Below are 72,089 nucleotides of genomic sequence, written 5' to 3'. Positions count from 1 at the left end.
AAAGAGAAATTAAGAAAATAGACACATTTATAATCACATCAAAAAAAATCTAGGTATATAAAACTTGTTGGTCATCAAATATAAGGATCTGAAAAGTAGACACTAACATCACTTTTTTCAAGGAATCTTACAACTTGAAATGCTATTGATTAAAGATACATTAAATACACAACTGTGGACACATATTTTTAATTATCAATAAATCAATAGGTTAAATTAACACTAAGCAAGGGCAAGAATAAATGTGAATTGTTATTCATGATGTAAAAATTATTAAATTAACAAACAAATAAAAACTGTATGGTTTGTGTTCTTCAGAATAGATCTTAAACAAAGATTTAAGTGAAAGTAATTCATTTTGGAGGGAATCTCTGGAGGGAACAGGGAGCAGAGAAAGAATGGCAGTTAATCAAACATGCAAAATTAGACCAGTTACTATTGTGGCAAGTGGAGCTCCATCCCACAGGGGAACTCTGGGAGCCAGTGTATCACACACTTCTGAAATATTCCAACACAGGTGTAAGGCAGCATCATATATATTCCTCCAGTCTCCTCAGTTGTTTGAAGGCAGATTCTGGAGCACTCACTCTTCAGCAGGCCCAGTTTGCCCTATGATTGTTATGAGAATGCTCTTGTAGCCAAAAAGCAGCCTCACAGGCAGATTATCAGGGCTTCACAGCCATATGGCTTCTGTGAGTAGATGTGACTGTTAAGAGGATATGGTTGCACACCAACAGCTACATCAGAATAAGTTGAGTCCACAGCAACAGTCATCTTGGATCAGGTGAGATTTCAAGTGCATGAATTGATGAAAATGCATAAGTTGATTTTCAGTGAAGAGTTTAAGACTAGTCATAGAATAAGTTTGAAATATTTCAATACCCCTTTTACTGGAAAACACCAACCCCAGTATATTAGACAAAATAAACTTACTTTTTTCCTCATAGCTGAAAAACTATTGATGAAAGAAAATCGATTCATTTTCTTGAAATTGATACCAAGCAGGACACTGTGGGGTTCCTGGACACAAAAGCGTTTCTGTGTCTCCCATTTCTTGATTACAGGAAATAGGCTACATTCAGCCTCCTTGACCTTTCCTGAGTTCCAACTAGTAAGTTCAAAGAGGGAAGGAGTGTGAAAACAGTCAAAAGAAACAATAGTGCAGCTTTGGGATAGGTTGCTGATTCCCTCTCAAGGGATAAACAATACAATATCTTTAGCTGTTTTGCAGGTACTGAAATCCCCACCAGGTGGAAGAAGTTAAAGGAATGCTGCCCACAAGCATGTAGACCGCAGACCAGTTGGAACCAGTTGATAATGCTGACTCCCACTTGCCTCACCACCAACAAATCAGAAGAATATTCACGAGCTGATCATGCTCTCTTTGAACCATTACTATAAAACTCCTAATAGGTCAGGACACACAGTTTTAAGGGCATTAGCCTGCTGTGTCTCCCTTTGCCTGGCAAAGTAATAAAACTATTCTTTTCTACTTCACCCAAAACTCTTTCTCTGAGAATTAATTCAGTGTTGGAGTACAGAAATCAGATTTGGCTTCAAAATCACATCCCTGAATATTGTCTGGGCTGAACTATAATACAAATTTTCTCACTGTCAGGTAAGAATTTTACATTTTGTAGCAGAAATACCAGTGGTCCTCAAAGTGTGATATCCAAAGTAGTGGCAACAGCATCAACTGGGTACTTGTTAGAAATGAAAATTCTTGGGTTCCACTCTAGACTTACTGAAAATCAGGAACTCTGTGGGTTTGTTCTAGCTATCTGTTTTAACAAACTCTCAAGGTGACTCTGATGCATACTAAAGCCACTGATACCTTCTATTAAGATTTTATCTATATATAAATAGGAAATGGCATTTCTCTCATTCACCATCACCAAAAAAAAAATATGCTAGGTAAATTTTAAAAATGCACTGCATGCTGTATTTGTACTTTATGGCTGATTTTTATATATATATATATATATATACACACACACACACACACACATATATATATACATAGAGAATATTATATATACACATACATATATATTATAAACAATGTATATTTTATCCAAATATTTTTTTACTTATAGGTCAAAATATTAAAATGCATCCCATGTAAAAGTAATCAAATTTGTTAGCAACTTAGTAAACTAGATTAAAAACTGTGTTTAATTATATGTGACTTTCTGGAAGGCAATTTTTCTCTTTAGTCCTAAATTTCCTTAACTAAAGAAAAAGAGTCTTAAAGGTCCAGAGGAGGACCTTCAAGATGGCGGAAGAGTAAGACATGGAGATCACCTTCCTCCACACAAATATATAAAAAATACATCTACATGTAGAACAACTCCTAGAGAACACCTACTGAACACTGGCAGAAGACCTCAGAGTTCCCCAAAGGCAAGAAACTCTACACGAACCTGGGTAGGGTAAAAGAAAAAACAAAAATACAGAGACAAAAGAATAGTGATGGGACCTGTACCTGTGGGAAGGAGCTGTGAAGGAGGAAAATATTCCACACACTAGGAAGCCCCTTTACTGGCAGAGACAGTGGATGGGTGCAGGGGGGATCTTTTGGAGCCACAGAAGAGAACATAGCAACAGGGGTGAAGAGGGCAAGTAGAGAGATTCCTGAAAAGAGGATCTGTGCCAAACATCATATACCAGCCTGAGAGGCTTGTCTGCTCATACGCCTGTGCGGGTGAGGGCTTGGAGCTGAGGCTCGGACTTCAGAGGTCAGATCCCAGGGAGAGAACTGAGGTTGGCTGTGTGAACAGAGCCTGAAGCAGGCTAGTGCACCACAGATAAGCAGGAGGGAATCCAGGAAAATGTCTGGAACTGCCTAAGAGTCAAGAGACCATTGTTTTGGGGTGTGTGATGAGACAGGATTCAGAGTCCCACCTAAACTAGCTTCAGAGACAGACACGAGCCATGGCTATCAGTGCAGACACCAGAGATAGGCATGAAATGCTAACACTGCCACTGCAGCCACCAAGAATCCTGTGTGCAAGCACAGGTGATCATCCACACCTCCCCTACCAGGAGCCTGTGCAGCCTGCCACAGCCAGATTCCTATGATCCAGGGACAACTTCCCCAGGAGAACACACAACATGCTTCAGGCTATTGCAATGGTATGCTGGCCTCTGCCGCTGCAGTCTTGCCCCACATTCCGTACCCCTTCATCCTCCTGAGCCTGAGCGAGCCAGAGCCCCCTAATCAGCTGCTCCATTAACCCCTCCTGTCTGAGTGAAGAACAGACACCAGAGAGAGACCTACATGCAGAGGCAGGTCCAAATACAAAGCTGAATGCCAGGAGCTGCACAAACAAAGAAGTGAAGGGGAAATTCTCCATGCAGCTCAGAAGCAGCAGATTAAATCTCCACAATCAACTTGATGTATGCTACATCTGTGGAATACCTGAATAAACAATGAATCATCCCAAAATTGAGGTGGTGGACTTTGGGAGCAACTGTAGACTTGGGGTTTGCTGTATGCGACTGATTAGTTTCTGATTTATATGTTTGTATTAGTTTAGTTTTTAGTGCTTTTTATCATTGGTGGATTTGTTTACAGTTTGGCTGCTCTCTTACTTTATTTATGACTTTTTAATTTTTTTACTTAAAAATATTTAAAATTTCTTTTATTTTACAAAATTTATTTATTTTATTAATTTTTTTCTTTCTTTTTTTCAACATTTTCTTCTGAGCTATGTGACTGATAGGGTGTTGGTGCTCCAGCTGGGTGTCAGGTCTGAACCTCTGAAGTGGGAGAGCCGAATACAGGACACTGGACCATCAGAGACCTCCTGGCCCCATGTAATATAAATCAGTGAGAGCCCTCCCAGAGATCTCTGTCTCAACGCTAAGACCCAGCTCCACTCAACAACCAGCAAACTGCAGTGCTGGACACTCCATGCCAAACAACTAGCAAGACAGGAACACAAATGTGCCCATTAACAGAGAGGCTGCCGAAAATCACACTAATTCACAGACACCCCAAAACACATCACTGGATGCAGCCACGCCTACCAAAAAGACAAAATACAACATCATCCACCAGAACAAAGGCACAAGTCCCCTGCATCAGGAAGCCTACACAACCCATTGAACCACACTTACCCACTGGGGGCAGACACCAAATATAATGGAAACTATGAACTTTCAGCCTTCAAAAAGGAGACCCCAAATACAGCTAAACAAAATGAGAAGACAAAGAAATACACAGCAGATGAAGGAGCAAAGTAAAAACCCACGAGATCAAACAAATGAAGAGGAAATAGGCAGTCTACCTGGACAAGAATTCAGAGTAATGATAGTTGAGTTGATCGAAAATCTTGGAAATAAAATAGAAAGAACACAAGAAACATTTAACAAGGACCTAGAAAAACTAAAGAGCAAACAATGATGAACAATACAATAAATGAAATTAAAAATTCTATAGAAGGAACCAATAGCAGAATAACTGAGAAAAAAGAACGGATAAGTGACTGGGAAGATGAAATAGTGGAACTAACTACTGCAGAGCAGAATAAAGAAAAAAGAATGAAAGGAATTGAGGACAGTCTCAGAGACATCTGGGAAAACATTAAACACACCAACATTCGAAATATAGGGATCCCAGAGGAAGAAGAGAAAAAGAATGGGTATGAAAAAAAATATATGAAGATATTATAGTTGAAAATTTCCCTAATATGGGAAAGAAAATAGTGAATCAAGTCCAGGAAGCACAGAGAGTCCCATACAGGATAAAACTAAGGAGAAACACACCAAGCCACATATTAATCAAACTATCAAATATTAAATACAAAGAAAAAATATTAAAAGCAGCAAGGGAAAAGAAACAAATAACATAAAGGGGAATCCCAATAAGGTTAACAGCTGATCTTTCAGCAGAAACTCTGCAAACCAGAAGGGAGTGGCAGAACATATTTAGAGTGATGAAAAGGAAAACCCTGCAACCAAGATTACTCTACCCAGAAGGTAACTCATTCAGATTCGATGAAGAAATTAAAATCTTTTCAGAAAAGCAAAAGCTAAGAGAATTCAACACCACGAAACCAGCTTTACAACAAATGCTAAAGGAAATACTCTAGGAAGGAAACACAACAGAAGGAAAAGACCTACAATAACAAACCCAAAACAATTAAGAAAATGGTAAGAGGAACAGACATATCAATAATTACCTTAAATGTAAATGGATTAAAAACTCCAACCAAAATACATAGACTGGCTGAATGGATACAAAAACAAGACCCATATATATGCTGTCTAAAAGAGACACACTTCAGACCTAGGGACACATACACACTGAAATGGAGGGGATGGAAAAAGATATTCCATGCAAATGGAAATCAAAAGAAAGCTGGAGTAGCAATTCTCATATCAGACAAAATAGACTTTAAACTAAAGACTATTAGAAGAGACAAAGAAGGACACTACATACTGATCAAGGGATCCATCCAAGAAGAAGATATGACAATCATAAATATATCTGCACCCAATAAAGGAGCACCTCAATACATAAGGTAAGTGCTAATATCCATAAATGGGAAATTGACAGTAATACAATCATATTAGGGGGATTTAACACCTCACTTTCACCAATGGGCATACCATCCAAAATGAAAATAAATAAGGAAACACAAGGTTTAAATGATACATTAAACAAGATTTACTTAATTGATACTTATAGGACATTCCATCCAAAAACATCAGAATACACAATCTTCTCAAGTGCTCATGGAACATTCTGCAGGATAGATCATACCTTGAGTCACAAAACAAGCCCTGGTAAGTTTTAGAAAATTGAAAACATATCAAGTATCTTTTTGGACAACAATGTTATGAGACTAGATATCAATTACAGGAAAACAACTAAAAAATACACATACATGGAGGCTAATCAACATGCTACAAAATAACCAAGAGATCACTGAAGAAATCAAAGAGGAAAATACCTAGAAACAAATGGCAATGAAAACTTGATGAAGCAAAACCTATGGGATGCAGCAAAATCAGTTCTAAGATGGAAGATTATAGCAATACAATCCTATCTCAAGAAACAAGAGAAATATCAAATAAACCACATAAACTTACACATAAAGCAATTAGGGAAAGAAAAAAAAGAAAAAAATAAACAAAACACAAAAGTAGAAATGAAAAAGGAGAAATATCAACTGGCACTGCAGAAATACAAAAAATCATGAGACATTACTACAAGCAACTATATGCCAATAAAAAGGAAAACCTGGAAGAAATGGACATATTCTTAGAAAAGCACAACCTTCTGAGATTGAACCAGGAAGAAATAGAAAATATAAACAGACCAGTCACAAGCACTGAAATTGAAACTGTGGTTAAATTCTTCCAGCAAACAAAAGCCCAAGACCAGATGGCTTCACAGGCGAATTCTATAAAACATTTAGTGAGGAGCTAACACCTCTCCTTCCCAAACACTTCCAAAATATAGCAGAGAGAGGAATACTCCTAAGCTCATTGTACAAGGCCACCATCACCCTGATACCAAAACCGGACAAAGAGGTCACAAAAAAAGAAAACTACAGGCCAATATCACTGATGGACATAAATGGAAAAATCATCAACAAAATACTAGCAACAGAATCCAGCAGCACATTAAAAGGAACAGACACCATGATCAAGTGGGTTTTTTTCCCAGGAATACAAGGATTCTTCAATATAAACAAATCAATCAATGTGATACACCATATTAACAAACTGAAGAAAAAAATACATATGACAATCTCAACACATGCAGAAAAAGCTTTCAACAAAATTCAACACCCATTTATGATAAAAGCTAATCAGAACGTAGGAATAGAGGGAATTTACCTCAACATAATAAAGGCCCTATATGACAAACCCACAGCCAACATTGTTTTCAATGATGAAAAACTGAAAACATTTCCTCCTAGATCAGGAACAAGACAAGGTTTTCCACTATCACCACTATTATTCAATATAGATTTGGAAGTTTTAGCCTCAGCAATCAGAGAAGAAAAATAAATAAAAGAATCCAAATCGGAAAAGAAGAAATAAAACTGTCACTGTTTGCAGATGACATGATACTAATCATAGAGAACCCTAAAAATGCTAATCAATGAATTTGGTAAAGTAGCAGTATACAAAATTAATTCACAGAAGTCTCCTGCATTCCTCTGCAATAATGATGAAGAATCTGAAAGGGAAATTAAGGAAACAATCCCATTTACCATTGTAACAAAAATAATAAAATACCTAGGAATAAACCTACTTAAGGAGGTGAAAGACCTGTATGAAGAAAACTATAAGACACTGATGAAATAAATTAAAGATGATAAAAACAGATGGAGAGATATACCATGTTTTTGGATTGGAAGAATCAACATTGGGAAAATGACTAGTACCCAAAGCAATCTACAGATTCATTGCAATCCCTATCAAACTACCAATGGCATTTTTCACAGAAGTAGAACAAAAAATGTCATAACTTTTATGGAAACACAATTGACCCTGAATAGCCAAAGCAATCTTGAGAAAGAAAAATGGAGCTGGAAGGATCAGGCTCCCAGACTTCAGACTATACCACAAAGTTACAGTAACTAAGACAGTATGGTACTGGCACAAACACAGAAATATAGATCAGTGGAACAGGATAGAAAGCCCAGATATAAACCCATGCAAAAATGGTCACCTTATTTTTGACAAAGGAGGCAAGAATATACAATGGAGAAAAGACAGATTCTTCAATAAGTGGTGCTGGGAAAACTGGACAGCTACATGTAAAAGATTGAAATTAGAACACTCCCTAACACCATACACAAAAATAAACTCCAAATGTATTAAAGATCTAAACATAAGGCCAGACACTATAAAACTCTTAGAAAAAAACATAGGCAGAACACTCTATGACATAAGTCACAGCAAGATCCTTTTTGACCCACCTCCTAGAGAAATGGAAATAAAAAGAAAAATAAACAAATGGGACCTAATGAAACTTCAAAGCTTTTTCACAGCCAAGGAAACCATAAACTAGATGAAAAAACAACACTCAGAATGTGAGAATATATATGCAAAGGAAGCAAGTGACAAAGGATTAATCTCCAAAATTTACAAGCAGCTCAAGCAGCTCAATATGCAATAAACAAACAACCAAATCCAAAAATTGGCAGAAGACCTAAATAGACATTTCTCCAAAGAAGACATACAGATTATCACCTTACACCTGTCAGAATGGTCATCATTAAAAAATCAACAAACAATAAATTTTGGAGGGGGTGTGGAGAAAAGGGAACCCTCTTGCACTGTTGGTTGGAATGTAAATTGATATAATCCCTATAGAGTACAGTATGGAGGTTTCTTAAAAAACTAAAAATAGAACTACCGTATGACCCAGCAATCCCACTACTGGGCATATACCCTGAGAAAACCATAATTCAAAAAGTGCCATGTACCACAATATTCATTGCAGTTCTCTTTACAATAGCCGGGACATGGAAGCAGCCTACATGTCCATCGACAGATGAATAGATAAAGAAGATGTGGCACATATATACAATGGAATATTACTCAGCCTTAAAAATAAATGAAATTGAGTTCTTTTTAGTGAGGTGGTTGGACCTAGAGTCTGTCATACAGAGTGAAGTAAGTCAGAAAGAGGAAAACAAATACCATATGCTAACATGTATATATGGAATCTAAAAAATAAAAATGAAGAACCTAGGGACTGTACAGGAATAAAGATGCAGAGGCAGAGAACGGACTTGAAGACACAGGGAGGGGGAGGGTTAAGCTTGGACGAAGTGATGGAGTGGCATGGACATAATACACTACCAAATGTAAAATAGATAGCTAGTGGGACACAGCCACTTAGCACAGGGAGATCAGCTCGGTGCTTTGTGACCACCTAGCGGGATGGGATAGGGAGAGTGGGAGGGAGACACAATATGGAGGGGTTATGGGTATATATGTATGCGTATAGCTGATTCATTTTGTTTTACAGAGAAACTAACACAACACTGTAAAGCAATTATTCTCCAATAAAGATGTTAAACTATAAAAAAAATTCTGTCCAGCTCAATATTTTTCTGCTGAAATGACTAATTGTAATTTTGTATATATAGCCCTCCACATTTCTGACTCCATTCTGGCACAATTGTTTTAAGAAAGAGAATAAATCAGAAATATATATAATCTGGGGTTTGAATGATAGAAAACTTTTTTCCTTTATGCATCAGCTAGTATGCCAAAGTCTTGAAACTGATAGTCTTTAATTGAAGCTCATTGACCCTTGGTCTGAGAAGGTGCAATCTGTGAGCTGGCACTCTCCAAGACTCTTAAAGACTGAGTCATCTTCTTGGGGCCAGAATATCCTGGCAGACGAGATCTAAGAATCAGGCAGCTGCAAAGAGAGGCTTCTCTAGCCTCTGCACTGCTTGCCTTGGCAACTCCTTTCCTGACCTATCAGAGCTTAGCTTTTCTGACCTATCAAAGCTACTTCTAATATTTAACTAACATTTTCCCTGATGCAGCTTCATTACATTACAAGATGTTCTCTTCTTTACAGTGTGAGTCACCCTCACCATCTTAAGGAGGTGCTTAAGGAGGTGCAGTTGCGTCTAAATAAGCCACAGTGTAGTTTCCAACTGATGCACTGCAGCTCATTTCTCCCCTGCAGCGAAGTAACTTTGAAAAGGACAGAATCATTCTTCTTGCCACAAAGTGTCATCACTGCAAAGCTCTATGGTAAGCTAGTGGTCAGTCTGAGCAATCAGGTTCATTTGGTGATTCATATGATTGATTTTCAAGTATTACCAGGACTGTTAGAGATAAGAATATATAAGCAAACAAAAAGAGAGCCTGCATCATGGCAACCTATAAATTCAGCTAATTGTCTATTTTGAGGCAATTGAAGAGACTGTCTCTTAACTAAGTGTTCTCTAGTCAAAAATCACCTAATAGATTGTAATAACATACTAAATGCTTTCTTAGTAAATGATCAAAATAGTCAAAGCTTGAACACACACTTGACTCCTGTAAATGTCTGAAATACTTCCTAAAGAAAAGCCTGGGTTTTATTCGCAGAAGAACCAGGAAGGGTGGAGATGCTCTATCTCAGGTGGCAGGGTCATTTCAAGCCACTCAGATCTTCTCTTACATATTTTAAGAGTCATGCATACAAGTAGAGTTGACAGGCAAAATATTTAATTTTATTTGTATTTGCTAAATCTGTCAATGCTAATACAAGTCATAGTCTTCTTACTTAAAACTGAGAAAAGAGACAAAGAGAACAATCACAGAATAAATAATTTGCATAGAAATACACACTTTATAAAAAAAAGTTTTCCAATTATTTATTTCCTCCTATATGAGGTAAACTTTACTTTTTTTGACAGTTGGCGAAATAGAGAGATTGAATGATTTGATAAAGGTCCTGAACAGTAGTAACAGGACTAACGCTCATAGCTTTTGATGCTGAGAGAGTATTCTACTCTGCCATGAGTCTCTAAAACCAGCTTACAGGTTGTGGATGGTTCTTATCTGCCCAACATCCAATATTTCTTCACCCAGGATATAAGACTGATAGTTTCTATGGAAAGCCATCCTCACTTTATTTTTGAACTGGAAGTTTGGTTGCAACTCACCCAACTACTAACTCCAGAGTTGACCATTATTAGCTTAATGTATCAAGATATCCCATCACAGTGAACATGACAAATGGTGCAGTGGGGTGCTCATGATCTAAGCTGCTCTAACTGTGAAGTGAACTTCAGAATTTTTTTTCTGAACTAGAAACAAGGAAGCTCTTAGCCTCAGTAGATACTGACAGCCAGGTGGAATCCATAAGGGAAAGTGCAGACAATGAAAGGAAGACAAAGGAATTAGAGATGAGAAATGTAAGGAGATAAACCAACTACTGTTCCCAATGTATAAGACCTCACTTGGTCTTGAACATGTTCACCTTAACTTTTACTGGACCATATTCTCACTCACTCTCACCACAGCTTATATCTTCTCTACTCTGGGGCTTCTTTAAATGTAATTTGCAGTTCTCTCCCAGTTTACTTCCTTTATTTTCTATCTTTGAGATGATAACCTCTGAACACTTGAATACAAAAACCAAAAAGGAGCATGGAAAACAATCTTGCTTATAGAACAAAGAAACATAGATTTCATTTTTACAGAAGGACAGCTAGAGATAGTGTTATTAACTTATTGCCAATTCAAGTTGACCTTACCATACAGCACAATCCCTGTTTTAAAAGTCTTTCTCCAGATTACAGTTTCTTCCTCTTCAAGGATTGTTTTCTGGCTGATACTAAATTCAATGACCTCTTGGTCAAACAGCCCCTATTACTGTGTATCCTAGCATAGAAGGAACTGACTTAAGGGCAAACAGGTGTTTTAGTCAGACAGGAAGTTGGTGCTGCTCATGGAAATAACTGACTATGCAGCCATATTTCTGGGGTAGTCGCAGTCAAATGCTCCTCTTATTTGACTAGATAAATGCCAGGGCCAAAAACAAAATTTAGGCTGATGTTGAAAGTGAGACACACACACACACACACACACACACACACACACACACACATTGTGTTGGTGTATATGTGTATATATATATATATATATATATATATATATATATACATTCATTGTGCTGGTATTCTATTTCTGTTATGAAAGTAAATGCATTAAATACATTAAATACACTATCCTGAATTATAGTACTTAGATAAAAGGTACATTTAGATTTCAAGAGATCATATCTTTCTTTGAGCCCTTTAACACTATTTGACACTTATTTATATTATATTTTCTCTTACACGTTGGTTGACTTGCATTATTTAAACTTGCAAAATTCATCAACTGGGATTTTTCACTTCTCTTATATCCTCCAAAATGCTTAGTACAGACATATGCCTAGTACAGAGGGACAAAAAGCATTGATCCTTGTGTTTGAACACCTGAATGTAAATTGTCTCCCTAATACTTATGAGCTCTTACCTTATTTATTCTGTTCTGTCATCTATAAAATGGAAATAACAGTGACTGTTCCTCAGACTTCACTGAGTAGCTGAGGATCTAATAGAATAACACATGTAGGTTTATACTTCAATGCAAAACTGTGCATTGGTTAAAGCATGCCCTTCTGATCTCTCAGATTATAGCCCAGTTCATTATTTTACACCTCTTTGTAAATTGTAGGTAACTGATAAATAGACAAACTATCTTTTTCAGTTGTGTTTCCATTGACTTCCTTCCCCACTGTGGAAAAAAAACAGTCTCCATCTATTTGTTGTTCCATGTAAATTTGTGGGATTTTTGTTGTTGTTGTTGTTTTTTACTTTTCCTTTGAACAATGATATTATCCATCTGATTCTCTCATTTGAGAAATATCAAACCTTTAACATTGTTCATTTTTTTATATCTGCAAGAGAGTCATAATTGTATCATTTTCTGAAGACTATTTTTTTAACGGTTTCAGAGATCTTCCACCGAGGTGCCTAATGGATTCACCTACCACAACCAGGTAACCTTCCTCAACAAAGGAGGGCACCTTGTGGGTAGTTCCTTCCCAGGCACATCTTTTCTTAGTTCTCAGAGTTGACTCCAAAGATGTAAGAGAACTTTAATGATGACTCTCTGTTTCTCTAATGTTAATATTACTCTCATACTAAGTTTGTGTTCTTCCTTTTCTTTCTTTTATTTTTCCTAATAAGTTATTCCCTGTTGCTGGCAGCAATGTTTGGGGATTTAGCTTTATAGTCTGATTATTTGATTTTATGTTGGGTAAGAGACAACAGAGACTCTGTTTTACTAATCTTTGTGATTAGGAGTTGGGTTTCATGGTCTGACCATTTGGCGATTTCTAGTCTGTTAGATGAGAGACAACAGATAATCTAGTTTGTAAATCGTTTCTGTTCATCTGTTTTGAGCTAGAATCAACTATGATATATATATATTCTGCTGGGAAGGAGGTCGGTCTATGGTAGACTAGTAAGATTTTGTGGTTCTTTATTTACTCTTGGTTCTTGGCTGATTTTAGAATTGAAGCTCTATATTTGTCTGTATGTTCCACTGTCTATAACTCAGGCCCTTATCTCTGATTGTATAAATGTGTAATGTTTTTCTACTTTTAGATGATATAGATAAATTAGACTCTAAAATCTCTTAAAGGGGGCTTCCCTGGTGGCGCAGTGGTTGAGAGTCTGCCTGCCGATGCACGGGATGAGGGTTCGTGCCCCGGTCCGGGAAGATCCCACATGCCGCGTAGTGGCTAGACCCATGAGCCATGGCCACTGAGCCTGCACGTCTGGAGCCTGTGTTCCGCAACGGGAGAGGCCACAACAGTGAGAGGCCCGCGTACCAAAAAAAAAAAAAAAAAAAAAATCTCTTAAAGGAACTTGTTCTTGCTGGCTTATAGAGATAAATAAACACTTATATAAACTGAATATTCCTAACATTTCCAGAAAATAAGGAAACTGAACTTTAATAGGCAAAAAAATGTATTTTTACAAAACAATTTAGAAATATTTTTTAAATTTAAGGGAACATAATTTAGATAAGTTTGGCAAATGAGACTACTTAAATATTTTTGTCTGAATGAAAATAGCTCTGTTATCTGATTTATCAGTGTTAAATATAATGCAAGTGTACATTCTTCTTTGTGTTTGTTTTTCTTAAAGTAATACAATTTACTGATCAAATAATCTAGGATTACTTTTACATAATGTCCAAGATTATGAAAAATGTAAACCTGTGTTTTGAATCTTTATTCAAATTAATTTATTCCAACAGTAACCTTGCTTTGTAGTTGTCAGCTTGAAGAAAATTTCTAAGATCTTCAGATGGCTTAAATCCTTGGACTGATATTAGATCAAGTTAATTAGTTCACATTTGTTAGATACTTAGATCATTTCTGAGTAAGACAGAACACTGGAACATTGATTATTAAGCATGAGTCTTAAGTTTATGTTCTTTTGCTTCTTATTTTTAGTTACCTAGAGGTTCAATCTTTGGGTCTGTTGATGACCGTGTTTATCATTGCCACTTTGAGTAGCTGCTCTCTGAGAGATATATGTGGCTACAGAAAGCCAGGGTGTGTGTGTGTGTGTGTGTGTGTGTGTGTGTGTGTGTGTGTGTGTGTGTGTGTGTGGTCTCTGCTACTCTGCTGTAAATTGCTGGTGTCTGACAGTTCACAATCATCCACCTCCATTTTTCTCAGTGAAATGGAAGTTACTTTAGTTAAAAGTTCTAGTTACTGTAAGTAAATGAGAGTGGACTAGGATTAATAATCGCAGAAACAGACAACTTTCTATGTAAAGTGACAAGATGTGTTCTTCTTTAGCAAGATAATAGTTTTGTTCTAAAGTGAAGTAACTGTTCCACAATAAAAAGGAGGGTGGAGAAGGAAAAAAGTCTCAATGGGTATAGAAATTTGTAAAACGTTCAGAGAAAGGGAATTTTATTTGCTTTTGATAATAGTGTGTGCAAATAATGAGTGTGAAAAAGCTATGAAATATGATAAAATCTTAGCAAAGTTTGCTCAGTTTTGATGAGCTTGAGTTCTTAAATTGCTGTGTGTTGACCTTGGCCTAAGGTATGTCATTCTGTGTAATCTATACAGATTTTGTGTTTTAGCAGAATAATTTTCTGTGCTTTGTGTTCACTTTATTATAATCTTGATTGTTTAAGATAACAACAAGGCTTCTTACTAATGAAAGAGTTAAGGTTCTTTCCAATCATGTTACTTTTTATGTTTATTTTTAAATGTTTCATTATCACTTTCAAATGAGTAAAGAAGTATTTCTATCTTAAGTGTTCAAATATCATGAAAACTGTTTACTTTTTGGCATTCCCAAAATTGAATCCTAAATGTAAAATGAAATAAAATAAAATAAAAATAAAAAGACATTTTTTGCACTAAAAAAATATCATTGTGATTTCCCAGAGGGTTCCTGAAAAATCACATTTGTTGAAGCTTATAAAGTCAGGTGCCAGAAATAATTAGATTTATTTGATATGCTAATATTAATATTTATGGGAGGAGTTGTCAAATCTAAAGAGATGCCTCTTTTTACCTAGATTAAATTTTCATGGGTATATTGCTGTTAATATAAGGAAACTATACCCTGTGTGGGATGTACCTAGAGATGGTTAATGCCTTAGCTCTCCCAGACATGCTTCTATTTATCAGAGTTCTGGCTCTACTTTGCCTTATGATATTAGGCAACAATGTTTTCTTATTCTTTGTCTCCATGTCTGGTCCCTATGGACTTTGGAACTACTTACTGAATATTCATATTTCATGGCTGTATGTTTATTTGCATAGATTCAATAAGAATTTACCATTTTTTTCCAGGACATAATTTGAGACATTGATTACATGGCCAAGTCTTTGTCTAGAGTGTCGTATTTGAGAATGTTGCTCATTTAATCAGCTCTTTTTTAAAAATAGATCTTTACTGGAGTATAATTTCTTCACAATACTGTGTTAGTTTCTGCTGTACAACATAATGAATCAGCCATATGCATACATATATCACCACATCCCATATCTCTTGAGCCTCCTTCCCACCCTCCCTATCCCACCACTTTAGCTGATCTCCCTGTGCTATGTGGCTGCTTTGCACAGGCTATTTTACATTTTGTAGTGTATATATGTCGATGCTACTCTCACTTCACCCCAGCTTCCCCCTCCCAGCCCCCATGTCCTCAAGTCCATTCTCTATGTCTACATCTTTATTCCTGCCCTGCCACTTGGTTCATCAGTACCTTTTTTTTTTTTTTTTAGATTCCATATATATGTGTTAGCATATGGTATTTGTTTTTCTCTTTCTGACTTATTTCATTCTCTATGACAGACTCTAGGTCCAACCTCTGCACTACAAATAACTCAATTTCATTTATTTTTAAGGCTGAGTAATATTTCATTGTATATATGTGTCACATCTTCTTTAACCATTCATCTGTCAATGGACACATAGGTTGCTTCCATGTCCTGGCTATTGTAAATAGTGCTGCAATGAACATTGTGGTACATGACTCTTTTTGAATTATGGTTTACTCAGGGTAGATGCCCAGTAGTGGGATTGCTGGGTCATATGGTAGTTCTATTTTTAGGTTTGAAGGAACTTCCATACTGTACTCCATAGTGGTTGTATGAATTTACATTCCCACCAACAGTGCAGGAGGGTTCCCTTTTCACCACACCCTTTCCAGCGTTTATTGTTTGTAGATTTTTTTTGATAATGGCCATTATCAACAAACTGGTGTAAGTTGATACCTCATTGTAGTTTTGATTTGCATTTCTCTAATAATTAGTGATGTTGAGAATCTTTTCATGTGCCTCTTGGCCATTTATATGTCTTCTTTGGTGAAAGGTCTATTTATGTCTTCTGCCCATTTTTTAATTGGATTGTTTGTTTTTATTTTTTTATATTGAGCTACATGAACTGTTTGTAAATTTTGGAGATTAATCCTTTGCCTGTTGTTTCATTTGCAAAATTTTCTCCCATTCTGAGGGTTGTCTTTTCATCTTGTTTATGGTTTCCTTTGCTCTGAAAAGCTTTTAAGTTTCATTAGGTCCCATTTGTTTATTTTTGTTTCTGTCATTCTAGGTGGTGGGTCAAAAAAGTTCTTGCTGTGGTTTATGTCAAAGAGTGTTTTTCCTATATTTTCCTCTAAGAGTTTTATAGTGTCTGTTCTTACATTTAGGTCTTTAATCCATTTGTGTTTATTTTTGTATACAGTATTAAGGAGTGTCCTAATTTCATTCTTTTACATGTATCTGTCCAGTTTTCCCAACACCACTTATTGAAAAGGCTGTCTTTTCTCCATTGTATGTTCTTTCCTCCTTTGTCATATATTGGGTGAACACATGTGCATGGGTTTATCTCTGGGTTTTCTATCCTGTATCATTGATGAATATTTCTGTTTTTGTGCCAGTATGTGTAGCATACTGTCTTGATTACTGCAGCTTTGTAGTATAGTTTGAAGTCAGGGAGCCTGATTTCTCCAGCTCCATTCTTCTTTCTCATGATTGCTTTGGCTATTTGGGGTCTTTTGTGTTTCCATACGAATTGTAAAAGTTTTTTGTTCTAATTCTAGGAAGAATGCCATTGCTAGTTTAATAGGGATTGCATTGAATCTGTAGATTACTTTGGATAGTATAGTCATTTTCACAAGATTCATTCTTCCAATCCAAGAACATGGTATATTTCTCCATCTGTTTATGTCATCTTTGATTTCTTTCATCAGTGTCTTATAGTTTTCTGCATACAGGTCTTTTGTCTCCCTAAGTAGATTTATTCCTAGGTAATTTATTCTTTTTGTTGCAATGGTAAATGGGATTATTTCCTTAATTTCTCTCTCTGATTTTTCATCATAAATGTATAGGAATGCCAGGGATTTCTGTGACTTAATTTTTTATCCTGCAAATTTACCAAATTCATTGATTAGTTCTAGTAGTTTTCTTGTGGCATCTCTAGGATTTTCTATGTATAGTATCATGTCATCTGCACAGTGACAGTTTTACTTTTTCTTTTCCAACTTGTATTCCTTTTATTTCTTTTTCTTTTCTGATTGCCGTGGATAGGACTTCCAAGACTATGTTGAATAAGAGTGGCAAGAGTAGATAACCTTGTCTTGTTCCTGATCTTAGAGGAAATGCTTTCAGTTTTTCACCATTGAGTATGATGTTTGCTGGGGTTTTTCATATATGGCCTTTATAATGTTGAGGTAGTTTCCCTCTATAGCCATTTTCTGGAGAGTTATTACCATTAATGGGTGTTGAATTTTATCAAAAGATTTTCCTGCATCTATTGAGATGATAATATGATTTTTATTCCTCAATTTGTTTATATGGTGTATCCCATTGATTTATTTGCATTTATTGAGGAATCCTTGCATCCCTGGGATCATGGTGTATGATCCTTTTAATGTGTTGTTGGATTCTGTTTGCTAGTATTTTGTTGAGGATTTTTGCATCTATGTTCATCAGTGATATTGGTCTCTATTTTTGTGTGTGTGTGTGGTATATTTTCTTGGTTTTGGTATCAGTGTGATGGTGGCTTCATAGAATGAATATGGGAATGTTTCTCCCTCTGCAATTTTTTTGGAAGAGTTTGAGAAGGATTGGTGTAGGCTCTTCTCTAAACATTTGATAGAATTCACCTGTGAAGCCATCTAGTCCTGGACTTTTGTTTGTTGGAAAATTTTTAATTACAGTTTCAATTTCATTTCTTGTTATAGGTCTGTTTATATTTTCTAATTCTTCCTGGTTCAGTCTCAGAAAATTGTATCTTTCCAAGGTTTTGTCCATTTCTTCATGGTTGTCCATTTTATTGACATATAGTTGTTTGTAGTAGTCCCTTATAATCCTTTGTATTTCTGCAGTGTCATTTGTGATTTCTCCTTTTTATTTCTAATTTTATTGACTTGCGTCCTCTCCCTTTTTTTCTTGATGAGTCTGGCTAAGGGTTTATCATTTTTGTATATCTTCTCAAAGGACCAGCTTTTAGTTTTATTGATGTTTTCTATTGTTTTCTTTGTTTCTATTTCATTTATTTTTGCTCTGAATTTTATGATTTCTTTCCTTCAGTGACTTTGGGTTTTCTTTGTTCTTCTTTCTCTAGTTGCTTTAGATATAGGGTTAGATTATTTATTTGAGATTTTTCTTGTTTCTTGAGGTGAGATTTAATTGCTATAAACATCCCTCTAGAACTGCTTTTGCTGCATCCTGTAAGATTTGGGTCATCGTGTTTTCATTGTCATTTGTTTCTATGTATTTTTTATTTCTTCTCTGATTTACTCATTGATCTCTTGGTTATTTACTGGTGCACTCTTTAACCTCCATGTATTTGTGTTTTTACAGTCTTTTTCCTGTATTTTATTTCCAATCTCATAGAACTGTGGTCAGAAAAGATGCCTGGTATAATTTCAATTTTCTTAAATTTTCCAAGGCTTGATTTCTGACCTAAGATGTGATCTGTCCTGGAGAATGTTCTGTGTGCACTTGAGAAGAAAGTGTATTTGCCACTTTTGGGTGGAATGTTCTGTAAATATCAATTAAATCTATCTGGTCTATTGTGTCATATAAAGCTTGTGTATCCTTATTTATTTTCTGTTTGGATGATCTGTCCATTGGTGTAGGTGGAGTGTTGAAGTCCCCTACTATTATTGTGTTACTGTAAATTTCCACTTTCATGTTAGTTAATATTTGCCTTATGTATTGAGGTGCTCCTATGTTGGGTGCATAAACATTTATAATTGTTATTTCTTCTTATTGGATTGATCCCTTGATCAATGTAGTGTATGTATGTAGTGTCCTTCCTTATCTCTTGTAACATTCTTTATTTTAAAGTCTATTTTATCTGATATGACTATTACTACTCCAGCTTTCTTTTGATTTCCATTTCCATGGAATATCTTTTTTCCATTCCTTAGCGTTCAGTGTGTTTGTGTCCCTAGGTCTGAAGTGGTTCTCTTGTAGACAGCATATATATGGGTCTTGTATCCATTCAGCAAGACTGTGTCTTTTGTTTGGGGCACATAATCCACTTACATTCAAGGTTATTATCAATATGTATGTTCCTATTACCATATTCTTAATTGTTTTGGGTTTGTTTTTGTTTGTCTTTTTCTTCTCTTTTGTCTCCCACCTGGAGAAGATTCTTTAACATTTGTTGTAAAGCTGGTTTTGTGGTGCTGAATTCTCTTAGCTTTTGCTTGTTTGAAGGTTTTTGATTTCTCTGTCAAATCTGAATGAGATCCTTTCTGGGTAGAGAAATCTTTGTTGTAGGTTTTTCTCTTTCATCACTTTAATATTATCCTGTCCCTTCCTTCTGGCCTGCAGAGTTTCTGCTGAAAAATCAGCTGATAACCTTAGGGGGATTCCTTTGTATGTCATTTTTTTGATTTTCCCTTGCTGCTTTAAATATTTTTTCTTTGAATTTAATTTTTGTTAGTTTGATTAATATGTGTCTTGGTGTATTTCTCCTAGCTTTTATCCTGTATGGGACTCTCTGTGCTTCCTGGACTTGGGTGACTATCTCCTTTCCCATGTAAGGGAAATTTTCCACTCTTATATCTTCAAATATTTCCTCAGACCGTTTCTTTTTATCTTCTTCTTCTGGGACCCCTATAATTTGAGTATTGGTGTGTTTAGTGTTGTCCCAGAATTCTCTGAGATTGTCTTCAATTATTTTCATTTTTTTTCTTTATTCTGCTCCTCAGAAGTTATTTCCACCATTTTGTTTTCCATCTCCCTTATTTGTTCTGCCTCTGTTATTCTGTTATTAATTCCTTCTAGTGTATTTTTCATTTCAGTTGTGTTGTTCATCTCTGTTTGTTCTTTAGTTCTTCTAGATCTTTGTTAAACATTTCTTGTATTTTCTCAGTCTGTGCCTCCATTCTATTTCCAAGATTCTGCAACATTTTTACTATTATTACTCTGAATTCTTTTTTTTTTTAATTTTATTTATTGTTTTATACAGCAAGTTCGTATTAGTTATCCATTTTATACACATTAGTGTATATATGTCAATCCCAACCTCCCAAGCATCATACCGTCACTACCCTGCCACTTTGCCCCCTTGGTGCCCATACGTTTGTTCTCTATATCTCTGTCTCAATTTCTGCCCTGCAAACTGGTTCATCTGTACCATTTTTCTAGGTTCCACACATATTCGTTAATATACAATACTTGTTTTTCTTTCTTACTTATGTCACATTGTATGACAGTCTCCAGATCCATCTACGTCTCTACAAATGACCCAATTTCGTTCTTCTTATGGCTGAGTAATATTCCATTGAATATGTGTACCACATCTTCTTTATCCATTCATCTGTCGATGGGCTTATAGGTTGCTTCCATGACCTGGCTAGTGTAATAGTGCTGCAATGAACACTGGGGTGCATGTGACTTTTTGAATTATGGTTTTCTCTGGGTATATGCCCAGTAGTGGAATCGCTGGGCCATATGGTAATTCTATTTTTAGTTTTTTAAGGAATCTCCATACTGTTCTCCATAATGGCTGCATCAATTTGCTTTCCCACCAACAGTGCAAGAGGATACCCATTTCTTCACACCCACTCCAGCATTTGTTGTTTGTAGATTTTCTGATGATGCCCATTCTAACTGGTGTGAGGTGATACCTCATTGTAGTTTTGATTTGGAGTTCTCTAATAATTAGGGATATTGAGCAGCTTCATGTGCTTCTTGGCCATTTGTATGTCTTCATTGGAGAAATGTCTATTTAGATGTTCTGTCGATTTTTGGATTGGGTTTTTCTTTTTTTTAATATTGAGCTACATAAGCTGTTTATATATTTTGGAGATTAATCATTTATCTGTTGATCCATTAGCAAATATTTTCTCCCATCTTAAAAGTTGGCTTTTCATCTTGTTTGTAGTTTCCTTTTCTTTGTAAAAGCTTTTAAGTTTCATTAGATCCCATTTGTTTATTTTTGTTTTTATTTCCTTTACTCTAGGAGGTGGATCAAAAAAATTCTTTCTGTGACTTATGTCAAAGAGTGTTCTTCCTATGTTTTCCTCTACGAGTTTTATAGGGTCTGGTTTTACATTTAGGTCTCTAATCCATTTTGAGTTTATTTTTGTGTATGGTATTAAGGAGTGTTCTAATATCATTCTTTTACATGCAGCTGTCCACTATTTCCAGCACCACTTATTGAACAGACTGTCTTTTCTCCATTGTATATCCTTTCCTCCTTTGTCATAGATTAGTTGACCACAGGTGTGTGTGTTTATCTCTGGGCTTTCTATCCTGTTCCATTGATCTATATTTCTGTTTTTGTGCCAGTACCATATTGTCTTGATTACTGTAGCTTTGTAATATAGTCTGAAGTCAAGGAGTCTGATTCCTCCAGCTCTATTTTCTTTCCCTCAAGACTGCTTTGGATATTTGGTGTCTTTTGTGTCTACATACAAATTTTAAGATTTTTTTGTTCTAGTTTTGTAAAAACTGCCATTGGTAACTTGATAGGGATTGCATTGAAACTCTGCTTTGGGTAGTATAGTTATTTTCAAAATATTGTTTCTTCCAATCCAAGAACATGGTATATCTCTACATCTGTTTGTGTCTTCTTTAATTTCTGTCATCAGTGTCTTATAGTTTTCTGCATACAGGTCTTTGTCTCCCTAGGTAGGTTTATTCCTAGGTATTTTATTCTTTTTGTTGTAATGATAAATGGGATTGTTTCCTTAATTTCTCTTTCAGATTTTTCATCATTAGTGTATAGGAATGCAAGAGACTTCTGTGCACTAATCTTGTATCCTGCAACTTTACCAAATCCATTGATTAGCTCTAGTAGTTTTCTGGTGGCATCTATAGATTTTCTATGTATAGTATCATGTCATCTGCAACCAGTGACAGTTTTACTTCTTCTTTTCCAATTTGTATCCCTTTCATTTCTTTGTCTTCCCTGATTGCCATGGCTAGGACTTCCAAAACTATGTTTAATAATAGTGGAGAGAGTGGACATCATTTTCTTTGTCCTGATCTTAGAAGAAATGTTTTCAGTTTTTCACCATTGAGAGTGATGTTTGCTGTGGGTTTGTTGTATATGACCTTTGTTATGTTGAAGTAGGTTCCCTCTATGTCCCATTTCTGGAGAGCTTTTATCATAAAAAGCTCTTATCAAAAGCTTTTATCAAAAAAAAAAACACCCATATCATGGGTGTTGAATTTTGTCAAAATCTTTTTCTGTTTCTACTGAGATGTTCATATGTTTTTATTCTTCAATTTGTCAATATGATGTATCACATTGATTGATTTGCATATATTGAAGAATCCTTGCATCCCTGGGATAAATTCCACTGGACCATTGTGTATGATCCTGTTAATGTGTTGTTGGATTCTGTTTGCTAGTATTTTGTTGAGGGTTTTTGCATCTATATTCATTAGTGATATTGGCCTATAATGTTCTTTTTTTGTTTTATCTTTGTCTGGTTTTGGTGTCAGGGTGATGGTGGCATCTTAGAATGAGTTTGGGATTGTTTCTTCCTCTGAAATTTTTTGGAAGAATTTGAGAGGCATAGGTGTTAGCTCTTCTCTAAATGTTTGATAGAATTCGCCTGTGAAGCCATCTGGTCCTGGACTTTTGTTTCTTCAAAGATTTTTAATCACTGTTTCAATTTTATTATTTGTGATTTGTCTGTTCATATTTTCTATGTCTTCCTGGTTCAATCTTGGAAGGTTATACCTTTCTAAGAATTTGTCCATTTCTTCCAGCTTGTCCATTTTATTGGCATAGAGTTGCTTGTCTGTTAGGATGCTTTGTATTTCTGCAATGTCTGTTGTAACTTCTCCCTTTTCATTTCTAAATTTATTGATTTGAGTCCTCTCCCTCTTTTTCTTGATGAGTCTGGATAATGGTTTATCAATTTTGTTTATCTTCTCAAAGAACCAGCTTTTAGTTTTATTGATCTTTGCTATTGTTTTCTTTGTTTCTATTTCATTTATTTCTCTCTGATCTTTTTGATTTCTTTCTTTCTACTAACTATGCTTTTTGTTTGCTCTTCTTTACTTACTTTAGGTGTAAAGTTAGACTGTTTATCTTGTGATTTTTCTTGTTTCTTGAGGTAGGCTTGTATTGCTATAAACTTCCCTCTTAGATATGCTTCTGCTGCATCCCATAGGTTTTGAATCATCGTGTTTTTGTTGTAATTTTTCTCTAGGTTTTTTTTTTGATTTCTTCAGTGATCTCTTGGTTATTTAGTAATGTATTGTCTAACCTGCATGTGTTTGTGTTTTTTACATCTTTTTCCCTGTAATTGATTTCTAATCTCATAGTGTTGTGGTCAGAAAAGAAGCTTGATATGACTTCAATTTTCCTCAATTTACTGAGGCTCGTTTTGTGGCCCAAGATGTGATCTATCCTGGAGATTATTCCATGTACACTTCAGAAGGAAGTGTATTCTGCTGTTTTTGGATGTAATGTCCTATAAATATCAATTAAATCTATCTGGTCTATTGTTTCATTTAAAGCTTATGTTTCCTTATTAATTTTCTTTTTGGATGATCTCTCCTTTGGTGTAACTGAGGTGTTAAAGTCCCCCATTATTATTGTGTTACTGTCAATTTCCTTTTAGAGCTGTTAGCAGTTGCCTTATGTATTGTTCTGCTCCTATTTGGGGTGCGTATATATTTATAATTGTTTTATCTTCTTCTTGGATTGATCCCTTGATCATTATGTAGTGTCCTTCCTTGTTCTTGTAACATTCTTTATTTTAAAGTCTATTTTATCTGATATGACCATTGCTACTCCAGCTTTCTTTTGATTTCCATTTGCATGGAATATCTTTTTCCAGCCCCTCCCTTTCAGTCTGTATGTGTCCCTAGGTCTGAAGTGGGTCTCTTGTAGACAACATATATATGGGTCTTGTTTTGTATCCATTCAGCAAGCTTGTGTGTTTTGGTCGGAACATTTAATCCATTCACGTTTCAGGTAATTATCGATATGTATGTTCCTATGACCATTTTCTTAATCATTATGGGTTTGTTTTTGTAGGTTCTTTTCTTCCTTTGTGTTTCCCACTTAGAGAATTCCTTTAGCATTTCTTGTAGAACTGGTTTGGTTGTGCTGCATTCTCTTAGCTTTTGCTGGTCTGTAAAGCTTTTGATTTCTCTGTTGAATCTGAATGAAATCCTTGCTCGGTTGGGTAAACTTGGTTGTAGTTTCTTGTCTTTCATCACTTTAAATATGTCATGCACTCCCTTCTGGTTTGTAGAGTTTCTGCTGAGAAATCACATGTTAACCTTATGGGAGTTCTCTTGTATGTTATTTGTTGTTTTTCCCTTCTTGTTTTCAAGAATTTTTCTTTATCTTAATTTTTGTCAATTTGATTACTATGTATCTTGGCATGTTTCTCCTTGGGTTTATCTTGCCTGGGACTCTCTGCATTTCCTGGACTTGGGTGGCTAGTTCCTTTCCATGTTAGGGAAATTTTTGACTATAATCTCTTTAAATATTTTCTTGGGTCCTTTCTGTCTCTCTTCTCCTTCTGGGACCACTATAATGTGAATGTTGTTGTGTTTAATGTTTTCCAAGAGGTCTCTTAGGCTGTCATCATTTCTTTTCATTCTTTTTTCTTTATTATTTTCCATGGCAGTGAATTCCACTATTCTGTCTTCCAGGTCACTTATCTGTTCTTCTGCCTCAGTTATTCTGCTATTGATTCATTTTAGCATATTTTTCATTTCAATTATTATATTGTTCACCTCTGTTTGTTTGTTCTTGAATTCTTCTAGGTGTTTGTTCTTTAATTCTTCTAGGTCTTTGTTAAATATTTCTTGCATTTTTTCGATCTTTGCCTTCCTTCTTTTTCCGAGGTCCTGGATGATCTTCACTATCATTATTCTGAATTGTTTTTCTGGGAGGTTTCCAATCTCCACTTAATTTAGTTGTTTTTCTAGGGCCTTATCTTGTTTCTTCATCTGGTACATACCCCTCTGCCTTTTCATGTTGTCTATCTTTCTGTGAATGTGCTTTTTGTTCCATAGGCTGCAGGATTGTAGTTCTTCTTGCTTCTGCTGCCTGCCTTCTCTGAATTCTTTTTCAGGTAGATTGCCTTTTTCCTCTTCATTTATTTGGTGTTGTAGGTTTTTAAATTGCTCCTTTATTTGTGACATTTTTTCGCCATTTCTTTTTTTTTTTTTTTTTTTATGAGTGGTATTGTGTTCCTGTCTTACTGGTTGTTTGGCCTGAGGCTTCCATCGATGAAGTTTGTAGGCTGTTGAGTGGAGCTGGGTCTTGATGCTGAGATGAAGATCTTCAGGAGAACTCACTCCAATGAATATTCACTGGATTCTGAGGTTCTCTGTTTGTCTAGTGGTTTGGGCTTGGAGTTCCCACTGCAGGAGATTTGGCCTGGCCCCCGGCTCATGAACCAAGATCTTGAAAGCCATGAGAGACAGCAAAACAAACAAATAAACAAATAATAATAAATTAAAAAAATAAAATTAACTAGGAAACTAACAGATATGTTAGAAAGAATATAAAAATGAAAATATAGATGAAACAACAACTGGAAGGAGAAACAGAACCACAGTCATAAAAAAGAGGAGAAAAAAATAAAGGTGAAAAAGGTCTTAGTTGTGGAGGATAGGGCCTAAACAGGGGCAGGGTTTGGGTGGTGAGTGGGGCCTATGATTAGGACGCATGGGCCTGGAAAAGGCCCTGGGTGGTGTAGAGGTTGGGGCTTAGGCTCAATGAAACCAAAGGGGCACAGACCTGTCTCCTGCTTCTGTTCTCAGAAGTCAGGGTACCTGGTCTCATCACTTAGCAGGTTTTCTGGGCTCAAGTGAGCAGGGCAAACATAGTCTGGTCCTCTCCTGCTCCTCCAGTCCTGGAGGTCCCCTCCTGCCTGCCTCTACTGCTATCCCTCGGCCTCCCTCTTATGCTCCCAGGACCAAAGTGGCCCGGAGGGACCCTTGGAGGGCATAGGAACCTGCCTGAGATCTGGGCTGACTTCCCTGGGCTGATTGGGTAGGAGAAACGCTTGGAATCCTCCACCCTAATCTGAGCTTCCGAGGGTACCTCCAGACATGGGAAAACCCCCCCTGTCTCAGCCACGCCTCAGAGGTGCCAGTCCTGTCTGACATCCACTCCTCCCCCACACTCAGTCTCCCCAAATTCTACCTGTTTACTTTGGTGTTCCTTCCATCTCCTTGGGCATCGAGGTCCCCCACCACCATCTGGCAGGCAACCTAGTTGTGGGGACATGCAAACTCTGCATCTTCCCACACAGCCATCTTGACTTCACCCTTATTTAATCAGCTCTGACCAGCCACTTCTAAGTAATTAAGTTTGACTTTATGGAGTCAATGTTTACGGATCTCTCTTGGGAAAAGTGGCTTGGTACCTGGTTTTTAGAGTTCTCATCCTTAAAAGTGAGTATGGAAGGTTACTTTCAGGCAGGTCCAGGAAGCCTAGAATATTATGGTACATGGCAAAGTGATGCATTTACTCAATTCATAGGTACTGTAAGTGAAATCTGGTAGAGGGTTTCTTGGCTTGGCTTTCTAGCCATAAAAGTGTTTTAAAAATCAAGTCTGACTCACTGACATAGAAAACAAACTTATGGTTACCAAAGAGGAAAATGGGGGGAAGGATAATTTAGGAGTTTGGGATTAACAGGTGCACACTACTATATATAAAATAGATAGACAATAAGACTTACTGTATAGCACAGGGAATTATATTCAATATCTTGTAATATCCTGTAATGGAAAAGAAGCTGAGAAAAGAATACATATATATACATGTATTTATATAATACATACATATATGTATATATATATATATATACACACATACAAAACTGAATCACTTTACTGTACACCTGAAACAACTAACACAACATTGTAAATCAACTGTACTTCAATAAAAACTAAAAATAAATCCAGTCTGAGATCCTTCACAAAAATTTCTAAAAAAACAAATGTAAAAATGTCCATGTGGTATAGTAACATTTTCGATGTACCTATGTCAATAGTCAATAATCAGGCCAAATCTAATGAGATCAGTCTTATTTCGTAATCAAGAGAATTATTTGAGATTTTTTTATCAAAAGATAAGAGACTGTAGAAAAAAGATTATACTATAATGGAAAAATATACATTTCCTATATCACACTGTTCTGAATGGTCTGATTATAGCCCTGTTCATTATATTATTGGGTCCCAGGACATGCTGCCCCAAAATATGTCTCAATGGCATATTGATTATTTTGAATTAAAGGTACTTAAGAAATGGCTGATGCAAGAAGAACACTTAGACCCTCCCCACATCTCCCTGAAAACAGGAAACAATTCTCCCACGTGAAAGGTACACTCCCTGTACTGGGAGGTAGAAAGACATCCTTATCATAGGGAATTCTGGAATGAAAAACCTGTATAAAGAAATCATGTTACTTCTTTACTAATTTACTACCCAAGCCCAAACTTTCCTTAAATTTCTTATTAATTAAGCACCCAAACCTAAGTTCCTTTGTCCTGTCAATTCCTCTCAAATGTATTGCTTCTTTGTCAAAAAAGCATAAAAACTGCCTTCTCTGGCCACGCCTTAGGGTACTTCTATGAATCATTCCTGCTAAGCATTGGCTAGATAATACTTGCTTAATATCTGTTCTGCAAGATGCTCTACTGGGTGCCAGGAAGATGGAAATAAAAATGAATTTCAAGGAGTTTACAGTCAAACTATGTAAAAGGACATACACCTTGGAATATTATTAGATGTCAAATGAAAATAGGTGACATCACTGGATGTTTAATGTTTACTATGAGCCCAGTGCTATTTGGTGTGAGTTATAAGTATTACAATTTTCACCACAACTTTAAAAGGCAGGTATATTATTGTTCCATTTTACAGATGGAGAAACTGAGGCATAGTGTCTGTCTGTAACCTGTCTAAAGTAACATAGCTAGTGAACAGGCTTGCTAGGGTGTGAATCCAGGAGGTCTGATTGAGAAGCATATGTTTTTAGCCACTTTACACATGGGAGAGACCATGTCTGCCTGCTTAGGAGCCAGGAGTATTATGTCCCAATGAACTGGGTCTCCCTAAATGGCTTCAAAAAGGAAGAATTTATACTGGAATTTTAAGGATGGATAAAATGTGTAGGAATACACAGTAGGAGGGACAAGGACATTGAGCAACTTGAGGGACAAATTGTTGGGATACAGGAGTTCATTATTTTGAAATCTGACCATCCATCCTCTGCTATCCTCATTCTTCATCTCCATCTCACTTCATTTCTGAGTTTACGTCTACTCACAGCTGCAGAATGAAGCTCTGCGTCATGAGGGATGATTTAAGCCTCTGTATGCTGGGTATGAGAGATGAGTATGAGAGCTTATACCCTCTTCCTGCCATCCTGGGGGAAGGGATTGAGTCCAGAGGAACTATGATATGAAAAACCATGGAATCTACAGCTTTCATTTCTACCTTATACAATTTCAGTAATACATGAGTTACCTAAAACTGTTAATTTCATATTTTTAAAATGCAAAATAAGAAAAGGTCTCACAAAGAATTATGCTTATATACTTTATAAACTCCAGAAGCAGAGAGAGGTGAGGTGACTCATGTGCTAGACTGTGTTTCTATGTTAAAAGCTAACCTCCCGGGCTTCCCTGGTGGCGCAGTCATTGAGGGTCCACCTGCCGATGCAGGGGACGCGGGTTCGTGACCCGGTCCGGGAGGATCCCACATGCTGCAGAGCGGCTGGGCCCGTGGGCCATGGTTGCTGGGCCTGCGCGTCTGGAGTCTGTGCTCCACAATGAGAGGGGCCACAGTGGTGGGAGGCCCGTGTACCACAAAAAAAAAAAAAAAATCTAACCTTCCTTACTTCAACCTCTTTATGGAGAGTGTGGCCTAATCGCCCAGTAAGAATTCTAGAATCCACTTCATTTCCAATACACCTGGTGAAAAATAATCACAGAACCACAAAATTTTAGACCAGGAAGAAATGACAAGAATGATGTTATTTATTATATTAATGAGGAAAATGACTTCTCCAAATCACAGCTCTGGCTGGTGACAGGCGCATGATTGGAAAAATTTCCTCTGAAAATATATTTCTTAATGTATGTAAAGCTTATATGTCACCTAATCATGCATGCCTTGCATGGTGACCCTGATGTCCACTTCAAATTGACATTATTTTTGATAACACAGTTTTCAGTAATCCTGTAAACTTCTAGAAAGACTCTACCCATCTGTTTTCATACCCCATAGCATCTAGCTGAGTGTCTTGCACCATCACTGCATTTGAAGAACAGACTGTGATGGGAAGCAGGAGTTGGGGGTTTAGTGGGGAGAGGAAGAGAAACCCGAATTACTTGCTTTTGGATAAAGATGTGAGAATCAGCAGATTCTTAATCTTGTGGCGTTCAATGGCTACTCCAAACCTAAAGATTTCTGTGTGGAGGAGATAGAATTTTAAAATTTACTTTAATCCTGACATCAAAAGGAAATCTGTGGAATGAAGCCTCCTTATTAAATGAAACTCACAATAAAAATAAATAAATAAAAGTTGGCATGAATACCCTTGCTAACAGAAGCTGCTGAATCTCCCACACCTCTTAGAGAGATTAATCCCTTCCTACAGGCCAAAATCTAATTATAAACCATTCTAATTAGTTAGGAAATAGAACGGCTGTTCCTTATTGAGCAAAACGTCTAGGAAGAGATGCTACTACTGCATGAGAACATCAGAACAAGGCAAGGAATTTAGGTGTTAATGCAAATCCGTTGTCCTGTACCATAAAGCTTATTTGCTTGCATCAGTTAGCTATTGCCTATATATTTTTATGAGGCATCTGCAGTTTACTTTGCTGTTTTAAGTTCACTATAGTTGCAGTTTCATTGTAGCAAGCCTTTAAACCTAAAATAAGCATTCTGTAAAATATTATTTTGACATGTTATTTTGTCTTTACATTAAATGGATCTTTAGGACTTTCAAGTGCTCTAGGGCAAAAAGAAGAAAATCTTCTAGGGAAAAGCCTTAATATTCCAGATATAATGAGTTTGTTTTACATTATCTTGCTTATTTTTTCCTCTAGACGATTTTCACTTGGACTCCTTTCATATCCCAGTTAGCAAAGGAATTGACCAGAACTAAGAACAGCCCTAGAGCAATAGCTAAAATTCTGCTGTGCTTGTCAGATACTGTCTGACCACTGATTACTGCCCAATGGGAATTTGTTTCCTTTATAAACTTTTTGGTGCGTTCTCATCACTGTTCAAACAGCCTTTCTCTCTCTCATGAGAAACTTCTGGATGGTATTGAGGAAAGTGTGAGCTTCTTAATTTTCTTTTTATTATTTTAAATCTTGGGTTTGTATGCTATTTTAAAGAGTGAGATGAAAAATAGGCCTCTTCATAATACAGAAATCAGGAAAACATCGCAATAATTGATGATACTAATATGATCTACCTGGAAACTTGCCTCAGGAAAATCATCATGAATCAGGCTGTAGAAGTACAAAAGGAATCTGTATGTTTCCTTACCTTTCACCTATGGATAATATGCAAATTCATTAATTCTGTGCTATGGGGAAAGCTTGGGATTAAGTAGATTGTATTAGTCAGAGTCTTATTAGGAAACAGAATTTACAGGCAATGAAGGGAAATTTTATAGAGGTATAGGCAGGTTTAGGGGAACAGAAAGAAGCTAGGAAGGCTCCACTTAGAGAACTGCAACAATCTCTTGCAACAATTGCACACGGAGACTGGCAGCCCTTCCTTAGGGACAAAGGACTTCAGGGAGGCAATAGTGCTAGTGGTGCCCATTAGGAGCTGGAAATATGGAAGAAGGGATACAGTATAGGAGCACATGGTGGGGCAGAAGGGTATAGAGAAGTGTGTGTGTGTGTGTGTGTGTGTGTGTGTGTGTGTGTGTGTGTGTGTGTGTTGAGAGGTGGGGGTGAGTGCAAATGGAGAAAAACCAACACACAAGAAATGGGTCCATGTCTAGCAGGAATTCCCTAGATAGATTTCCTTTTGTCTATATAAAAAGGAAACTCAGAAATTATGAATTTCTATTTTATGCTTTAAATATTTCAAACTTTTTAAAAAAATATTTGCATCCTGGCCTTGATGATTCTCCGGTTTCTGCCGTTGCAAGCTTAGTGTCTGAAAGGGGGTGTCTCTTTAAATTTTGCAACATACATGCCTCACTCTCTTTATCTTCATTTATGTCCTGTGGGATAAAATAGTTTATAGGTAAGTTCAGGCGGGAGTAGATCTAATATTGAGATTACAGGTGCAAACTCAGGATCCCAGTCACATAAGCCTGGGATGTGGAACGCTATTCAAAAATGCAAACATAAGGATCTAAACAGAAATAATTACTTTAACTGCCCCAGTATTCCTGATGCTGATATTGTAGTCATGTGAACTTCCTATATCCTTCTCCCTGGCACTAAACATTTCAGGCACTTGCATGGCTTGGCCTTGAAACTCTTCTTTTTCTGCTTAATCTTCTCCGAACATTCTGCATCCCAGTTTCCATCCTGAGACTCCTAGTCCTCTTTAGAGGGTCAGCTTGAAAGTTCATCTGCATCTGTGATTCCTTTCTCAAAGAGAATCCTTAGCTGAAACAGAAATTCCTTTAAGACTCGGAAGATGCTATAATGAGTACCTATTATGCTAGATATAAAGTCAAATAACAAATAATCTGAATTGTGGCCTGGAATGCTGGTCATAATTTATGTTGTAACTTTATAGTTCTTCTCCTTCTGAAGACATAGTAGGACTGCACTTCCTTGCCCCTTTGAAATTGTGTATAGACATATTACTTTCTCTGGCCAATGAAATATGATGGTAGGATATATGTGGCGTATTGAAGTGGAAGACTTTAGAACTAGTACATGGTTCCCCACATTTCCTTTGCGCTTCCAAAGTGTTCCAGATGTTGTTGGAGCTCCATAGACCTGCCTGGTTTTTTTTTGTTTTTTTTGCCTGAGTGGCATGCAGGATCTTAGTTCCCTAACCAGGGATGGAACCTGTGCCCCCTGCAGTGGAAGCACAGAGTCCTAACCACTGGACCACCAGGGAAGTCCTTGATATGCCTTTTTGAATGAGTAGAATGTGGAGTGAAGCCTCCCATTGACCCGAGATGGACATTTAGGAAAGTGAGACAGAACATTTTGTTTTAAGCCACTGAAATTACCCAATTATGATTAATACAGAAATTTTAAGAAATACCACTGTTATGGTCTTAATGTTTGGATCCCTACAAAAGCCATATGTTAAAATTTTAACCCCAATGTGATGGCTTTAGGAGATGGGGCCTTTGGGAGTTAATGAGGTCATGAGGGTGAAACCTTCATGAATGGATTTATTTCCCTTATAAGAATAGATATGAGAGCTTGCTTCCACTCTTTCTGTTGTCAGCCATCTACAAACCAGGAAGCTGGTTCTCACCACAACTCAACCATGCTGGCACCATGATCACAGACTCATAGTTTCCATAGATGTAAGAAATACATGTGTTGTGATAACCACCCAGTCTATGGTAATTTGTCCTAGCAACCCAAACTGACTAAGACTGCCAATATTGGCTTTGATGGCATACTTTAAACCCCACTGGCTGAAAACAAAGAAAGAAACAAACAAAAAACCTTTATCAAACAACGTCACCTAAAAGAGTGAACAAAAACAGCATAGTGGACCCTTAATAGGGACATCCTTCAAAGGTTGTTAGTAAAAATCAAATACTTCAGCATGAACAAAGACATGGCTGTGCTTTAGTGTATATGTGGTGAAAGAGGGGAGTGGAGGCCATGAAGGCATCTATTTGCCTGTAAGAGAAATTTTGAGATGGAGAACAGTTCTGGCAATATAAATGCATAAATAAAGCTCTTCCATAATATCAAGTGAGCAGAGTTCATAAAATCCTAGCATCAAAGGATAGAGGAAGATCTTCAAAGGTCACTTGGTTCATTCACCTCCTTTCAAGTAGGAGCACATCAAAACCATCCCAGAGAAATGAGAAGCTACTCTATTTTTAAAGCTTTCTCTAGAAAAAGATTTTCTCTGACAGAACTGTTTTTCAGTTAGTGTTAAAATCTCTACTCTGAATGATATGCCTCACTCACAATCAGGACACTTAATATAACACTCAACATCTGTATTAGTTTCCCAGGGCAGCCATAACAAATTACCCCAAACTGGATAGCTTTAAACATAGAAATTTATTTTCTCACAGTTCTGGAGGCTAGAAGTCTGAAATCAAGATGTCAGCAGGTCCATGCCCCCTCTGAAGGCTCTAGCAAAAATTCTTTCTTGCCTTTTCCTCGCTTCTGGTGGCTCTCAGGTCCTTGGCTTTCTTGTCGTGTAGCTGTATCACTCCAGTTTCTGCCTCCATATTCACATGGCTTTCTTCCTTGTGTGTATCTGTGTGTCTTCATCTCTCCTTATATAACACCAGTCATTGGATTTCGGGCCCATCCTAAGACAGTATGAGCTCATCCTAACTTAACTCATTACAACTGCAAAGACTCGATTTACAAATAAGGTTATATTCTGAGGTTCTGAGTAGATACAGATTTTTTGAGGGTACTATTCAACACACCACAGCATCCTCTGTGCTACTTGTTCAGAGTCTGAGCACATCAGTGATTTTTTTTTAATTGCTCCCATAACTGATCTTTCTTGCACTCAATGTGAATTTTATAGTGTTGTTAATGGAGATGATTTTCATTTAATTATTTTTCTTGATGGTTTAAATTAATGCAAAATCATTTTCAAATGTCAGCATGAACATGGCCATTGCAGTGATGTTTGGTAGGAGGAGAGAAATAAGCCTAAGACCCAGAAATTGAACTTGAGAAAGTAATAATATAGTCCCATTAGTTGATTAAATGGATGAAATGAGCACACTTGATACACACAATAAATCAAGATGTATCAATATTATGACATAATGCATAGTGTGGGGTTCTTTTGGCCAAAAGTGATGCAAAAGTTGTGGAGAGAGGAAAAGTGGGAAATGCTGAAGTAATTAGGAAGATTTTAGGTAGGAAGGGGGAGACATAAGAGTAGATAGGATTTTATGAAAGGACACATATTATATTCCGTTGAGGGAACTACATGATAATGCAGTAGAATTGGCAAAGGCATAGCAGTCAATGGAATTGATGGGCCATAGAGGCCTGGCCATAGAACTTTTGTGATGACAATAGCTGGGCTTTGGTTTATAAAGATAAATCAGGGCCTGCATGTGGAAGACTTTCAATGTCAAGTTAACTTCAAGCATTATCCTATAGGTAATGAAGAGGCCCTGGAAGTATTTGAACCCTTAAAAGGACATGATATAGATGATGGAGGAGACAATGAACTTGGTGATAAGACTAAAGTTTATGTTTTATGTATGGGAAACTAAAGATTGTTGCAATGGTCCAGGAGAGTTATAGGGGCTTCTTTCTTATTGAATAATGGGAAACAATAACATGGATGTTAGCACATGGAAATTATTTGATCCAGAGAAGATATGCCACTGAGGGATTTGTGTTGTTTTCTAGTTATGGTCTATGAGAAAACTCACTTTCCTTTCCCAGGTATTCCTTCATTCCTCAAGACAGAACATCAGTATCACTGCCAATGTGTGAAATCTGCTGCTTAGGCTGCTCTCCACTAAACCTGAGTTTCATTTAAGAAAATAAAGAAAAGTACATTCTCAGCCTTCTTTGTTGGAAAAAAAATTTCCTTATTCAGCAAAAGATAATGTAAGGTTGCCCTGTTAACTCAGCCTTGCAGAAAATATTTCTATCAGTTGGCATGAGCTTTGTTCATTTTACCTCAGGCAGGTGGTAAAGGCATTTTGCAAAGGAGGATTCCAAATTAGGTTAAGCACCAAAATAGGGAAATGGCCTTTTTCACCCTGGTGGGGAGAGATTGGACTGCTGAAGTATATCCAAATTCACCTCTTAAAGCTGCCATGTTTCAGTGCAGCTCTTTGGAGAATAAAAATGGAGAGAAAGGTTGACTTTGATGCCTTTCAAACATTCTTTTCATTGGCCATGCCCTAAAGTTCTGGGACCTGGACACCTCTTTAAATGATCACCTGCCTTATTCCAGCCAGACTTTGCTTTCTCTTGGCTGTCTAATGCCACTTCCTTCTAAAAGTAATGGATGCTTTTCATCCCAGGGGCATGTGCACATGAACAAAGTCTTCTTGGAGGTAGAAACTTTCATAAGACACAAAAAGGTAACATTTAAGTGGTGAAATACCAGATCCCAGAGTGTGTATGTGATAGTATTAGCTATTTTCTTAACTTCATAATACATAATTTGATGAATTTACTTTTTTAGTCATTATCCAAAGTAAGTAGACTTATTCAAATTGTGTCATGTGACTGTAGTTCATTTTCACAAATGTATACTATTCCACTGTGTTATTATACTACAAATTGTATTCTCTTGTTGATGAGAATTTGTGTGTGTGTGTGTGTGTGTGTGTGTGTGTGTGTGTGTGTGTTTCCCTGGGTTTTTGCTTTTATAAATGGTGCTGCTATTAACATTCTGTTGTATATGTTCTGATGCATATGTGCAAGCATTTTCTCCTGGGTTATGTATGAAAGAGTCAGATTGCTGAGGTTATATTTTACATAAATGTTCAATTTTACATGGTAATATCAATCCATTTTTCAAAGCGGTTGTAGTAGTTCTTACTCCCACCAGCACTGTTTAAAAGATCCTATTGATCTTTCAACATTTGGTAATCCAGACATTAATTTTTGCCAGTCAAATGGCACTATATATCACCCTGCTTTGTGTTTTATTTGCATTACTCTTATTACCAAGGCATCTGAGTACCTCTTTCATGTATTTAATGATCGTATGTGTTTCCTCGCTGTACCTATATTTCAGTGAGTATTCCAAATTATCTTTAGGTCTAGTGCTCCTTCTTAGTGTATTGTCTGGGTTACAAAAGGCTGGAAACTCATTTTCATTTCTTTTGATTTTCCCAAACAGTGTCCACAGAAGTCTTGCCAGCAGTAGTTTACGCTATAAGATGAATGGCTTCTGTGACTTCCTGTGTCTCCCAATCAGAAAGCCTATAGGAAGAGCTAGAGTTTGTTCGATGCTCTGCTGGGCACAGCATGTCGTGTTACCTAATTCCTGTATTTTAGGGACTTGAAATTTTGAACAGACAGTCACATTTAATTTAAACCCTCACCATTTCACTTACTACTTGTCAGTATATTTTTTTCTTCCAGGTTTTGTTTTATTCTGCCCAAAGTGGAAATGTTGTAATTTTCATTTATAACCCTCAAAAACCTGAGACAATTATTAACACTTATCTTTAAATATATTAATAATACTTTTTATTTTTAATAATAAACAAAATGTGGAAAAGATTACTCTGACATATTAAAAGTGGTCATCTCCAGGCAAACGTTTCAACTGCTCATTTGACTTCTCAGATACAGCCTCTGTCTGACCACTTTCTGTATCACAGAGACTGAAGATGTATACCACATTCAAGATTCCTGAATTATACTTCAATTTGAGGCTTTGCAGAATCTAACTTCAAAGCTATTCAAAAGAAGAACTTTGTGGGTTACCCAACTTCAAAGTGTACTTGAGATTGTTTAACATCATTAAACAGAGCAATCTAAGAGACATAGACACAGGCTAAAGTCAAAGCAATTTTAAAGACATCACACAGGATTGTCTTTGCTATTACTTTTCCTCTCAGATTACTAAGGCCTAGAACATGCTACAGGGTGTGTGTGTGTGAGGGGGGGTTAGGGGTTTAATGCACAGTTTGCCCTTATCATTTCCTTAGCTTTCTTTGCTCTTTCTTAAATGTTCCTTGATATATCTACCTCCAGTTCATTGACTAAGCATATGAATTTCTTTTCAAACAAATACAAGAGCCTATTTCCAGAAGTCATACTATGAGGCACAGCTGTCACAACATCTGACAGATATTCATAGTCAAGGATACGACCTAGCAGATCTGAATGCACTCTCTCATTTTTCTCATATTTTAACATTTATCTCTCCTTCATTCAGTAGCATTTGTCACCCTGCCTCTATCCATGGCAACCCTTCTTATTTCAACACTCTCACTCTTATCCACAAACTAAATTTACATTTCTTGCAGTTAATAAATTTTGCTTGTTGAGAAACATTACTTCAAGAAGACTGAAGCCCAATGAACTCTCAAAGACAAGACTTTCAGAAGAAAGAGCCCTCCATTTCATTATAGCCTAGAAAAGACAAGAACAAATAAAAAAAAAAAGGCTATACATCAGTCTGGGAGGTTGCTCTGCTTAATCTTATCTATCAAAGAGCATTGGTAGAGCATTGGAGGGGGTGTAGAGCAATGAGCCCTCTGAGTTGAGTCTAACTCTGCAAAACTGTATGGGGGTGTGAATTTATTGCATATGGAATATAAAACTGTTGGTTCAGTGTGATATTCAAATATATAGTATATATTTAATTGTGTCCCATTTCAGATGTTTTCTTCAGTTAGTTAAAATTATAGAAATTTATGGAAGCAAAAGACTTCCTAGATTATTTGTTCATGATCCTTACTTGCAAAGTAGGGTGACCATACAATTTATTATCAAAATATGGATACTTTTGAGAATGAAAACGGATACTATTAATAATTAGGCATTGACAGCAGGCATAAACAGGCACTATGACAAGCAATAAGGCACAAATAGTCACCCTAGTCTTAAGGTATAGGGGGGTTAAGTGGCTTAGTCACATGTCTTGTAAGTGCCACACAACACCAGAAGCCAGGCTCCTAGCATCTCATTAGGAATGCATTGGAATTGAGTGAGCTACAATCTGAAAATGTGCATTGATCATTTTACCTAAGGTCTGAAGATGAGTCACATCTAACCACTGACCTAAGATAAATGGAATTAATGTTACAACTGCATTCTCCTATCTTCTCACTAGACTTAAGATGGTAAAGGATTCTGACAGCATGTCTTCCCCTTGGGCAAATCAAACCAAGCTGACATGATCCACTCTGATATGGTAAACTTGTTAATGAGAGGCATGATGACCTTCTGCACATATGTACTCATCTCACCAACTCCCTGGGTGCAGGATAGGTGTGTCCTGGGTATGATACAGTGAAGAGTAATCAGTTGAGGTGTTCTTCATCCTTCATTTTTCCTGTTTCCCTATTTAGCACTGTTAATGAAAGGTATGTTTGCTATTCTTGATTCTGTTGTCTTTAGCATGTACTGAACACCTACTGGGTACCAGAAATATGCTAGGGAGTTTCACATACATCACTGTTACTTAGTATATTTTGAGATTTGAATAATTTTTCTTACTAATGATTCATATGAATATGTTTTTGCATCTTATAGCCTGCCTGCCTCAGTATGGGTCCTAAGGTCACATGGAAAACCCCCTACAAGGCTCTTTCTGCCAGTTTTCTCATAGTCAGGGAAAGACTTCCTAAATTTTCTGTTTCAGAAATGACTCCAGTCATATTCCTACCTTCACTCACAAAAATAAAGCAAAAAGTGAAATGCCTGCTATTTAAGAACAGTGAAGACACACTTGGGTTTTTTTAGATACATTTTGCCAAAGGAAATTTGTAGAGGAGGAGTGCAGGATGAGTCTTTTGTTCATTATGGCAAAATCTATTGAAGAGTTATGGGGGGAAACCCTTCCCTAGACCTCACAGGGAACCTGCCCGAAAGAACATTAAAATCTGTGAGAAGGAATAATTCAAGGACATAAGTGACTGTATCATAAGGAGCAGGTATGTTGTAGCATAAACAAATTCAAAGACTGTGTTTTCAAAGTTTCATGTAGCAAGAAGGAGACAAATTTTTCATAGAGAAAATTAAATTTAAGGTGGGACTTGAAGAAATGAGTAAAATTCTGACAGACAAATACAAGGCAAGAAACTTTTCAAGCAGAAATAAATAGCATGAATTGCAGCATAGAAACAGGAAAACATACAAAAGATATGACTAGGGAATAGACAAAATCAAACCTTAGCTGGAATTTGGGGGGAAAAAGCCAATGGTGCAAGATTAATGGTAAGTCAAATCACTTGCAAATCTCTTCTCAGGAGAAATGTAAAAGACACATTCTAGCATATTCAAAACAAACACTATTTTTTTAAATACAACTTCTAAGACATGAAGCTTTATTCTTTGTAAATCTGTGTCATGAACATTATTTCATTTAAATTTCATAACATATCTATGGTATAGGCAAGGCCATTATTTCCATTTTGTGGGTTGGATAGCTGAGATAAACAGAGGTTTATTGTTACCCTGGTGGGATGGATAATTCTCTCTCCTTCCTTCCCTCTTCCACTAGAAGCAAAGTGCTTAGTCCAAGAGCAATACATTTTCACATGCAGGAGGCTTGTTTTCCTGTTGAGATTTTATTTGAGTTTTGAAAGTGGGACAATGTATTTGTCATGAAACTTCATTGGATTAAGCTGCTGCTTCAACCATGCTAATAAAACCACTGCACTCAAAATGTGAGCAGAACTTTGCTAACTCCAAACTGCTACTGCCAAGCCATCTCATCAGTCCACCTGCCATGCTCCTAGCATTTCAGTCCCAGCTCCTAGGCCCAGTAGAATAAATATCAGCTCTGGCTTCAGGCCTTGGCCTCTTCTACACTGATGCTGCTGCCTACAGACCTCTTTGCCATCTTCAGGCCCATCACTCATCCCCCTAATGCCATTGACCAGGTTCTGAGCTCACAGAGACCATTGTGCAGATGGGATCAGTATGAATGTCAAAGTGGCAAATTAAAGCAAATGTCGATGGGAAAAAAAGGTGTGGATGAGAACCCTGGACCCAAATATAATGGGGGTTCAGAAATATTAAAACTGCTAATTAGTGATATTGGAACCATCCTCATTGGCTAAATAATAAATAAAAATTTATCTGAGTTGGTTTTACAAGTATATTTAATTCAGGGAATATGGCAAAATGCAATGGATTCACCTAGTTTTAATCTCTGGTGCTCATAGGCAGGTGTATGAAGTAGCAGGACCATATGTTATTTTCATGTAATTAGCATGTAATTTACACTCTTTAATTTAGACTTCACAGTTTGTTCTCAGTCTCTTTTTAAGTGAAAACTTCTTTAATTTTCTTCTTTGGGGATGATTTTGTTTACCTCTTCCCATGTTTTGTTTTTTTCCCCAAGTCTTAACAGAAATACTCAGGTGGAAGAATGTATCATGGGATCAACATGATACAGAGCAAGCCTCCTAGGCTTAAGTTAGTGAACATAATGAATGTTCTCAGCTCTCTGAATTCCCCCTTCCCCAAATCTATTCAGAGAGCAATCATAAAAGGACATGATAGTCAGCTGGAGTGGGAAATATACTCCTTTGGCATAGGATTACCTAGATTTGCAGTTCTTTATGTTTCAAGCAAAGGAGTGAATATCTGAGTTTCAACTGTCCATGGCAATCTCATGTGAGTAAACAATTACGGTCTTTGTTCCTCATATCTTGACAGGAGCAAATGAGATAGGACATGCAAATACTTTGATGAATATTGATCCTGTCTTTATTTTGTTGATTTTTTTTCATATGGAACTTTCCATTGATTTTTACTTTTTAAAATATTACACTGAAATAAATATTTATCTTGATTACTAAATGTTTTTGTGCCCCCTAAATTTTGTTTTTGAGTAAACGCCTTAATTGCCTCATTCTAGTCCTCAACCTGGGCAAGTGCTACTTGGTGGTACAGCCATAAAAAGGTTTCAGCCAACCAGATACTGCTGCAAAAGGATAGCTGAAAAGAGCTATTGAGTGCACCAGATGTCTTGGTCAGTTCAGAAGAAACACTGGCACCCTAGGACATGTCAAAAAAAATATTGACACTGTTAACACAACATTGTTAATCCTGAAGCTCTCTCCAGAAGAAATGACTAAATCTGGCCACTCGTTTCCCTTGAGGATGAAGCCCCAACTTCTTAGTAAAACTTCCAAAATCCACTGCAGTATGGCCCTCTGCTGCCCTTTTAGCATTAACTCTTAAATCCACAATTTATCTGTCCATTCAGTTGCACGTCATTACTGCTCAGATCCCACTCTTAATTCAAATTCTATGTTCTTGACTTCCTTGTTCATTGTTCCTGCAATTTCTTTTTTTTTTTTTTTTTTTTGTCCTATTGAGCAGAGAAAAAATACTAACCAGCTTGCAATTTTGAACTGAATCTCTACTTATCTGCCAGGCCTTTCCAGATGATTGCAGTCCAAGATGCCCTACCTTCCTAATATACATCATTGTAGTTTTGATTTGCATTTCTCTAATGATTAGTGATGTTGGGCATTGTTTCATGTGTTTGTTGGCTATCTGTACATCTTCTCTGGAGAAATGTCTATTTAGGTCTTCTGCCCATTTTTGGATTGGGTTGTTTTTTTGATATTGAGCTGCATGAGCTGCTTGTAAATTTTGGAGATTAATCCTTTGTCAGTTGCTTCATTTGCAAATATTTTCCCTCATTCTGAGGGCTGTCTTTTTGTCTTGTTTATGGTTTCCTTTGCTGTGCAAAAGCTTTGAAGTTTCATTAAGTCCCATTTGTTTATTTTTGTTTTTATTTCCATTTCTCTAGGAAGTGGGTCAAAAAGGATCTTGCTGTGATTTATGTCATAGAGTATTCTGCCTATGTTTGGCTCTAAGAGTTTTATAGTGTCTGGCCTTACATTTAGGTCTTTATCCCATTTTTAGTTTATTTTTGTGTAAACACGCATGTGTTTTATTTTAATGTTTCTCCAATGAGATGGTAAAGTCCCAAAAGGCAGAGAACATGTCTTAGGATTTAATTCTCCACTATGAATTTTTACCTATGAATTCTTATGCACACACTCATTCACTCACATGTACATTTTCTCTCTTTATGAAGATCTATATCTATAACACTCTCATATATTTCAAGCTTTATCATTCATATCATATAATTTTTATCTTCAAGCATTTAATTTAGGTTATGGTTATACCTTGTTCTAAATTCTTTCCAGTGGTTTCTTATGAATTAGTTGAGTTCCCTAACTTGAATATTAGCTCCTCTATGGCAGGAAATATGATCTTCCCTTCTTTTGGTCATCTTTACTAACCTGCAAAGGCCACTGTATGTTTCTGACAATGTACAGCTCAGACTCCTGAGTAAATAAACAGATACCTTTGGCTGGAGTAGGGGAAAAAAAAAAACCAAACAAACTATCATTAACTTTACCATGGGTATTCTACCTAAAGTTGCTCCATATTTGAGGAATTCATTCTTCATAACTTGATTAAATGTTTGCCTTCACTGTGAATTTTCCTGAACTGTGTAGATAGTTGCTAAATGAATTTTATAGGCTAAATCAATTTTCTGATGTACAGACAAAAAACTAACAGGAAACTTTAGAATCATATATCTTTCCTTTATATTCTAATTTTTTTTAACATCCTATTTACAGAGTACAAACTCTCAGGAACTCTTTTGATGTTTCATAACACTTATAAGAAAAGCCATCTCATAAGCTGTGCTCATTTTCATCAAGAGTTAGCCAAGGAAGAAAAACATGGTAATGGAGGGTGTTGGTAAAGTACATCTATAATCAAACATCAAAAAATGTAAGTTATTCTCAAACTAGAATAGGATCTCAACAACAGAGCGATGCAGGGGGTTGCAAGAATAGTGGTCAATCTATTAATACTGTCATGGTTGTCAGGCATTATTTGTATCATGTTTATCTCCAACTTTCTTACAAATTGTTTTTCAGACTCCATGAGTTGCTGTGAAACCATTCTTCCAGAAGGAAATATGATTTCCTAAATCCAGTCAAGTGAGCTCACTTTAACAAGAAATATGAAAGAGCCCTCAAAGATGAATTCTTATTCTGAAATTTTACTTCCAAATTTGCATTGCATCATCTTAACGTATGCAGGTTTTAACTGGAGCATCACTTTTCTCCCATAGTGGGATTCATCTTTCTTATTAGTGTGTTCCCATTTCTTTATATTTTCAAGCAAATTATTAAATGAACCAGTGGTGTATGGGATATACTGTCTCATAAGCACCAATTTTAAAATTTTCTGGAATATTGAAAGCCAGTCATTAAAGGCATCTATTCTTAAAAATTAAATTACATTCACTTTTCTTAAATATATTATATTAAAAACAAACAAAAAATACACACCACATATCTTCCTGAATATTTTACTGCATGTTACTATTTACACTTTTGAGGATAGTTATGTTTATTCTGCTTCTACTGTGGAAAAGCCATATAATGGTGTGCTACTGCTCACCTCTTCCCAATCCCACATTCAGTTGCATCATATCCGTAGTTTGAAATTCACAGAAACCAGCAAACACTACAAATTAGGGCTTGATTTATTGCTTGTTGACTGATAGTCTTGAATTAAAAAAGTGATGGAGCAAGCATTATTAACACAGATTAAACTTTGACAGTGTCATGCCAGTAGCCTTTACATTGTGAATAGCACAAAAACTGAGGAAATATTTTTCCAGTATTGAAACTATTATCCAAATTAAGTAAAGAATGTCATTTCTGAAGGTGAAGTTTCTGTATGTCTTCATTATTTTTGTTTATTCTTACTTGTAAACAGACACAAAGTATCAACTAACAGTCCAAACTGTATTCATTAATCATTTGTAACCATAGATTGACCTCAGCTATAAGAGATCAGCAAAATCAAAACACCATTCTAAGAGTATCAGTTGCCTATATGGAATCTGCAATAAGTAGTATATATTTTGTTATAATTTGTAACTTACATGCCGAACATATTTATTTTTACTTTTAAAATTTATAAGATAAATATGTATGTGTACACATACACACACACACACACATACACAAGGTTTGGGTTTTTTGGAGGGGAGGAGCCAAACCACATGTTTAACATTTACCAGAACAGCACTGCTGATAACCAAAGTATTATCAGATAATTAAAACTTTTATCTAATAAAGATATAAGACGTGACATCCTCATCAACCCCACAGATATATTTTGATTGGATTAGTGAATTTTGGATGTCTTAAAAAGTTTCATATAATTAGGCTTTATTGGTGAGATCATAGTAGGGAAATTTCCTATTATTGGATAGTAAGATTGGAGACCTTCTCCAGCGCCTTAAATCAAACCTTATAAAATTTGACTATGCATATGTTACTTAACTAGTAACAGAGGATCAGAAAACAAGTGTATAATTTGGTGTAATTTCTTATACAGCAAGAAAAAGACATGATCTTGACTCCCAGCTCAGTTATAGTTAAATGCTGTCTGTTGACAACTAATTTTACTTTTCTGCAAATGCAAAATAAAGGAATTACATGACTTTACTAGTTTCCAATCATCACTATGTATCAAAATAACCTGCAACACTGTTCAAATCAAAGAATTGTTTTCCTCTAACAAGATCTACTGAAATGGAAACTCTTGAAGTGGTGCCAAGAAATTGGATCATTTTAATGATCCCATATGGCTTTTATGCTGGATCTGGAACCCCTCTATCTCCAAAAATCTTTGAAATCACACAGTCATAACAGTAAGCTTACTAGTTACAGGTGAGGGTGCCAGATATTTATATTTACACATTGTCCTGACTCATGGCTGTTTCTTCTCACACATACGTCTTTTTATTTAGCATTCTCTCCAAGTGATTTTTGTATCCTAATAATATCCCTACAACAGCATACATAATCAGTGTTGTTTGTAAGTAGTTATTTAGCTACTTATAAAGAAGCTAAATGTATGTATGCCAATATTTCTAAAATCTTATGCATAAAACTATGAGAAATCATGGCAAATCTTTATTAAAACCAAGATTTGCTATGGCTAAGGCACTCACCAGATCAATAGATTGATAACCATATAAATAAAAGAAAATGAGTTTTGATAAATTTGTTGATGTAACTTGGTTAGCTCTTAATTCTTTTTTTAATGTTCAGTGCTGCAATCATTCTAATCATTTAAAAAATGTTACTAACAGTGATACTGAAAATATCTCTTCATTTTCCCTTAGGTCTTATGATAGAATTCCTCATATTATGCATTATCATTATAACAAATATTTAGAAATTACTTTAAAATTTTGCACATATACCTCCCATAAATTATTATATATATATTTAATTTTTATATCAATCTCTAGCCAAAATACTATCTCCTATATTTTTTATGAAAGGTAACTAAAGCTCAGATAGTCATAATAGAGAATCAGTTACAGAGATAAACTCAAAAATACATAAGTAGCTCCAGATTGTGCCACAGAGTGCCAAGGGGAGGACTAGCAAGATATTGAAGAGGATAGAAAATCCCTTCTAATGGCTCATGAAACTTGTCACAGCCATGTGGCTGACTGGGTCTTGGTGCTCTGGCTGGGTGTTAGGTCTGAGTCTCTGAGGTGGGAGAGCCAAGGCCTAGACATTGGACCACTGGAGACCTCCTAGCCCCATGTAATATCAATCAGCAAGAGCTCTCCCAGAGACAGAATCCTAAAGATGCTACCAGAAAACTACTAGAGCTAACCAATGAATTTGGTAAAGTAGCAAGATAAAAAATTAATGCACAGAAATCTCTTGCATTCCTGTACACTAACGATGAAAAATCTGAAAGAGAAATTAAGGAAACATTCCCATTTACCATTGTAACAAAAAGAGTAAAATAACTAGGAATAAACCTACCTAAGGGGACAAAAGACCTGTACTCAGAAAACTATAATACACTGATGAAAGAGATTAAGGGCGATACAAAGAGTGGGAGAGATATACCATGTTCTTGGATTGGAAGAATCAACATTGTGAAAATGACTATACTGCGCAAAGCAATCTACAGATTGAATGCAATCCCTTCAAACTACAAAGAATTTTTCACAGAACTAGAACAAAAAATTTCACTATTTGTATGGAAACACAAAAGACCCCAAATAGCCAAAGCACACTTGAGAAAGAAAAACAGAGCTGGAGAAATCAGGCTTCATGGCTTCAGTCTATACAACAAATCTACAGTAATCAAGACAGTATGGTACTGGCACAAAAACAGAAATATTAATCAATAGAACAGGATAGAAAGCCCAAGATAAACCCATGCACATATGGTCACCTTATCTTTGATAAAGGAGGCAAGAATGAACAATGGAGAAAAAACAGCCTCTTCAATAAATTGTGCTGGGAAAACTGGACAACTACATGTAAAAGAATGAAATTAAAGCACTTCCTAACACTGTACACAAAAATAAACTCAAAATAGATTAAAGACCTAAATGTAAGGACAGACACTACGAAACTCTTAGAGGAAAAAACAGGCAGAACTCTCTTTGACATAAATCACAGCAAGATCCATTTTTTTTTTTTGGCGGTATATGGGCCTCTCACTGTTGTGGCCTCTCCCATTGCAGAGCACAGGCTCAGGACACACAGGCTCAACGGCCATGGCTCAAGGGCCCAGCCACTCCGCGGCATGTGGGATCTTCCCAGACCGGGGCACGAATCCATGTCCCTGCATCGGCAGGTGGACTCTCAACCTCTGCGCCACCAGGGAAGCCCCAGCAAGATCCTTTTTGACCCACCTCCTAGAGAAATGGAAATAAAAACAAAAGTAAACAAATGAGACCTAATGAAACTTCAAAGCTTTATACGGCAAAGGAAACCATAAACCACAAAGACAACACACAGAATGGGAGGAAATAGTTGCAAAGGAAGCAAGTGACAAAGGATTAATTCCCAAAATATACAAGCAGCTCGTGTAGCTCAATATCAAAAAAACAAACAATCTAATCCAAAAATGGGGAGAAATCCTAAATAGACATTTCTCCAAAGAAGATATACAGATTGCCATCAAACACTTGAAAGTATGCTCAACATCACTAATCTTTACAGAAATGCAAATCAAAACCACAAATAGGCATTACCTCACACCAGTCAGAATAGACATCATCAAAAGATCTACAAACAATAAATGCTGGAGAGGGTGTGGAGAGAACCACAATGTTCACTGCTCCACTATTTACAATACCCAGGACATGAAAGCAACCTAAGTGTTCATCAACAGGTGAATGGATAAAGAAGAAGAAACACATATATACAGTATTACTCAGCCATGAAAACAAATGAAATTGAATTATTTATAGTGAGGTGGATGGACCTAGGGTCTGTCGTACAGAGTGAAGTAAGTCAGATAGAGAAAAACAAATACCGTATGCTAACACATATATATGTAATCAAAAAAAAAATGGTTCTGATGAACTTAGGTGCAGGACAGGAATAAAGATGCACCTCTCCTTGCTGAGGTGTAGTTTCTTATGCATCTTGAAGGAGGCTCAGACTGTCCTGTCCTGTAACAAATTTCAGACAGCATATTAGCAAGCATGGTAAAAAAATAATGGTGAACTGAATTAGTCCTGCCTCCTTAAATGTGGAATCACCTTTGATCTTAAGCATTGGGTGCTTCTTTACTTCTGTAGCCTTTGCTGTGCTGGCTTTTACCTGAATTTTCTGTGAAGCTCATAGGTTTCCACTGGAGTTGCTTACCTGTGTTGAAACCCAGTTAATTTGACTCACTCCTTGGCATCTGGGCTGGCTTTCTATAATCCCTGCCCTCACTGTTTTAACTTAAATATAGATTCATCACCTAGCACTAGAACTTTGCCTACTTATTTAAATATTGTACCATGTGATACATCTCTCCATGACTATGAAATTTCCTGCCTCATGGTATGCCCCTGTCAATACAAAATAAATTTGGATGGACTTTATGTCCTCTCCTTGGTCTGATTCAACTGGAACACAGCCCACATATAAAGGGATGCAGAAATTAGGATTATATATAATGTCATTTAATGTCTATTTCCCCAGCAAGACTATAATTTCTCTAGGGTCAGGGACCATGCCTGTTTCTTGTTCATTACTCTGTTTCAAAATTCTAACATAATGTCTCTACAGTAGGTTTTAAAAATTGTTGAATGTTATCATAATTAGAAGAAAGTTTTGTAATGATGTAATTCACTTAGTCTGTGTAGACATGGAAAATTCTAAAATGTGTGTGTATATATATATATATCTGTATATCTATGCTTATGGATATACACATAGATATATAAATTTGTTCTCTCTCAGTTATAGGCTATTAGCTAAGCTTACATTTGTATTAATCAGATTCATCTACATCATTACATACCAGCAAACAACACAAAACTCAGTGGCTTAAAACACAGATATAATGTTTTTACTTATTATTCATATTACTCAGGTTGGTTAAAAGCTGTGCTGAGTGACATCCCCACTTGGAAGCAGTCTGTTGAAGAAGCCACTATTTAACATTGCTATCCCTGTGACATAGTGAATGAAGCTCTGTAGGGTCTCAGATGTATAACTGAGTTTTCTGGCCTTTACTACTCAATGGCCAGAGCTAGTTACATGGCCCCAATGAACCATAAACCCAAAAATACAATTCTACCATGTGCATAGGAAGAAAGAGAATTTCATGCATTTGGAAAATATCCCAATGTCAGCCAAAACATCTGCTCATGCAAAGTAGAGAAGATATGCAACAATTTAAAATACAACTTGAGTTTAAGAAATTTTGTCCTGGAATATGCTAATGATGAAATACAATATTTTAAACATCTCAAAAAATAGATATTTATTTTTAACATCTCAACTCTGTAAATATAGGTATGAACTGAATCTCAGCTTAGATAAACAAGATCATTCAAACACAAGTCTCTTCCATTTTGGGAAAAATGCAATCCAAAAAATAATCATGCAGAGGGTTAACCTTCTCACTTAGATCAAGTCCAATCCCAGGGAAATATGAGACTTGGTCTGGAGCAAGAGGAGAAGGTAAAAACATTACCTCTATACAAAGTATAGGAATAAAAGACCTGGAAATACGTTATACAGAAATGCATGAAGGAATTAATGGTTGTAGTCAGAAGTCAGTTTAATACTTATTGAAAAGAAGGCATTATCCTCCATAATCAAAATTTAAGTACATTAGGTGTCAGTGTTAATTTCATGTTATTTCATAATTCTAACCATTGTTATGATAATTTAATAAAAAGAAAGGTTATTTTGCATGTCTGTGTAAATCAGCAACAGCTCCTACTTGGTTAGAGGGGATTTGAGGGGGTATTGATTCCTATTAAGGAAGTACCAAATGTGAGGGGGTGATTTATCCTTTCTTACATAAAATCCTTTATCATTAAGGAACTCTAGATATACAAGTTCATCCTTTTTCCCCTTAGTTTTTTTTTTTTTAATTACTTTGTTGAGGTATGATTGACATACAAAATACTGTACATATTTAATGTGTACAACCTGATGAGCTTGGAGGTAAGTATATATCTGTTAAACCATCACCACATTCTATGCCATGAACAAATCCATCATCTTCAAAAGTTTTCTACTGCCCTCTTTATTCATGATGATGGTAAGAATGCTTAACTTAAGATCTATATTTTTAGCAAACTTTTAAGTATACAGTACAATTTTGTTAACTATGGGCATTTTGCAGCACAGTAGACCTCTAGTTTTTATTCATCTCATATAATTGAAATATTGTAACCTTTAACTAATACCTCCTCATCTTCCCCTCCTTCCAGAAATTGCCATTCTACTTTCTGCTTCTGAGTTGGACTATTTTAGATTCCTTATATAAATAATATCATGTAATATTATTCTTTATGTGTCTGGCTTATTTCACTTAGCAAAATTTTCTCCAGTTTCATCCATATTGTTATAAATGGCAGGATTTCCTTATTTTTTAAGATTGAAAAATATTTCATTGTATGTATATTTTTTATTCATTCTTCCACTAAATATTTACGTTTCTTCGGTTATTGTGAATAATGCTGCAATGAACATGAGAATATGCATATCTCTTTGAGATCCTGATATTAACTCCTTTGGATCTATACTCAGAAGTAGAATTGCTGGATCATAGGGTACTTCTATTTTTAATATTTTAAGGGGCTTCCATACTGTTTTCCAAAATGAAGACACTAAGTTACAACTCCACAAATAATGTGCAAGGTGTCCTTTTCCCTACGTATTTGTCAATGTTTATTTTTTTAATTTTATTTTTTTAGAATAGCCATTCTAACAGATGTGGGGAGGTGGTATCTCATTGTGAGTTTGATTTGCATTTCCCTGATGACTAGTGAAATTGAGCACCTTTTCATGTACCTGCTGGACATTTGTATGTCTTCTTTTGAGAAATCTCTATTTGTTTCCTTGACCCATTTTTAATCAATTCTTTTTTGGTTTGTTTCGTTTTGGGTTTTTTTTTTTTTTTTGCTATTGAATTATATGAGTTCTTTATATATTTTGGACATTAACCTTTTATCAAATATATGTTTTGCAAATATTTTCTCACATTCTGTAGGTTGTATTTTCATTTTGTTGATTTTTTCCTTTGCTGTGCAGAAGTTGTTTAGTTTAGTTCAAAAAATCATTGCCAAAGACAATACCAAGAAGCTTTTCTGATATTTTCTTCTAGAAATTTTACAGTTTCAAATTTCATACTTAAGACATTAATCCATTTTGAATTAACTTTCTTGTATGGTGTATGATAAGGTTTTGTTTTTTTTTTTCTTTCCTTTGCATGTGACTGTGCTATTTTCCCAACACTATTTATTGAAGAGGTGGTCATTTCCTGTCATGTATTCTTGGCATGCTTGTTGAAGATCAGTTGACTGTACATACGTGACTTTATTTCTATGTTCTCTATTCTATTCCATTGGTGCCTATGTCTATCCTTAAGCCAGTACCTTACTGTTTTGATTACTGTAGATTTGTAAACAAAAATTGAAATCAGGAAGTAAGATAGCTTCAGAATGTTTCTCTTTTTCAAGATTATGTTGACTATTTGGGGTGTTTTTCATATGAATTTCGGGTTTCATATGAATCATTGTTTTCCCTAATTTTTGTACAAATTTCCTATGCAATTTTGATAGGAATTCAATTGAATCTGTAAATTGCTTTGAGTAGTAAGGATATTTTAACAATGTTAATTCTTCTAATCCATGGACATGGGATGGATTTCCATTTATTTGTATCTGCTTCATTTATCAGTGTTTTATAGTTTTCAACGTACAAGTTTTTTACTTCCTTGACTAAGTTTGTTTCTAAATGTTTTATTCCTTTTGATGCTACTGTAAATGAGAGTGTTTTCCTAATTTACTTTACAGATAGTCCATTGTTAGTGTATAAAAATGCACTGACTTTTGTATTTTTATTTTGTGTCTTTAATGTTACTGAATGTATTTATTAGTTCTAACAGTTTTGTTGTTGTTGTTATTGTTATGTTTGTGTGGAGTCCTTAGGGTTTTTTACATATAAGATCATATCATTTGCAAACGTATAATTTTATTTCTTTTTTTTGACTTTTTATTTTTTATTTTATTTTATGTTTTTTACATCTTTATTGGAGTATAATTGCTTTATAATGGTGTGTTAGTTTCTACTTTATAACAAAGTGAATCAGCTATATATATACATTCCCATATCTCCTCTCTCTTGTGTCTCCCTCCCACTCTCCTCATCCCACCCCTCTAGGTGTTCACAAAGCACTGAGCTGATCTCCCTCTGCTATGCAGCTGTTTCCCACTAGCTATCTATTTTACAATTGGTAGTGTATATATGTCCATGCCACTCTCTCACTTCATAGCAGCTTTTCTTTCCCCCACCCCGTATCCTCAAGTCCATTCTCTACATCTACATCTTTATTCCCATCCTACCCCTACGTTCATCAGAACCTTTTTTTTTTTAATTTCATATATATGTATAAGCATATGGTATTTGTTTTTCTCTTTCTGACTTACTTCACTCTGTATGACAGACTCTAGGTCCATCCACCTCACTACAAATATCTCAATTTCACTTCCTTTTATGGCTAATATCCCATTGTATATATGTGTCACATCTCCTTTATCCATTCATCTGTCGATGAACACTTAGGTTGTTTCCATGTCTTGGCTATTGCAAATAGTGCTGAAATGAACATTGTGGTACATGTCTCTTTTTAAATTATGGTTTTCTCAGGGTATATGTCCAGTAGTGGGATTACTTCTTCCTTTCTGATTTGGATGCCCTTTCCCTTTTTTTTTTTTTACCTAATTATTCTGGTTAGGATTTGTATAATATGAGCTATGCGAACAGAAGAAGTGAGAGTGGGCATCCTTGCCTTGTTCCAGATATTAGAGGAAATATTTTCAGTTTTTCATAATTAAATATGATATTTGCTGTGGCCTTTTCATACGTGGACTTTATTTTGTTGAGGTAAGTTTCTTCTATACCTAATTTGTGAGAGTTTTTATCATGAAAGGGTGTTGAATGTTACCAAATGGATTTAATGCAGCTATTGAGTTGATCATATGATTGTTATCCTTCATTCTGTTAAAGTGTGCATTATGCAGGTTTGCTGATGATGAAGCATTCTTGCTTCCCTAGGGATAAATTTCACTTCATCATGGTGTATGATCCTTTAATGTGCTGTTGAATTTGGTTTGCTAATATTTTGTTGAGAATGTTTGCATCCATGTTCATCAGGGACATTGGCCTATAGTTTTCTTTTTTCATGGTGTCTTTATCTTTCTTTGGTATCAAGGTTATGCTGGCCTCATAAAATGAGTTTGGAAGCATTCCCTCTTCTTTTATTTTTTGGAAAAGTTTAAGAAGGTTTGGTATGGGACCTCCTTGGTGGCACTGTGGTTAAGAATCTGCCTTCCAATGCAGGGGACACGGGTCTGATCCCTGGTCCGGGAAGATCCCACATGCTGCAGAGAAACTAAGCCTGTGTGCCACAACTACTGAGCCCACATATCGCAACTACTGAAGACTGTGCAACTAGAGTTTGTGCTCCATAACAAGAGAAGCCACCTCAATGAGAAGTCCATGCAATGCAGTGAAGAGTAGCCTCTGCTCACTGCAACTAGAGAAAGCCTACACACAGCAACGAAGACCCAATGCAGCCAAAAATAAATAAATAAAATAAATATATTTTTTTTAAAAGAAGAAGCTTTGGTATGAATAATTCTTCTTTAAATGTTTGGTAGAATTAATCAGTGAAGCCATCTGGCCCTGGACTTTTCATTATTGGAAGATTTTTGATTACTGATCCAATACCTTTATTTGTTATTGGTCTGTTCATGTTTTTTTTTTTTAATTTCTTCTTGAGTCAGTCTTGGCAGATTGTATGTTTCTAGGAATCTATTTCTTTTTGATTGTCCAGTTTGTTGGTATATTATTGTTAATAATAGTTTTACGATATTTTAGAAAATTATGTAGCTTCAGTGATAATGTCTCCTCTTCCATTTCTGATTTTACTGCAAGCCTGATAACTGTCTTCAATAGGAAAACAAATAAGAGCTGCATTTTTGAAAATGTGTGAGTATGAAATGTAAGGCAGAAAGGTGTGGAATTCAGCCTTGGACAAAGGGATTAAAAAGTTCTAGAAATTTCATCATCAAATTTTGATAAAATTTAACACCAGTTCATGATAAAAATTCTGAGTAAACTAAGAATAGAATGGAACTACCTCTATCTGATGAAAAAATCTACAGCTAATATCATACTTTATCTTAAAATATTGAATGTTTTTCTCCTAAAGTCTGGGAAAAAGGCAAGTACATGCCTTCTCAATCCTTCTATTCTTTGTTGCAGTGGAGGTATTAACTGTTGCAATAAGACAACAATGATATATAAAAAGCATAAATATTTAAAAGGAAGAATTAAAACCATTTCTATTTGCATATAACCTGCTTATTGGTGCAGATAATCCAAGGAAAATCTACAAAACAATTATTAGAACTAATAAATGGATTTATCAGCATTATACAATATAAGCTTTATATACAGAAAGCAAATGAAGATTTTTAAATTAGTGTTAAAAACATAAAAAAATAAACTTATAAAAGTATTCCATTTATAATAGCATCAAAATACATTAACGGTGTATGTATAAATTTAACAAAAGATGTACAAAACCTTTCTACTTAGAGCTACAATATATTATTAAATAAATTATGAAGGCCTGAATAAATGGTAAGACACGTTGTATTCAAGGAACAGAAGACTCAATATTGTTCAGATAAAAATGCTGTCCTATTTGAATGTAGATTTAACACAATTCTGATAAATATTCTAATAGGAACATAAAAATTGACAAACTTATTCCAAAATTGACATGGAAAGGAAAGGAACCAAGAATTCCCACAGCAATCTAGAAAGAAAGAAAGAAAGAAAGAAAGAAAGAAAGAAAGAAAGAAAGAAAGAAAGAAAGAAAGAAAGAAAGAAAGAAAGAAAGAAAGAAAGAAAGAAAGAAAGAAAGAAAGAAAGAAAGAAAGAAAGAAAGAAAGAAAGAAAGAAAGAAAGAAAGAAAGAAAGAAAGAAAGGAAGAAAGGAAGAAAGAAAGTAAAAAAGAAAGAAAGAAAAAAAATAAATAAAGGGAACTTACACTACCTGATTCCAGTACATCATATAAAGCAGCAGCCTTCAACAAAGTGTAATATTGCAATAAAGATTGACTAATAGATAAAAGTACTGAATAGAGAATCCAGTAATAATTTCACATTTATATGGTCATTTGCTTTGCAATTGAGGAGCCAAAGCATTTCAGTAAGTAATGAAAATCTTTGTCAACAAATGATGCTGGTATAGTTAGATATTCTTAATAGAAAATATATATCTATACCTATATAGATAGATAGATAGAAAAAATATATATCTATATCTCATACCATATATAATAATTAATTGAGAATGGATTTTAGAGCTAAACACAACAGCTAAAATCACAAAGATTTTAGACAAAAATAGAAGGGACTATTTCCTGACTTGGGAGTAGTCAAAGTTTTCTTAAGCAGGACAAATACAAATAATAATAAGATTTAAAAAAAAAAGAAATTATTACTTTTGGTTCATCAAATCTTATAGTACTATTAATCAAAATACACTGTTAAGAAAATGAATCAGCAAGTCACAAAGTGGGGTAAAATATTCAATAGAAAGGTATCTGCCAAACTACGGGTATCAAGAAGAGATAAAGAACTTCTTCAACCCCAAATTAAAAGACACTTAATTTGTTAGATGGAAAAATATTTGAAAAAATATGGAAATGACTTAAAAGCACATGGAAAAGTTCTTGGCACAAATTAGTCATCAGAGAAATTAAAATCTTAATGAGACACCAGTACTTACGCATAAACATTAAAGAGATAGTAAACAGTGAGTGTTGACAAAGATGTTGAGCAGCTAGAACTGATTGGTTTAGAGGTGGGGGCCCTGGGAAGGTTGGGATAGAGGCAGGGATTGACTAAGGAGGGTGTGGGAGTACTTTCTGGGGTGTAGCTGTTGTTCCATGTCTTCGTAAGTTAAGGGAATGGATTACAAAGATGTATCCATTCATCAAATCCAGTCAATGTATACTTAAGATCTCTTTAGATGTCTTAGCTCAAAAGGAAAAATCTATTAAAAAATTGAAATATAATTAATCATTTGAATGATAAATACTTGGGGAAAGTGTATTGATAATTGAAATTTACTTTAAAATGCATCAAAAATCCTGATGGTTGATATAAGGAATTCACTGTAAAGCTCTTTCAACTTTTCTTTATGTTTAAAATATTTACCCTAGAACGTTTTTAAAAAGGTAAATATATAGCTCTAGCTAACAATCAATAGATCATTATATGTCCTTCATTATCTAAATGCTTTACATATATAAGCAATTTTAAACCTTACAAGGATACTTTAGGATGGAATCTGTCATTATTCTCTTTACAGAGGAAGAAACAGAAACACTGTTTAAATGAAAATTAACAGGGAATTCCCTGGTGATCCAGTGGTTAAGACTCTGTGTTTCCACTGCAGGGGCCACAGGTTCAATCCCTGGTTGGGGAACTAAGATCCTGCCTGCCATGTGGTACGCTCTCCCTTCCAAAAAAAAAAAAAAAGACCAAACAAAGATATGTCTTCATCTTTGTAATAAGGAATCTACATGAAATGGTATAGGATACATAGAAGAGCAACGTGTATATTAAAGAGGTACAGATACTGGAAAGAAAAAAATTAGCCATTTTCTATTTTTTCTACATTGAAACTAGGTAACATAAGAGTGGATGATTCCCCCCCCGAGAGCATAATAACATGGGGAATTCAGACAATGGAGTGTTTGTTAGTTCTGAAATATAGTACCCTTTGACATATTAAGATGGCTCTTTTTAGGGATACCACCAACCAATTAATCTCATTAACAACTTTCTTCCCCATTTCACTGTCCCACTGGGTTACTTGTAACCCAACCTATTACCTGGAAAGTTTTGCAAAAACAGGAGTGCACTGGTTCAGCCTGGATAGAGTGGCCTGCAAAGAAATCTTTCCTAGGTCTCATTCCCCTACATGACTATCCATGTGTCCCCAATATCCTAAATATCATCAGAAAAACCACAACAAGCAATAGCATGAATGTGCTTCTCAAAATATGGTATCCAAACCAGCAGCAGCAGCTGGGAAACATGTTAGAAAAGAAACTCTCAGACCCTATTCTAAACCTACTAAATTCTGGGAGTGGGGATCTGTGTATAAGCTCCAGAGAGTCTGATGCATGTTAAAATTTGAAAACCACTGATATATGAGAAGCCATTAGAGCTTTCTATACTCTTTTTTGCTGTCATTCAGAGCCATTCAACTTTACAGTGGGAGAAGTTTCTAAATCTGCAAGAAAATGACTGCAAAGTCAATTAGCAAGGCCTGGTCTGGTATAATTTCTCATATCTTTTTTTTACTTTTCTTCAACCTGTGCCACTCTCAGGGTATTTACTTCAAATGCCAGTTTCTCATTTTGGGCAATACCCTTTTAGATAACAAAGGTTGTGTCTGCATCATTGTTGTATTCTGTAGAGTAGAAAACTCACAGTAGGTCATCAATAAATATCAGTCAGATTAATAATTGAATCATTTAATAAATGAGTGAATGAGTATGCCTGCATGTGAGTGATGAATTTCTGACTGGGAACTTATTACCCTCTCAGGAGATAAAGAAAACATTCCCCATTGATTGGATCCATCCTGGAGAATAGCTAAGGTGTGAATAAATGCATGACACCTGATAATATCAGCTTAAGAGCCTTCCTTTATTAGGGATAAATCAGAAAGCATATGCTTTGGACTATTGCTCTGACCCTTCTCTCCGCACAGTATGTCACCTGCATGAGAGGAAGTATAACTGAAGAAGAGGGTATGACCACTTAGAGGTGGATCAGAGATCCAATTGCACTAGGGATTCTGACACCCAAATGCTGTCACATGTAACCTGGGTTCTGTTTGTCGTGAAAAGGTTTTTTTTTTATAACTTTCTTCTATTAATATAAAATTTAAATTATTTAATGTAATTTTTTATAGAACCAAAACTACATTTAAAAAATCAAGTTCATACTCTCAATAAGATGGTATCTATTGATGTTTAAAAAGTAAATTATTCATTTTAATATAATACATACTTTCTTAAAAGGAAGAATAAAATTAATATTTCTAAGAGAAATTTTACCTCTCAACCATATTATTATCCTAATCTGCCCATACCCTGTTTCCTTTTCACTTTTAGAAAGAAACTAATTGAGTTGTCAGGTTGTGTAAGGAAAGAGAAAAGAGTCACCTTATATTTGCCAATCAAATCAAAGTAGGTTCCTTTAGTCAACACTCCCTTCTCTTTCTCAGATACAAAAGGAATATAAGGGCTGGGGAATCACATAATAGTTAATATTTAATGACTTTAAAACAATAAATATAAATTTGCTGATACACAACTTGATTTATCTTTCCCAATATTTTTTCAAACATTCTGACCATAAAATAGCCTGCATCACATAGGTCCAGAAAAAGTGGGAGAGAATGACATATTACATTGTATATAAAGCCAGACAAAACTACAATTTAATATAATATACAGAGATTCATTGATTTGTATAAATTCAATTAATTTTTATTAAATGACATCATTGTTATCAAGAGCATATACTGTTATATTTCTGACTGATATCTACTAAACATGATAATTTTTATTGTTCTAACTTTAATTTTGAGAAAGAACGTCTGGAAAGGTTTTCTGGAATGTTTCTCCACAAAAATTGCCCTGTATATAGATGGTTCCAGAGTTTGCTTACTGGTTCACCAATATCTTTGTTAGGGTCTTGTTCCATCTTCCCATTTTGTCCTTATAATTGAGTGATAATTTCTCTTGGTCACTAGACAGCTTCTACAGCAACCTTCATTGTGGCTGCATGAAAATGTCCAAAGAAAGGGGCATGGGTGAGAGTTCTTTTGTGTTTTTAATGGAGGTAAGCTTTTCCCAGAGACTTCCAGTAGACTTTGCCCCATGTCTTGTTGACTAGAATTGGTTCATATGGTCACTACTACAGAAGGAAAGGGCTGGGAACATGAGTATTTGGCATTTTCAGTCTCCATCTTGGGAGGCAGACTTGGAGAAGAAAAGAGAAAGGAATGGTGTCAACAAAACTGGCCAGTAGTAGAAGAATGTGTCACATTTCTTACTTATAAGAATGAAGTAACTACTGGTGCAATTTCAAGGTTAAAGACCATTAAAACATATTTTTTTAAAGGAGGACTTCCTAGTAACCCTAAAATTATTTGTTACATTAGTCCTTCAATGGATCCTTTCCTTTCTATTACTGATTTTCATTTCATTATTTTTTCTGAGTTCTCCTTAATTCCTAGAATAAAAATGGAAAAGCAAAGGAGATGAAATGTGATTATGAAACTACAATAGGCAGTTACAAGTAAATATAGACTTAAAATTATGTCAAAAAGTCCACTCTTGCCTCCCCCAACAGAATAGTCTCTGGATTAAGGCAAGTTCCCGATCAGTAACTGTAACTGATAAGTGTAACAGAGAGAAACAGAATAGGTGAGTTTTCTTCCTTTGAGTTGAGATTTGACCCTCGTTTTTTGAAAATATTTAAATATTCTGTGCTCCCTTAAAGAAGTAAGAAAAAACTTAACTGTATGAAAGCAACTATATGTATGTGTATGCACATATCATAGAGACATAGTCCTGTGTATATATATATATCAACAAAACATCACTCCCTTGATGACAGCTTGGTGAATATTTCTTTCCTTTAGCAAAATTCTGATGAACTGACATTTCAGGTTCATGCAAACAAATTCCCCATGGAATTAATTTATTATTTGTATCGTTATTCATATTACTCAGCCTGAGAATGATGCCTTCAAAATATTCCACTGCCCTTTGTTGTGTGCAAGTGTATGTGAATTTGATTAGCAAAGCTGCACACCTAATCTAAGTTTCCTTCTGAGCTTGTGCAGTTAAAATAATTATAATAAAATCTATTAACTGCTTGTTACTGCAGGGGAAAAAGGCACTGCATCCAAGCTTCCACCTGCAACCATTGATTTTGAAGAGGTGAGTGACAGTTCCCTACTGCCTAAGTAGGTTATAACAAGCTAGCTTCAGGCTGCAACATCCAGTAGAGTGCAGGGGAGAAATGACTGGCCTCCAAACTTGTCTTAAGCCTCAAGAAAGAAGGAAAGGGTGGGGGGAATCTCTGCCAATAACTGCAGTGCCTGTTCTCACATTCAGCAGTGGGAGCTTTGTAATTACCAACTCGCTTTAATTCCCGCTCACACCTTGGGGGGACAAGGCAGAGAACTCTCTCTAACGGATAGTAATAAAACTATTATTCATCTAATCATCCACAAACATATGTGTTTCTTTTGTAACGACTCAGTCACCCTCATCCCCATAAAACACACTCACACACATCAGCCAACTCATGCAAATGAAAACACAATAATGCAGATGACGTAAACCAAAAAACACACTGCTTTGCAGACATACAAAAATTCCACCTCACATTCATTATTTATACATATAATTCCAATGAATTCCTATCTACCCACCCACAATGGATAATCCCCCATATGTAGTGATGAGGAGAATCGACACTATTATTTATAGCTTTCAAATGAAATCACCCCTTTTGCTTTAGTGACCTGGAAGTTAGAGGTGAAAGTGCATTTCCAATTGGAAGCTGGCCTCATTTCTCTCTTAGATTTTTCATTGGCCCATCTAGATGAGCTATAAGCCACACATCATCACTACTTGATTAAAACCTTCTTTTTGTGTTTCATTGTGTGTGTATATCATGGTACAAAAAATTATCTGATTTATCTCTGTCCATTTCTGTCAAACAGACCTACACACATCTCTCCTTGTACCATGCTCCACAGGAATTGTATGTGTGCACACATATTATTTCTCCAGTATTTCTTATTAAAGAATAATAGGTAAATTCTCTCAACAGTGTGAGAGTATAAAACAATCAGATTATGATATGGTGTGGGGAGGGTACCAGATACATCAATACAGATTAGTGCTGCCCTCTAGAAAACAATTGGGAAAGATTTGCTTTTTTTACAAAACTAAAGTTTTATACCTTCGGTTTATTTTTTTTAAAAAACGTTTTTAAAAATCGTATTGACAAAAATACTGACCAACTAAATTAAATTTGATTCAAAATGATATACCTTGTTAGTTTTAAAACTTGTCTCTTAATAAATGTTCAGCATTTTTAAATGAAATTTATGTTTAAATATTTTTTTACCATTGTGGTTTCTCAAGGGAATGTGCCATTGACTGTTACATAAATTTAATTGTATGCAACTATAAATATATTCTTATTGGACATTTTAATAGATGCATCTGTATGAGAAGAATATTCTAGAAAATTGGTACAGTTACATGGATAATTCAAAGAAATTATAACAACAATCACAATTACGATAATCAGTATTTCAACCAAGAGTAGGTTTGTAACAGAGGTTTGAATGGGCCAGTTAATTTCTGTAAACATATTATGACTTTTTCACAGGTAAACACACATATTCATACCTTTGGGCTATCTACACTATCTTAGAATTGTTGAAAGTTTTCACTATCCAATACTATTTCCATTGTTGTGCTACTATATTGTATTGAACGTAATTTTACAATAGACAGGTCAGCAGGATAAATTTACCAGAGATAAGGCCTTCCATTTATTTTCCTGAACTCCAGGAGGTGTCATCTATTTGAACATATCCTGACCTATGAATCTAGGAGAGTTAGCCAGTACACAAAAGGAACTCATAGGCGGTGCAATATCTTTTGTTTATCTTTGATAAGACCAGCATGACATCCCTATTTCCCTCCATAAGCATATGGAACTTTAAAGCTCAGAGTTTGAGATACATTGCAGTACTTGTTGCTTCCTATTCAGCCTTGGTCAAAGGAAACCAGAGGTTGATACCTTGATCAGTACAGCTGGGTGCACAAAGGAAAATCCTCATCTTAAATATGTCCATTAGACAGTGAGCAGGGATAATATAGGTAATAAATAAACCCTACAAAAACCTGTGGCTGTAGACAGTATAGCAATTGTTCATATTTTCATACATACATATATTTTAAAGGTACTTCTGCATTGCCTTAGTAAGATTGTTTTGCCCAATTTCGAATCATGAGAGAAATTACGACAATAATTACCATCTAATCTAATATTTACTGAACTCAGCATGTATTTGCCATTAATTTTGCCAAATGCTTCACAAGTGTTATTTTACTAAGTCCTCACAAAATAATCTGTGAGGCAGGTATTATTGTCGCTTCCATTTTAAAGATAAATACATAGAGGTTAAGAGTAAGTAACAATTCCAAGGGCACACTCCAGATAACTGACAAATCCAGACTGTCTTAGTTTGTGTTCCCTTACAAAGAGACCCATCAAAGATATGAGTAAAAGTAGTCAACTGGGAAGTTCAGGAAATAGTATTAGAGGAGAAGGGAATTGAAAAGATGAAGGGAAGGTGGTCAGTAGTAAATGCCTTATCTAATAAGCCATCATTATCCTTTACTGGAGATTTATCTTGTGGGGGAACTCTTGGAAACAGCAGACTACTTTCCTCAGACTTATCCAGTCGAGGTGGATGGGAACTGGAATGTGTATACATCAATTCTGCTGAGTTATTACTTGAGGGCTGCTGGGAGGAGTGGCAATTCCCCATAACCATAGTCAGAGTAACATTTCTTTGCTCCAGAGAAAGCCTCCAAACAAATAATGTAGATTCTGGTACTTATTTGCCAATCTTCCTATCTGCACTGAAATGGCAAGTTTCCAAGTAAATGGATCTGGGCATTGCAGCCAATTAAAATATAGATTTCAACAGTGGCTCCATGATTTTATCTAGGACAGAGTTAATCTGGTTGGTGTACTGGATGGTACATGTGTCATAAAATGGCATTTGCATAACAAACATACTGTTTTTACTAGTATTTTTATTTGGGTTTGTTTTGATTATGAGAAAAGAACTAATAAAGATTTGGGAATTTTCAAAGCTTCAAGCAACCCCTTAAGCCATTGCGGCTTGGTTTGTGCCCAGATCTGTCTACAAAGCTCATGCACTTAACTACGCTACAAATATCTCTGATAAAAGCACATCTCTCAACTGGGGAAAGTTGACTCCAATATCTCCTTTCAGAGGCTCTCAGGCTTCTGAGAGCATGATGCCCTTCAGGCTTCCCTGCATGCATTAAAGATCCTAAAGGACTTTAGGCAGTGACTACAGTAGAAATGTACCCATTTGATCTGTTGGGAGAAGAAGAGGTCAGTGGCCTCAGGGGAAGACACTTATTAGCAAAACTAGCTCCCCTACTGATCTGACACAATAGTTGAAAATTCACCAGCTGGGTTTGGGTTCTTAGGGAAAAACATGTTGTCTGTGGGATTCCCCTCTGCCTGGTTGGTAATAGTTTCAATGTAACTTCTTCCATGAGAATTTGCATTTTATCACTTTATTGTAAATTAGATTTTTAGGTTAGCAAGTTTCTATAATTGTCCTGATGTCAAGAAATAAAAGATGGGGACATTATGATGGAGGTTACTCAAGAAGGAAAATACGGGAAGTGGCTCAAAGACAGTGAGTCCTATTTTGATGGTAATATATAGGCTCTTGGGCAGAATTAGAGCAAGTAGGAATTGCATCCAGAACAATGATTTCAGAACAAGAGTCTGGAAAATTATTGGGAAAGGTAGCCCTAAAAATAAATTCCACCTAGCTTTCAGGTTTTCCCAAGGGCAAACCTTTCTTTAAGACTTATCCTAGAGGATACTTATACAAATAGCAACTTAGACTCATGGACCACTGGGCATAAATATGACATGAGACCACAAAATTCAATTGTAATTACAGAAGAACCTGAAACCTTGAGAGGGTAAGTTAATTGTTCATAGGACTGGCGTAGATAAGGATTCCAGAGAAAGGGACCCTAATATTTCTCTGGTCCTTCTACTCATCCCTGTCCATGAATAGAATTACAAATACATTTTTTTTTCTTTCAGATTTTCAACAAAAATATCGGGATAGATAGAAAGAAAAAAAATAAGTAAGAGCAATAAAAAGAAGAGAGATGGTCAGAGAAAGAAAAGGATAAACAAATAAGGCATCATGGCATGGTGGCTGTTCTGTTTGTAATTAGTAATTAGTGTATACTGCCTTTGAAAGAGCCTCAGATGAAAGGACTCTTGAGTGAGAGGTGCTTACCTTATGATCATAATATTAGAAATCAGCTACTGAAAGCTTTCAAGAGCTGGAGTCTCCCTTTTGGCTTTCAGCTGTACTCAAGGTTGAAATATCAGAGGTTGTATATTAGGGAGATGGGGGCCATCAAGTAGGCATTGAATAACTAATATCCTATAAAAGGTCATCTCAGGCAAGTATCAGAAAAACAAAAGGCTAGATGACTTCTAAATCTCACATATGTACAGATGTTTGAGCTGAAGGAGATTTTCCACTCAATGTAAATATTTTCTCATTTTGCTGTATTTTCTGGCTGTGGATTTCTCTAGGGACTTTGATCCTATGGTGAAAGAATCAATTAAAAAATCATACAGGGCTTCCCTGGTTGGCGCAGTGGTTGAGAGTCTGCCTGCCGATGCAGGGGACATGGGTTCGTGCCCCGGTCCGGGAAGATCCCACATGCCGCGGAGCGGCTGGGCCCGTGAGCCATGGCCGCTGAGCCTGCGCGTCCGGAGCCTGTGCTCCGCAACAGGAGAGGCCACAACAGTGAGAGGCCCGCATACCGCAAAAAAAAACAAAAAACAAAAAAACAAAAAAAAATCATACAAAATGCCTACTGGTAGGAAAATTACTTACTCTAGAAATTAAAATCTGGAAAACACAACTTACAAATATTCTGGAAAATAAATGTCTCCATTCAATTCAATTATATTTCACTCAATTTCATTCAGTTCACTTCTTCAACTATGTATATCATGACATATGACCATATCTGTGTTATGTGCTATGAGGGCTAAAGAACAAGTACTCACCTAATACCTACTTTTGAGGAGGTGCTAATTTAATTAGTGGGATCATGCACAAACACAGCAACCACCTGCCCAACATTGTGAAGTCAACACCATAGACCAGGGGAGAGATGTCAAGGTCAGAGAAATGGGGAGAATACATGGAGATGGTGGACCTCAAGTTGATGTTGAAGGATGAATTTGATTTGAAGGATGGAGTGAGGTCTTTCTGGATTGGGAGAACATGGCCAAAGGTAAATAAATCTGAAGAAGGGGTAAGAGTGAGATATGGTGAAAGTGAGTTATTAACATTAGGTAAGTTTAAACACCAGTACCACTGCATACGAAGGTCCCATGTATTAATGAAAGCCAAATTAAGCACTTTTTGAAAGATGCACAAAATAAATGTAAAGACCTGAAAAGAAATTCATAAGTTAACAATACAGTGATTCAATATGAACTGTTTCTTAGAATTGTGCAATTAACGGTGGAGTGTGAAAGTTGGATAATTATACCTTTTCAAAAACAGCCTGATGACATGTGGAATCTTCTTAGAGGATGGAAAATATCTCTTGTTTTTGCTTCATGCACCTAGCAATAAACCACTGAGAACTGTGGCATTTTGATTTAGAGTCTTAGAAACCTCAGGATTCATTTCCAAATTTCACAGCCTGTGCTAACAATGGATAAACATTAATGAAGTATAGATATTAGGATAAAAATGTCTTTCAGTACGACATCTACCTGTGTTAGGGAAAGAATTGTGTTGTTCTTTTGTTCCGGTATTTCAGAATTGCTCAGCATTTCTGGGCATCTTTTATCTAAGAGCTATATCTACACAAACACTGAAGTGAAAAGTTGGAGCAATTGCCCAGTATTTGAGACAAAACAAAGGACAAACTCAAAATAAAGTTTAAAACAAACATTTTTAGATTGACTGTCCAGTCACCTTGGATGATTTGCCTATTTCACAATGGGCAAGTTCATTTTGTCTCTCTAATTAGGCACAAATGAAACTTCACCATTATTAGTCAATGGCAGCAGAGAACCATTAAAACCTACTAAAATAAATCCTAAAGAAAAGCAGTATTGAAGCACAAAGTTTATAACAAATCTAAATGCAAAATTTCATGTAAACTCTAGACTTCTCTAATTTTACTTTTGCTAACTAGAGTGATTATTAACTAGGAACACTTAACCCCTAAATCAGAAGCAGCCCACAGAGCTCAATAGCACTGGGCTTTTATTAATTTTGTTTGTTTACTTTTCATTTCTTGTCATAACTTGTTTTCTCTTAATAACATTAATAAAAATGAAATTGGACATTGTGATTGAAAAATAGTCTCCTGCTTTGAAAATAAATGTGTCCGCTTCACCTTGATACTTATTTTCACCAACGATAGGAGATCATTATCTGGTCAGAGAATTCAGTTCTGTCCTTGTTACACAAGTTATTTTTGGTCTTCGTTTTTAAGGAAAATTATTTGTCAGAAAATCTGTGTTGACCAGGTCTCAGCAGACCATGGAGGAAAGATCAAACATGATAGTGTGCTTAAGAATCATGAATTAAGCTTTACACAAAACACATACTTTACAGCTCTTTTCTGAATTCAATTAAATATAGACTTTGAGAGCCTCTCACCAGTAATAGACCTTTATATCATGTGATTAAACCTGTTGAATCTCTACTGTCTCTGATTTGTTTCATTAAATATGTTTCTAATTTTAACACTGTATTTCTGAGTTATTTTGGTTTACAACAATAGCACAATGTTGAATAGATGTCATATTGGTGGAATTTTTTATTTCATATTTTTCTGTAAACATTCCATGCATAATTAATTCATAATTTATTCTAATATCTTTAAGACATAAAGTCCTTAGAGTCTACATTGGTTCTGTTATTATTGTTGTTATTGTTATTACTCTTACTGCTGGTGACATGTATGTTTGGTGATTTTGAGTTAAGAATTATATTTTCTTAAAATTAATCTGTGGAATTCTGTACCTTTTACTCCAGAGAAGTTTTGCTTTGAGTTCTGTTGGGAGCAAGAGTGTGACCCTGGACTTACCACTCCTTTTATTCCCTTTGAGCAAACCAGATTAATTTTTCATCTCAAATTCAGCCCCTTAACATCACAGAAACCGTACACTTTTTCTGTGACTCCCAGAACTGGTACCGCTTACCATAGGGCTATTGTCTGCTCTGTGTGCAATTCCTTCTTGCTTCAAGTCACTATCATTTATTTATCTAGTTAGTTTTTAAATTTACTTATGTTTCCTTAGAGATTCATTTTGCTTTCTTGTGAGCTCAGCAATACTATCTGAATTATGTTTGCAGGAATTTTTCCAGAATATTTCTTCAAATTTCTTAGTCCTCCATGTTTCTGCCGTACACGTATACAGATTCATTATTCTTCCTTAAAAAAAAAAAAAAGTCCCTAAATAGTCTTAATCACCTGGTCCTTGGAAGATGCTGAGTCCTTTTGTGTGCCAAATTAGTGATGACTGGGGAAAATATTTGTTTATTTTGAATTATATTGAGGGTAAGTGTGTGATTTCTGTGTCTTAAGCTAGACTCAAACTTAATTTGCATACAAATAAAACAGACAGTACCTTTAGAATTCTGATTTTTGAGTACACTAAGAGAGACACATTGAATGGTTTTAAGGACAACTTGAAAATGTGCATTTCTTATCAACACAGGTGATTCTGATTAAAAGTTTGTTCAAGGATCACACCTTGAGGGCCAACAGCATATAACTATCACATACCTGTGCTCTCTTTCACTGTTCCTTTACCTAGAATACCCTCAATTCCATCTCCTCCTTTTCCTATTGTTTTTCTTAACTCATCACTCCATTTTTCATGGTTAATTCTACTTACCTGATACCTCACCTCAAATACCACCACCTCCAGAATGCTTTCTTTCAATCCCTTCCAAAAAGTGATATTAATGTCTGTAGTATCTCATTGATGTACTTCTGCATTGTACAGGTTATTTAACAATATATGTTTATTCACTTGGTTCATCACCAGGTAAAGTGTTCATAGCAGACTTGATTTTCTTGTATTTAGTTTCTTACACTCAAACTTAGCAGATTGCACAATGCATTGCAGACACGCAATAAATATATTGTCATTGTGAATACTTCTTCTGACAGAAAAATAAAACACATAGAACACATTTCTTTGTTTGAAAACCTAATTCCATCCTAATAAATTGAAGTAATTTTAATATCAGAGACATAGCTATAGGAGATCCTAATCCTATTTTATATAGCTCCTGCAAGGAGTACACCATATCTATCTTTAGTCATCTGATTTTCTTAGAAACTATTGTAATAGGGAAAAAAAGAGACCTCTGTAAAACTGGGCTTAATTTTGAATACAGAAAGCACATGTGGGATTTATAGCCAACAAGCAAAATGTGGTGGTCTGTGTATGGAAAATCACTAAGAGGAAACATCAAGGGTAGGGAAATTCTTGCTAAACAAATTTAATAAGATTCTTGATGAAGATAACCCAGGGCTATCAGATATCCAGGGTGGGTGATGAGGATTTGATCAGATATCAAGGGTATGGGATTCCTGCTAAACTGACTTAGCAGGATCCTTGCTAAAACTGCACTCAGCAGGCTGAAGACAGGATCCAAGGATAAGGCCTAGTCAAAAAGAAGACTTAGAGGAGCTTTTCTAAGGTTTGGTGGAGGAGAGACTCTTTTTCAACTTTACTGATTTTTCTTAATGTTGTTTATTATAGCTGCTATCATATTATATTAAGCATCTAGGAGAAAAATTTACAGTTAAAACCATTACACATTTGTAATGGTTGCATTTATGTGCTCCCAAACACACTTCCAGAAAAACTGTAGCCAAAGGTTAATTTTCTATGTCAAAGGTGAATATTAGCTCTTTAAATTAAAGCATTGACAGTATATTCAGCATAGCTGAGGCACACAGTCTTTCATCTCTTTGCTGCTGCTGCATGTAGCAGCTTCCTTTGTGTAGAAAGATGAGTGTCTGACTTCAAAGGACTAGGATTCAGTAGGACTTCAAAGGTGATGTGACAGATGGTACATGAGGAAGCATGGCCCAATGCCTATTCTCACATTAAAAAGTGTTTTTTTAAACATGAACTCTGTTGACATTTATACATGATAATGAGTATGGCATTTCATCTGCCCATGATTCTCTGTTGTAGTCTCACGTTAGTTATCCACTGAACACGAAAGAATGCTGGGAGCCATCTTGAATAAATAGAAAGTTAGACAAAATGGCATTCAGCAACCTTTCAACAAATATCAGGCTTCATTTGTGCTAGTGTCTTCTTGTCAATAAGGCAGACAATTCCAGGGTCATAAATAGCAATTATATGTAATTGATCCAATTCAATACCTCTTTACTGAATGCTGGTCATGCATGCAACATTATATTAACTGCTATTAGAAAGAGATTTATTTGAAAGAAGGATATTACATAGTACCTACCAAAGGATATCTATGTGAGATTTTAAAGACATACATGTGAAGAAATTTGGGGACTAGCCAAGGTGCTCAAATTGGGACTGGGACTTCACCAAGGGGAGGTGCATGCAAAATATATTTGTCAGAGCTTTCACAGAGAACCCTCTGCTAGAAATCTCATATCAGGCAGCTGCTGAGTTACTCTCTATCCTAGGCAGGTAGAATTCATGAGGGAAAGAGAACTGGAGCAGAACCCAATAGAAAGGAAAAGATGCAAACAATACCTTAGTTTTCTGCAAAATCACAAAAAGACAATTTAAAATTGTTGACCTTGTTTTTACTTTACATATTACTGAAATCCAAGCTAAAAGTTTTCAAAAGGAAAGGAAATATAACTTTCTATAATAGTACAGTTTTAAGGATTAGAAATTTAAATAAACCTTCCAGTTGTGTATTCTTATTGTGTTCCTGGCCATGGTAGGTTTGTAGGGAAAAGGGTAGCTGCAAAGTCTCAGTGTGCAGTTATTTCCCCTCCTTCCCTACACACAAACACAGCAACAGTAACTAACACATTCTTCATTTTTCTTAAAGCATGAAATGCAAAGATCATTCATACCACAGAGCTTATGTATATGGACTATTTAAATTGTTTTCAGTTGATATTAAAAAAAATATCATTCTTAATTCATTTGGCATTTCATTATTTTGATTCATCTAAATAAATGAATTCTGAAAGGTTACTGTGGTGATACCTATCAAGTCTCTTATCTGGAGATGAATTGAAGAAAAAATGGAAGCTGTGTACATTACAAACTCTAATATAAATGTGTCATAAGACCAAGAAAAAGTTGTTACTGTCACCCTTGAAGTCAACCTTGTCAGAAAGAAATGTAGACAGTGTTCCATAATCTTCAGTCTGAACTATCTTCCAGACATTCCCATCATCCTTCTCCCAATGTGGAAATACATCATTATGCTTAGCTAATGTTCAAAACATACCAGGCACACACAGTTTTTCAAACCAAGGGAATTATTGTGGCTACAATGGCCAGGAGGTGACACTGTCTTGAAAGAAGTATTTTGCTCAATGACCAAAATAAACAATCACCGTCTATGGAAAACTCCTTGAATATATTATAGGGTTATATTATGAAGGAAAATATACCCTATATTTGTATGTAAAGCCAGCCTGAGGTTAAAGGAAAAAGTTTGTGGCAGAAAAAAATTAAAGTGGTCGTCATTCTTGAGCTGAAAAAGTGGTCCAGCTGGGAAAGAAACTTGTGTGTGAACTGACTTTTCCTGACTGCCATTGAAGTATTTGGGCAAAACACATCCTCATACATATTAGAGAAACTGAATATGAGGCATAATCTATCCAGGATGAAGACTGAATCCTCTCTAAATAAAACTAGTGAGTGTTTTCTTAACAAGTTAACTATTTTCAAGTTGCTATATGTCTAAATACTGATGTACATCTGAATGTATTTATAATTTTAGCTACTGAAACTTCTTGATGAATATTTATAAAATTACCTAAAACATTGAAGGAGTAGTCTGCAGATCTGGGTTTTAGAACCTTTTCTAAACTTTAGAACTATATGAATTGAAAAAGTAAATTATACCGTGGCTTGTTTAATCACTAAAATTGTGTGGTCATATTAAATCTCCCTAATCCTTTCACTCATTTCTTTAACAAATATTGTATTGTATACAAAGTACTGAGCATAATTACAAAATAAATATATATAAAATTTGTTTTCATGGAGCTTATAATCTAGTGATGGAGACTAACATTTAACAATCATACCTATAAACATATAGATATGTTATTGCAGAGACTGGCAAACTGTTCACCAAGCAATTTTCTATTCTTACTAGACCACCAGCTAGATCATGTTCATATTACCTTGCAGTTAGGTGGCCAGTATAATATAAATGAAAGTAATATGCACAACTTCCATTCCTGACCCAAACAACTTTCCCATGCATAAAATTGTGCACATATTTGTGATTTTTCATGATCTCTCAATATTTGCCATATTGACAAAAATGATATAGTGATTTTGGAATCATGTGTAGAAGATAGATGGTCACAATATGAAATGACCCTGTGTCTTTAAATTACTGCCTGGAGAAAAGACACCTGCAGATAGGAACATCTACTTTGGACTTCATATTACTGGACATTTTGTATTAGTAGAAACAATTATAATTTTGAGTTAGATTGATTCTGTAGGTAATATTCAATAATCAGTATATTACCTAGCAAAATACAGAAGTTTGTACCTTCAAGTCAGTGGCTGCCATAATATAAAAATAAGAATAGTAAGATGTGTGGAACAGACTTAGTAGCTGAGCATTTGAGTGCTGAGCAGTGATAGAACATGTTTCATAAGCTAAAAAGTTGGAGATCCATTCTGTGCAGTGGCAAAATATTTGGTAAACCTCTCTTTGAAATAACTTGGAAGGAAGATCATGTGTGTATTGAGACTGCAGCTGTAAGGCAAGTTGTTAAAAAGAGCCTGAGATCTAGTGTGGGATAACAATTATTGCCTGCCTCCAATAAGATGTTATGATAAAGATGAGTTCAGGCAAAAATTCACTGATTTTCCAACAGAATTAGAAATGAATACAGATATTACCCTCCTTAAAGTGTTGGAAAAGCCAACAACTTCTGGACTCCGAAGAGAAAGAATGAAAGTAAACAGTGTACCATAAGACTTTTTAGCTGAAAT

Source organism: Lagenorhynchus albirostris, chromosome 14 (assembly GCF_949774975.1).
Source record: "Lagenorhynchus albirostris chromosome 14, mLagAlb1.1, whole genome shotgun sequence".
Classification (NCBI taxonomy): Eukaryota; Metazoa; Chordata; class Mammalia; order Artiodactyla; family Delphinidae; genus Lagenorhynchus; species Lagenorhynchus albirostris.
Note: the sequence above shows the minus strand (reverse complement) of the source record.